The 72089-nt window shown below is 45.4% G+C and overlaps 1 protein-coding gene across 1 annotated transcript; it reads left to right on the top strand.

Moving 5' to 3' along the window:
• Positions 1–43304: 43304 nt before the first annotated feature.
• Positions 43305–45591, top strand: LOC148687729 (uncharacterized). The gene is made up of 2 exons (XM_088673155.1): positions 43305–44566; positions 45468–45591. The coding sequence occupies exon 1, from the start codon at positions 43702–43704 to the stop codon at positions 44281–44283; it is 582 nt and encodes a 193-aa protein (XP_088529281.1). The 5' UTR covers positions 43305–43701; the 3' UTR covers positions 44284–44566; positions 45468–45591.
• The last annotated feature ends 26498 nt before the right edge of the window (positions 45592–72089 follow it).

The following is a 72089-nucleotide window of genomic DNA, read 5'->3' as shown; positions in this document are numbered from 1 at the left end:
CCCTAAACATTTTTAAAGGAAAAAAAAGCACTTTCAGGACCTCTCTCTGGGTACTCATTCATTCATTCAGCACATTCATTCCTTCAAATCTGTTTTAGGGCTTCCTCCAACCCTCTAGTGCAGATCTGAGGTCATTCCACAAGAGGAAATCCTCATGCTGACGTGACACGTTAATTGGATCCTACCTCATGTTTACATTTTGGCTCTGCTCTCGTCAATGAGTCCTACACCATTGCAAAGAACCATTGCAAAGAACCATGGTAGCTGCTATAACTGGGGAATTTTTCCTGTAATAACTGATAGGCATAATGTATAATGCAAGTGCAAATTTAACGAGCCACCAGAACTTCTACCATAGCTAATCCAAGAAGATGTCTTCATTTGTTGTTGTTGTTTAGTCGTTTAGTCGTGTCCGACTCTTCGTGACCCCATGGACCAGAGCACGCCAGGCACTCCTGTCTTGCACTGCCTCCCGCAGTTTGGTCAAACTCATGTCCATAGCTTCGAGAACACTGTCCAGCCATCTCGTCCTCTGTCGTCCCCTTCTTCATTTAGCATTAAGTAACTCTGAACAGTAATGGAAGCATCCTCCAGCAAGCATCTTCCCCTGGTAATTGGATTAAAGTCTAAATGTACATTTCCTGGGAAATGTCACAACCGTTTCATGTGAGGGGTACCTCAGTCACCTGGCTGGAAATTCTGATTGGACAGAGGCCCCTGGTAACCTCACAGCCACTCTCTGATGTATTGACGTGCCTGTGGTGTGTCAGCACTTGAATTAATTAGCAGTTAGTGCCTCTTCCATCCAGCCCTTTCTTTAACAATATCACCTTTTGTATTATAGCTTATGCCCATCAGGAAGTCATTTTGTTATAACTGGCCAGCCCTCAGATGTCACACTTCTCTGCATCAGTCCCCTTCAAGCCTGCTCTGACGTTTTGGAAGACTGTGGGAGCCATCCTACTTTTTCAGCCTAGATAGGTTCTTATTATGCTGTTGGAGGAGACTCTCGAGAGTCTCATGGACTTCAAGAAGACCTATCCATTCTGAAGGAAATCAGCCCTGAGTGCTCTCTGGAAGGACAGATCCTGAAGCCGAGGCTCCTATACTTTGGCCACATCATGAGAAGAGAAGTCTTCTTGGAAAGGACCCTGATGTTGGGAAAGATGGAGGGCACAAGGAGAAGGGGACGACAGAGGACGAGATGGTTGGACAGTGTTCTCGAAGCTATGAACATGAGTTTGACCAAACTGCGGGAGGCAGTGGAAGACAGGAGTGCCTGGCGTGCTCTGGTCCATGGGGTCACGAAGAGTCAGAAACGACTAAACAACAACAAGTTTCTTACTCTTTCCTGCTTTCCTCATCTCATTTCCTTAGCTACTTCTGTTGTTTCTCTCTCTGATTAGGCAAGGCCCCAGCAAGGAGCACAATCCAGTGTTATCCCCACACCCTCCTCCCCACTTATTTTTGAGTCTTATTGGCAGGGCTCCAAGGAACTCAGCTTTGTCAGTAGCCTTAGATAAGAGGCGACCCAGAAAGACTCGCCTGCCTTCAGTCAGCAGATCATAGCCTGAGCCCGCTGGGCTCCCCTTCAGAAGACAAAAGGCAACTAAATTTTGTGCCTGCTGAAATGACTCAACACTCAGTTTTGAACTAGTGCTGAAGAAAGACTCAGCCATGACCTTGCACCTTCAGGTTACGATGCAACTCAGGAAACCACATCTTTGCCCCTTCCTTCCTTGGAACAGGTAATTATTTGCACCATGCTCCTCCTTATCTCTTTTCTGGCATTTCCCTAATCTTGCTATCCCTGATCTCTCTGGTTATTCCAAGCCCTCTCATTTGCACTTGAGCTTTCGCCCCTGGTGTGTCCAGACCTCCACTGTTGTTGTGCCTGGTTAATGCCCCTCCACCCCTCCACCTTTCTCTACCTCTGCTGTAAAAACTGTTTAAGCTTAGGGTCCAGGCGGCGTGGGTTTTCCGAGTAGCCCATTTAACGTGTAACAACTAACCATCTCTCTGTTTTCTATTTCTGTGCAGCTGCAAAGCCATTTTACTTATTGCCTGCCATTTTGTGTAAATACACATTTGCATTAATTAAGATTGGCAATTGTTGGTGCTTCCACATTTCCCCAAATAAACAAGGCAATATTGGTATTTACAGAGTAATTGCATCCATTCCAATACTGTCTGTAGCGTGCAATCATCTCCAGCAAGGATTCCCCATATAGTTTTGTCTGCAAACATGCCTGCAGAATGCGTTCGTGTTTCTAAGATTCAGGGGCAGATCTGGTACTACAGGGGAGAACATTACATTATGGGATTCTACCGTTGGCTTTCCAGGAGGCAGGGAAAAGTTGGGGAGCCCATCTGTGGAGCACCTAGAGTCTTCGTCAGCATCTTTTATATGGAAGTAACCTGCCTCTGACAGTCCAGATTTCATGTTCACAGAATATCACCATCCTTTTATGCCACTTCTGAAATGATTGCACTGGCTGTCAATTAGCTACAAGGCTAGATTCAAGACACAGACAAAGCCACATGCATATTGGGACCAGGGTACCTAAACGGTCAACTCATTCTCTACTTACTCAGTTGATCACTGTGTTCTGCAGGAAAGAGAATCCTGTAGATGCCATCCTATAAGGCCTAAACTGAAATCTTTCTCCCAGTTGGTATCTCTATTAGATCTGAATTGATTTTATAGATGTGCTGTTGTTTCAAAACAAACACACAAACACAGTTTTTATATATGTAATTGCTTCAATTGTTTTTGTGTACGGGACTGTTTTATATATGCTTTTTAATATATTGTAAATTGCTTTGGGGTGCCTCGTGGGAACTGACTGAAAACTGTAATAATGCTGTGCACATATATCTTGTGGGGTGTGTGTGTGTGTGTGTCCCAATTAAACCAATACACTTAGACTGAAGTTTATATTTAGTGCCTCTGCAGTTCAGCTGGCCAAGTTAGTTTGCTGCAAAATACACCACTGGAGCTGTTCTCTGGCCATCTTTGATATTTGATTGTTTATAACAATTTTTTTAAAAAAATTCATTCCAGTAGCACCTTAGAGACCAACTAAGTTTGTCATTGGTATGAGCTTTCATGTGCATGCACACTTCTTCAGATACCATTGTTTATGTTAGCCAGTTACACACACACACACACATGCTGGGTAGCATAGTGTAACCAGGGCAGTGGGGGGAGGACATTGCCATTCTGCAAGGTCTCCGGTTTTCTGTTCTGACTCCTGCAAATGAAGCTGCAGGCTGCTCTGTCTGTCCCTGGTTTCCTGTGTCTGGATTGGTTTGAGGTCGAGAGTGGTTTCCTGTTTCTTTGAAGCTCAGGGTTAGTCTAATTGAAAAGATATGTCTTGCGAATATGTGTTCAGTATGGCTTAAAAAAGAGGAGTCCAGCGTTTGGTGCTGATAGCCACTAACTAAACAGAGAAGGCTCTGAAGGATAGTTAATTAAAGGAAATGACTGAGTTAATGTCTGAGAGGTGATCTACAACATTCCTCCATTTCTCCTGAGATGGTTGGGATGGATTATTGGCCCTTGGTAAGAAGTTAGGCAGACAGGGACAAATAGGGAGCATTAATGGGGGCAAAATATAGTACTGACTCCTCCCTGTTGTTTCGTTGGAGTTTGGTGTATACTGTATGTGTGCAAAGGGAATGATGCACGGATGTGTGCGTTGAGAGTACATGTTCTTTGATGCAAGAGAGCTATCAACAGGGCCAGCCCTGCCATTAGGCAGAGTGAGGTGGCTGCCTCAGGCATCTGATGCCGCAGGAGGAGGAAAAGTGCCAGCAAGGCGTTGGAGGACAGCACTATGTGTTGTTAGCTAAATACAGTGGTGCCTCGACTTACGAATTTAATCCATTCCGATGACACCTTTGTAAGTCGAAAAATTCGTAAGTCAAAAAACGCCATTGGAAACGCGATTTCCCAAAGGAATGCATTGAAAACATAAAAATTCGTAAGTCGAAGCAACCCTATCTAAAAATTGGTAAGTCGAAAAATCCCTATCTAAAACCGCCACGGTTTTTTCCCGGATGTTGAGACATTCGTAAGTGTGCGGCCATTACCCCCATTCATAAGTCGAAAAATTCGGTTGTTGAGTCGTTCGTAAGTTGAGGTACCACTGGATTGGGAGATTCAGGATCAATGAAAGGACACACTTTTTCCCAGGATAATGAGAAACCATTAATGAGTACTCTGGGTTCAGTCAGTCAACCAGCTACAAATCCACCTAACAGTTACTTTGTTCAACCCACATTTGGCCAGCTTCTTCGCGAGAATATCATGGGGGACTTACATTCTTACATTATTTTCCTCAGGCAGCCAAACATCTTGTGCCAGCCCTACCCATCAAGCATATATCCAAGTTGACATCGTAATTACTGTGGAAGAAAGGTAGGTCCTAAGACTGTTTAGATGTGAAGACGTTTCATATGAGTTTAAGGAAGTCGTCGTCACTGTGCTTGGTTTAGAAGCTGCAGGGTGTACAACTGCTAGGTATTTAGGGGGACACCTGGCTTTACACATATTACTCCGGTGTAGAAAGATATTTTAGCCCAATACCTAACAGACCCACCTCTCCCAGGTCAAAGCAAGCCAACCTTTATGTTCTTCCAGGGAGAAGCAACTGGTTTTTCCAAGACCGGCGAATTGTCAGTTGGTGAAGATGTGAAATCAGGCCTTCTTCGTGGTAGCACCCATCTCCTGGAGTTCTTGCTTTCAAGAAGCTCATGAGGTGGGAACAGTAATGAGCTTTGAACCCCAGTTTTAAAAGTATAATTGAACAAAATACTTCCCTGACTCTTAATTTCTAATTATCTGCTTTATTCATTGCTCAGTTATATCCGTGATATACAATTTTTTCGTTCTGCTTTTTAGAGGATTTCTATTGAATTTGCTTGAATTGACATTGACTTTTCTCTTGATTATGTTCTATGTAAACCACTTAGAGAGTCTTATTGCATTAAGCAGCATATTTATATGTTTTTTTTTAAAAACCCAACCAACCAACTAAAACAGAGCAATGTCTCAGCAAGAAAGCCAACACTCTTTTTTTGTATTTTATCTCGTTCCCTTCCTTCAAATGTATTTATAGTCATTGGTGTTGCCTCATTTGGCTGTTCCCTGCTGAGTGAAGATTTTCCTATACTAGTGAAAGCTATACCACTCTATATTACTAAGCCTAGGAGGTCTTCCCTGTTGGGGTTATTCCCTGTTGCTTGGGGGATTTCGCCACAATTATTCATTTAGCAGTCAAACCAGCTGTGGTGCCGTTTTAATAACAGATAAGATATAGGGAGAAATGAATCACAATTTGGGAAGAAAGTTAGCAGCCAGTCAGAATCTTGTGGAGAATCATTAAGTAGATCAAATTCCCAGAGCAAAGCATCAAACAGGGACCTACCACAGGCCTGTGTGTCAAGGCCTGAACAACTCAAAACACATCAAGCAAAAAAGAAAAAAAAGTCTCCCAGAAATTTAACATGGCCTGTCATAACCAGGCTATTGATAACCCTCCTGCTTTCGAAGTTCTAGACATGCTACAAAGAAGTTTATCAAGACAGATGAAGCAGGCTAGTTTTCTGGGCCCAGGAGAGGTCAGGTGTCACACAACGACCTGATGTTTAAAGTCTTAAATAACTTGGAGCTAGGGTACCTAGCAGACCCAACTCTCCTAGGTCAAAACATGCCAACCTTTATGTTCTTCCAGGGAGTAGCTCAAGAACAACAGCCAGGGACCTGCCACCACTGCCCAATAACACCTGCTGTTGGAGCACGTTAACCCACCTTGTCAAACGATAGGACCAGCCCTGAGTGTTAGGGGGTCCTGAGGCTCCTATGTTTGGGGGACTTTTATGGCCTATTTAGTAATCTCATCCCTGGCTTTTCCAGGGACAGTCCCGGAATTACGAAAGCTATCCCAGCCTCTAATTTGATCCTGGAATGCCCAGCGCTTCCAGCACTAAGCCTGGGGAGGAGGATGATCCAGCGCTTGTCTCAGGTGAGGATAGCGGCTGCTGCTGCTGCTGCGCAGGATCATGCTGTTGCCTCTCCATGGCCTCTGCTGCCGGCCTCCTCCTCCAGCAGCTGCTGGAGAGTGGGCAAGGAGGAGGAGAGACTGCTGCTGCCTAGGCCCAGCCCCATGTGGCACTTTGGTTCTGAGGGGCAGGCAGAGGGCAGGGCCGCCCTGGGTGCAAAGAAAGGGGGAGCAGAGAGGAGCGCAAGGAGTCTTGGTTGTTTTTTCAAAAAAATGTTTCATGCATCTACATCTAATCTTGCCAGACCTTTCCCAAACTTATTTCCTTGCATGTGTTTTTCTTTCCATAAATCTACCAAAGAATAAAATAAAATTGGGATTAAGGGGTTTCGTCAGGATGGTAGAAGCAGTGCGTACTGTGCCCTGTATTTGTGTGGTGCTGGTGGCATCTGCCCTTCTTCTGGTAGGAAATGCTCTGTAGAGGGGACACACACACACACACACACACACCAGGGGTCAAGGAGGGTCAGTTGCGAGGGAAGGTGAAAAATGTCCCTATTTTCATCTGAGGAATGTTGGTTGGTATGTAATCTAGCAGTTGGGAGATCAATATGGATCAGATCTAGGTAATTTAAGATGTAGTGTGCTGCTTAGGGATGTTTTGCGCGCTATCAATCCTTCTAAGACATTTCCACAGTACAGGTGACACATACAACTTATGCGCATTTAAATTGTGTGCATTCAGCTTTATGTGTTTGACAAACAAACAAACAAACAAACAAATTAGGGAAAGAGGGCAGGCGTCCAGGGAAAAGACTTTGACAATCCCACCCACCATTGAACTATGCACGATTTTGGCTTCATGCACTAGCCCCAGAACATAACCCCAGCATGAGCTGAAAGTCTCCTGTAGTGCCCTTGGCAATCTGTTCCAGTGAGCGCTTTGCCACAGCCACATTTGGTCAGGCAAAAACGGTGCAGGTGATAAAGCTTTAAAAGTGGTTGTGCCCCTTCGGAGGATGTGATAGGGACAGGATCTTTCATTTTAACGCACTGGGTGAAATCTATACATTAGGACATGGGGAGCAAACATGGTGTCCCCATTGGCCATGCTGGCTGGGGCTGATGGAAATTGGAGTCTTAACAACATCAGGAGGGTCACAGGTTCCACTTCCTGGCTCTGAATAATCAGAGCATGAGGCCCTTGGCTTCTGTGATGCACCAGATCATAGCTGCCAAGTTATCCCTTATTTTAAGGGATTTTCCCTTATGCTGAATAGGCTTCCTCGCGAGAAAAGGGAAAACTTGGCAGCTATGCACCAGATAAGAGTAGCCAGTTGCCTATAGCCCTAACACTGACACAGTGCAAGATGTGGCCTTTTGATTTTAGCAGCATTAGGAGCTGAACTTGTGCTAAGTAACAAGTTTCCATTGGCTTTGGCTGCCAGAGTTTTTAATTTCCGTGTCTCTGTTTCGCTTAAGTTCACTCCCTACTTGCTGGCCTAATGGGCTTTTGCAAATGTCCCAGAGATTTGCTGCTTATGATAACTGGCCTTCTGAAGGTCAGGCGAGTCCTTATCTCTCTCCCCACCCCCACCCCTGCCCTCTTAATGCTTCTTCTTCTTCTTTTTCTCATGAGAAGCGCTGAGGAGCAGGTGCAGCGTGCTCTCTCAGCGTGGACTCTGCAATGTTTCCACACAGTGCATCCAGAAAATGCATGCCTGCAGGGTAGAACAAAATTATCAGTGTTCCCCCATGAGGGTCCTGCACCTCGAGAGGCTCCCGTCAACTACAGAGCAGTTAGCTGCATGGCTGAGCACTGGCAGTAAATGCTTACTTCAATTGTGGCAACTGCCACTCAGAAGGTATGCATTTAATCTTGAAGGATAGATGTCTCAAGACATCCTCCCAGAGTGGCAAAGAAGCTTGGGGTGTAGAGGAAGCATTACTGGAGGGAGACCGTGACGGGGAAATGCCCTTCTCTTAAAGGGATGCCAGGGCAGCTAGCGATGTGTGTGTCTGTATGCATATCTATAAATCTACATGGATATATAAACGTTTCACACCAGAAGCTTCTGTCATGTTTTTGAAATCTTCTTGACAAAGGGGGCAGAGAGAGGAAAGATGGGGCAGTGATTTTGTTCTGAATAGGCAGGTGGTTTGCCTCACTGTCTCCCTGCTAAGGCCATGCAGGGCATTGCTGTTGCAATCTGCTCTCCAATCCAACCCCCCTCCCCGTTAAGGGGGTCAAATGCCTTTCCAGTCAAACTAGGAATCCGCCAGCTCTTCTTCTTCTCTCGGTGAGGTGGTCATTTCCAACCTTCCTAAGAATGCCCCACTACTTTAAAAGTTCATCATGAGTGCCGAAACCCGTTTTTCCCCCTAGAAGAAGACTGGCCATGTCTATACAGTCACTTCCTGCAAGTTCTGAAAGGAAGTGTGATCACATTTTTTATATTTTTACTTCATTCAAATCGCTCCTCAAAACCTTCCCACTCTAAGAAGCTTATGTCACCACCTTAGTTCCTTTACCACACTGAATGGAACCTGCATATATGTAAGTCAGGCATGGCCAAACTTGGCCCTGCAGATGTTTTGGGACTACAACTCCCATCATCCCTAGTTATCAGGACCAGCAGTCAGGGATGATGGGAATTGTAGTCCCAAAACATCTGGGGGGCCAAGTTTGGCCATGCCTAATATAAATGAAATAAATGCACATTTCTGCCCTATTTCCCCACCTATGTTCCGCCCCTTCATTTGTTGTCTATCCTGTGTTGAATTTTTCATGGTAAGTTTCTTGGGACAGGGGCCTGGCCTCTGCAGAACACCATAGCTCAGTGGTAGACAATCTCCTATACACGCAGAAGGTTCTAAATTTAAACCCCAGCATCTCCAGGTAAGAGAACCCAGTCTGAAATCTTAGAGAGCTGCTGGTGGTTGGTGTGGATGGTACTGAGCGATCTGGCTTGTTTTAAGGCAGCTTCTCATGTTGCTATGTTGTGGTTTACAAGTCTCCATGCACCTACAAATACAAATAATATTTCTGTAACCCAAAACAATGCAGCTTGGAATAACTCCACACCCCTAGTGCTTCTGAGAGTGAACACATATGGATTCTTGAATCGAACTCAAGACTGTAGCCTTGCTTAGTGCAGATAAGTGGCGTGCATGTGTGTGTGCGTGTGTAGGGTTCATTGTGCGCTGGCACTCATCTGATAAATAGAGGGTCTATTCACACAAAACACTATTGTAGCACAGTCAAGTGGTCTGTAAAGCTTTAAAAACATGAAAACAAAGTTTGACATGTATTTGTTTTCTGCATGTATACCCCAGATTTCCAGAAATAAAATGTCCCAGGTAGCTGACATCAGTTCACAATCCACAAGAATATGTAATCCATAATAAAAAGCAAGTAAACAATATAAATGCAAAGAGGTAAGGGTGGATAAAAGAGATTGCCAGTTGAAAACACAATTAATACAGTCATACCTCGGTTTAAGTACACCTCGGTTTGAGTATTTTCAGTTTAAGTACTCCGCGGACCCGTCTGAAACAGATTAATCCACTTTCCATTACTTTCAATGGGAAAGTTCACTTCAGGTTAAGTACGCTTCAGGTTAAGTACGGACTTCCGGAACCAATTACACTCATACCTCGGGTTAAGTATGCTTCAAGTTGAGTACTCCACGGACCCATCTGGAACAGATTAATCCACTTTCCATTACTTTCAATGGGAAAGTTCACTTCAGGTTAAGTAAGCTTCAGTTTAAGTACTCCGCAGATCGTCTGGAACGGATTAATCCACTTTCTATTACTTTCAATGGGAAAGTTCCCTTCAGGTTAAGTACAGACTTCCGAGGTACCACTGTAGTGCGATTTTGGCATATATTGTTTGGGTGGAGAATTGTATCGCAATATTCAGAAAACTGTGAATCTCAAAGGAAAATTCTATTTCAGTTTGTGTGCTGGATTGAGAAGTGCGTATTGAGTAGTTTCTCATTAAAATGAAAATAAATTCAAATTTTGTCAGCCCTATAATCTGACCCATTTTACTGTGTTGTATCAATTAATGTCTATGTATGCCACTTTCATTTTCTTTTATAAACCATCATATGAAATTGAAATATATTTTGTGATCCTTAAATACCACTGTGTTTTCTTTCTATTCCCAAAATGGAAGGGCGGAAAGAACAACCCACAAGAGGCAGACTGAGCCCTTGCTGTTCAGCCCCATTGTATGCTCACACACATGAAAATGTTGCCATGGGACTGGCGACCCACATAACTTCTCGGGGGGGGGGGCATTTTTCAGAGTCCAGTGCAATTCAAGATTCCCACTCATGAAACTGTTCTTGGAAAGTTATGCAACCAGTTCCAAACTTTTCCATGTGAATGGGAAACCCAGCCAGATGGGCGGGGTATAAATAATAACACCATCATCATTATCACCATCACCATCATTATTATTATTAATGCACGTTATAGGATCACATCTAACAAGTGCCAAACATTAGGTCAGAATTGGCTGAGAGGTGGTTCTCAGAAACCGACTTTTTTTTAAAAAAAAAGGAAAGAGAGGAAAAATAATGCATACAGTATACTGTCAGTTATTTTGGATTTTAAAACGCCAACCTGTAAATGCTAGAGTTGCCTGATTTTAGATAACTTGTTGTAAAAAGTAGAGTTGCAGGTAGGTAGCCGTGTTGGTCTGCCATAGTCAAAACAATTTTTTTTAAAAAATCCTTCCAGTAGCACCTTAGAGACCAACTACGTATGTTACTAGTATGAGCTTTCATGTGCATGAAGAAGTGTGCATAGAAGCTCATACCAATGACAAACTTATTGGTCTCTAAGGTGCTACTGGAAGGATTTTTTTTATTTATTTTGTAAAAAGTAGATATACAGACACACACACACACACAATTCCCTCCACCTAAATATATTGGTCTATTTACTAGGGTACTTACCTGTTTAAGACCCGCAGTTATATTAAGTAAAACAGAGTGCCTGAACTAATACATTTACTGAGAGCCTATTTGTTTTACTGAAGAATTTATTGCAGCAGTAATAACTGTCAGAGGAAAAGCGTGGTTAAAGTGCTTGAGAAGGGACCAACTGCATAGGGTATCTATCACACTATCGACTTCCTGACAGTGGCGTTCTGAACTCCTTTGTCATAAACTCAAGCACCCAGAGTCGAAACCTCGATCAATGAAAGGGGAAGCTGGTCTCTAGCTTTCAGAGAGGGCATCTTTTCTCTTTGACCCATTAGGACACAAATAACAGAGGCTCCCCTCCTGCTTCCCCCTACACACACACACACACACACACACACACACACACACACGCCCTCAGTGCAGGCTTGATTTATAGAAAGCCTTCCGGATAGCTGCTAGCTAGTGTTTATATTTGAAATGACAGCAGCAGTACTTAACAAGGGAAAGAGTTAATATACAGATTGCCCTGATTACAGCCCTATAAAACGGCCTACCCCTGGAAGTTGCGAACTGAAATTCCATTACATTGTGTAATTACTTACTATGCTGGTATTTTGCTCCCTGCCCTCCCCCCACTCCCATTCCCCTTTTATTTCACATTCTTGGCATCTACCGTAAAGAAACAGACTAGTACCTTTGAAAATATTGTAGTGATTTTGAATGCATTTCCCACCTCCCCAGATAATTCATTGTGAGACTCAAAATGCAATTCATTCAAGAAAAATTTTCTAAATTGTTTCTTTCCTCTTCTGGGCTCTCTCTCTCTCTCTCTCTCTCTCTCTCTCTCTCTCTCTCTCTCTCTCACACACACACACAAAATAATAGATATATTAATGATTGTAGAATAATGGCAATGTAAAGCTATACCGCACATACCTTACCCATGTAAGTTCTTCCTTCCCATGTAGATTCCCTATATCTGTAATCTCAACTGAGCTGTGTTTAATCAAAGGGATATTAAAATATTTAGATTTAGGGTGGTGTGAAATTTCTCTGCATTGATGCTTTGAGCAGGTATGTCTCAGGTGAGGTGGTTCATTCTGTTTCTTGACACAAGTTCTGTGTTTCATCATATCACCAAATCAACCAGGTCCCCCCCCCCTACTCCAATTACTTCTCAACAAATTTGCCCAAAATGTGTAACATCCACACACATGAGAGCTGCAGTTCTTCATGGTTTGGTAGGGCATTTAAAACACTACATCAAAACCTATGATTGGGAAAGAGACAGCTTCTTCTGGTTGAGTTAGGAGATATATGGATTTGCCCAGGGATTTTTTTTCCAGCCGGAACTCACTGGAACTCATTTCCGGCACCTCTTTGGTGGGTGCTATTGCCATTATAAGAGAACAAGGGAGGTGTCCATGGTGAGTTCTGGCACCTCTTTTTCTAGAAAAATAGCACTGTATTTGCCCCTAAGCACAGCACTTAGTTAGAATCATAGAATCGTAGAGTTGGAAGAGACCACAAGGGCCATCCAGTCCAACCCCCTGCCAAGCAGGAAACACCATCAAAGCATTCTTGACATATGCCTGTCAAGCCTCTGCTTAAAGACCTCCAAAGGAGGAGACTCCACCACACTCCTTGGTAGCAAATTCCACTGCCGAACAGCTCTTACTGTCAGGAAGTTCTTCCTAATGTTTAGGTGGAATCTTCTTTCTTGAAGTTTGAATCCATTGCTCCGTGTCCGCTTCTCTGGAGCAGCAGAAAACAACCTTTCTCCCTCCTCTATATGACATCTTTTTATATATTTGAACATGGCTATCATATCACCCCTTAACCTTCTCTTCTCCAGGCTAAACATACCCAGCTCCCTAAGCCGTTCCTCTTAAGGCATTGTTTCCAGGCCTTTGACCATTTTGGTTGCCCTCTTCTGGACACGTTCCAAGCTTGTCAGTATCCTTCTTGAACTGTGGTGCCCAGTTAAACTTAGTTGAAACACACTTGATATTTTATAGATCACTCACCCATTGTTTTTTTTTTTGGCTGCACAGAAGAACAGGGGGCTTCCATTTCTTTCCAGGACCAAGACTAAGAAACCACCTTTGTACTTTTGCTTAAGTGCAGTGCAGAAAGTGTATTGCTCTCGTTGGACTCTACAGGGAGACATAATCTTACTTTACCTTTCCGACACAGAAGATGATGATGAAAAATTAGTGCAAGCAGAACAGAAGGGTGGGCTCCACATAAATGTGTTCTAATGGTATCATAAAAACCCACTTCATTTTTATGTGTTGCTATGAATGGCCACAAATAAAGAATTATTGCGAGAGCCCGAGCATCTTTCAGAAGTGTTGCATGAGTAACCTATTTGGACTGGTCTTTGGGTCTCAGGTTAAGTTGGGGGGAAAACTGGGAACGTTTCAGCCCATTTAAACAAAGTCAAATGAGGTATGCAGACAACTCAAGCCTAAAGATGCTGTCATATTTTGACCCCCAAAACTGCTGCACCTCGTCTGGCTTGTTTTAAGCATTGCCTGATTTAGGGAAGGTTGCACTCTGCCGAATTAGGTTTGATCCAGTCACCTAGTCCAGTAAACTTCACAGGAAGGGTTCTTACCGGGTATGTAACCCTGGGAACATCCAAGGGCCAGGTTCATGCACTGCAAGGTTTATTTTGTACTGACCAGGATGCTCATCCCAAACCTGGAGCCTTTTTGAATGGGTGCTGTCAGAGGGTCATCGTGGTTACTCTAGAGTAACTCCACCTGAGTCCAGTTTGTCTTTAAAGACTTTTATTGTGCATAGTATTTACAGTGCAGGGATAGGTTAAAACATGACCGCTCAGTCCGAACCAGAATCTGCCAATGGCGTACGTCTGTTCCTACGCCAGCAAAGTAGTCAGGGCACCCCAAAATGCCTCCCCCTTGGCCTGCGTCGCGGTGCTCTCCTTAACTCTTGTGCCGGAAGGTGCGATGCCCTCTCAGCCTCCTCCTGGTCAAAGCGGTGTAATGGCCCTCTAGCATCCTGGAGCCCTTGCCTACATCTCTCCTCCCCTGAGCTTTCCCATTGTTCCTCACACTGGCTGCTCTCTTCCCCCGAGTCTCTCCCTTCCCCCCTGGCTGCTTCAGACCCACTGCTGCTTCCTGTGCTTGGCGAGGTGGACGTCAGGATGATGGGGGCTGGCTCCCTGTAGGGAGTCACCCTTACAGGTGCCTTGCCATACCATATCAACCTAGTATCGACTACAGCACACTAAGCAAACAACAGCATAGTAAAAGTGGAGAGGGATCCAGATGTCTTAGAGACTGTGACATTTCTTGCTCGTATACAGATGCTGTAGTTCAAGTGGTAGCTCAGCAGCCTGTGTGTTCTTACACTTCAAGCAGTAGCCTGGCCAGCCTGGATTATGTTTGGGAACAGACGGGACCAGCCCTACCATTATATTATATTATTTATATGCCACTTTTCGGCTGAGAAAGCTCTGAAGGTGGCTCTCAAGAATAAACAGATGCATACAAATACAATAATGCAACAACAACAACACAGTCGTACCTTGGATCCTGGATGCCCTGGAACTCAGATGTTTTGGCTCCCGAATGCCACAAACCCAGAAGTGATTGTTTCAGTTTGTGAATGTTCTTTTGGAACCCGAATGTCCGACGGGGCTTCCACAGCTTCTGATTGGCTGCAGGAACTTCTTGCAGCCAATCAGAAGCCACAATTTGGTTTTTGACCATTTTGGAAGTTGAACGGACTTCTGGAATGGATTCTGTTTGACTTCCAAAGTATAACAACAACAACAACAACAACAACAACAACACCCTGCCCATCTGGGTTGACCCAAATTTTCAGTTTACGAACGCTGCAGACCCATCTGGAATGGATTAATTCACTTCCCATTACTTTCAATGGGAAAGTTCGCTTCAGTTTATGAACACTTCAGTTTATGAACAGACTTCCGGAACCATTTGTGTTCATAAAGCGAGGTACCACTGTATCTACAATACTTCCTTGGCGATTCACTTCTGTTGGGGGACAAGTTGCAAATGCAACATGGTCTGGGACTTGAGCATCCATGGCCACTATCAGCACCTTCTGAGTTTTCATATGGTAGTAATAACTCTTGTTTTCTTGCTTGTTTGCTTTAACAGGAGTGGATAAAATATTGCTTGGACACTCATGTGTAATATTTCTTCCTCTGAGCTTGAGGTTTTTATGGTTTGGCTTAAATGTATTCAGTTAAGAATCAATAAAACTTACTTTGGGCTCAGTAAGACTAAAATTAATTTAACAAAATCATCTGTAATTCAGGCTCTCTGTAAAGCAAGCCCTCCTTTTAATGTCTCCCATTAAATCACTGTGGGAGATGGTGAGGGAAAACAAGCCCATAATCAGAACTGCCAGATATTCGTGGATTTCCCCTCCCTTTCTCCTACTTAATCTGCTGCAAATGAGATACAAATTGTAAAGCACTTTGCACACTAAAAAGAACAACCACTTCCACCCCCCACAGACTATGAGCAGAAAAGGAGTTGGGGAGGTGCAATTTTGATAACGAAAAAGTGAAAATTCTCAAGTACCACTGTTGAGATAAAGGTTGCTTACACACCATATATTTAAAGCACATTTTCTCCCCCCCCCAAAATCACAGGAACTATAGTTTGCCACCCACAGAGCTACAATTCCCAGCACCCTTAAACTACAGATCCTGAGGGCTTTTGGAGTGTGCATGTTTTCAATGTAAAGTGTGTACACATCTGAATTTGCAGCACACTGGTTGAAAACCACTGTCCTAAGCTATTTCTGTTAATCATGGCCCCCTATCTTCTGGGTACATTTAAAGCAGTAAAGAAGAACAACATTGCTGTGATTATTGAAGGGGAGTGTGCAGTTTTGGCATGATCTGTGCTGTAGGTTTAAAAAACAGTACCATGCCTCTTGATAGAGACATGTTTTCCTCCCAGACATTCCTGGGAAATGTAGTTTGTTAAGAGTCCTAAGGGTTGTTGGAGGATGTTGTTCCCCTCAGCTGTAGTTCCCCGAGTTCCCTGGGAAGAGAAATTGATTGTTAAACCACCCTGGAAATTGTAGCTTTTGAGGGGAATAGGAGCACCCTAACAATTCTCAGCACCCTTAACAAACTACAGCTCCCAGGATTCTTTGGGGAAAGCCATGACTATTTAAAGTGGTATCATACTATTTTAACTGCATAGTGCAGGTGGAGCCCAAATCTCATGTTTCCTTCAAAAATCAGAGTCACATTCTTCTTCTTCTTCTTCTTCTTCTTCTTCTTCTTCTTCTTCTTCTTCTTCTTCTTCTTCTTGGAGAATGTTGGAGATTATGGAATAGGATGGCCCTATTTTCACTGGCCACTTCATGGATCACTGCCTTGTCATGGCAAAGGGGCTTGGATAACTCCAAGAAGCTATGAGCTATGCCATGCAGGGCCACCCAAGACGGACAGGTCATAGCTGAGAGTTTAGACTAAATATGATCCACCTGGAGAAGGAACTGGCCAACCACTCCAGTATTTTGCCAAGAGAACTCCATGGACATAAAAAAGGAGAAGCTTTTAGAAGAAAGTGAGAGTTTCCAAGGCATGCTCTGGTTCCTGGGGTCATGGAAAGTAGAACACAACTAAACAACAACAAACATTTTCACTGGAGAAATGTTGGAGGGCATGCATAAAACAGGGAAATTAAGTGCAGAAAGAATGTCAGAGAAGTAGGCCCATAAGGTTGCAGTTTTTATTTAAAAGTGCAGAACTCTTCGGATTTTACTGGTACAAAATCCCACATAAAGCGTCAGACTCCCATTTGATGAATGTGTCCTTTGAGTCAGTGAACATCACGGCCACAAGGTAAAAAAGAAAACTATTCTCTGTGTCCTTTGAGAATTATGCCAAACCTAATAATGTATGACAGTTCGGCATGTGTTTCTCCAAACATATGATACCAGCCAGTTTGAGCAGACTAATGTATAATCAATACATCTTTTACCGGTGACCAGAGGTCTAGTCAGGCATGCAGAGAAGCCAGTCAATAAATAATAGCTGGAGGTCATTGTCATGGCGACGCTAAGCTCTAGGGTCATATTGCCTCACTTTGGACCTGACCATGACTCTTAGGACTTCGTGACAGCTACAGGTCAGAAGCAGGTCAAGTTTATGCCCAGAGGGGTATTGGCCTCTTAGTGCTTTCTCTCTCTCTTTTGCCCTTTGACCCCCATCCGCCAATTTTGGTCTGGAGCTAAAGTTAACTCTTTCCCTCCTAGCAAATGTTTTAACCCCCCCCCAATATATTAAGTGTTTGAATAGTAATTACACGTGGTTAATTAATGTTCATCAGTCCCTTTCTTGCACCTAACCAGGGCTGGGGCAGAAATTTGACTCAGTTCATATTTAAAGCTGAATCTATCAAATCTGCACTTTCCGGAACCGTACGAGAACTGAAACCCAGCCACCCTTTGCAAATTTGTAATTAGCTGGATTTTGTGACGCAGTTCTCCAACAAAACAACATTTACAAAAACGCATATGCTAGAGGAAAGTGTGCATGACTATGTTAGTAAAAGTAACAATACAAAATACATTACAGTCATACCTCGGTTTAAGTATGCCTCGGTTTGAGTATTTTCAGTTTAAGTACTCCATGGACCCGTCTGGAACGGATTAATCCACTTTCCATTACTTTCAATGGGAAAGTTCACTTCAGGTTAAGTATGCTTCAGGTTAAGTACGGACTTCCGGAACCAATTACACTCATACATTGGGTTAAGTACGCTTCAGGTTGAGTACTCCGCGGACCCGTATGGAACGGATTAATCCACTTTCCATTACTTTCAATGGGAAAGTTCGCTTCAGGTTAAGTACGCTTCAGGTTAAGTACAGACTTCCGGAAACAATTGTGTTTGTAAACCGAGGTACCACTGTACATTAGGGAAATTTGCTTGCAAAAATGTGCACAGTCATAAAAAAGGGCAAATAAAAATGTGTTCCTTAGGAGAAATTAGTACTAAAATGTTGATTCATTTTCATGAGGATTAAAAAAAACAACCATGATTTTCTGCAGAAATGTGGAGGGCTGAATTTACAATTGGAAAGAAAGGAGAAAATCATAGAATCATAGAGTTGGAAGGGACCACAAGGGCCATCCAGTCCAACTCCCTGCAATGCAGAAATCACTTTGCCCAATGTGGGGTTCAAACCCATGACCTTGAGATTAAGTGTCTCATTCTCTACCAACTGAGCTATATGTTTGGATGCTTATATGAGAGAACTGAAATGAACACGTCCTTCCAACCATACCCCTAACACAGACAAGTGATATTAACCCAGAGACTGGATGCATGCAAATCCACTCTCTCTCTGTATTAAGCTGTAAGTACTTACCATGTTTGTGAAAAGGGAAAAAAGAGCCTCTTTGACGACCATGAAATATCAGACAAGTTTCAGCGCAGCAACCTGGAGCCGATCGGCAGAACGCGGCCGGCACTGCAGGAGATAATCAAGACAAACACGTTATTGGGATTAAACAAGGGCAGCTTAATTTTATGGTCACTAATAACATTTTAACAGCTATGTATTCGGAGGCAATAAAATAATTGCAGTCAGTCAGAGAAGATATTAATGACTGCAGAGTATACCTTCTTCCCCCCATCTATGCAACACCTTTGCTGAAGGAATTGCACTAGCTGTCAATGTGCCATTGGGCCAAGTTCAACATTTTATTGTTGGCCTATAAGGTCCTATGCAGCTCAGGACCAAGTTACCCGACAGGCTGCCTCTCCCCGCTATACCCCGTCCCCAGTGCTATGGTCCCCAGAGTGGGTCCTGCTTTGCTTTGTTGTTGTTGTTTAGTCATTTAGTCGTGTCCGACTCTTCGTGACCCTATGGACCAGAGCACGCCAGGCACTCCTGTCTTCCACTGCCTCCCGCAGTTTGGTCAGACTCATGTTCGTAGCTTCGAGAACACTGTGCAACCATCTTGTCCTCTGTCGTCCCCTTCTCCTAGTGCCCTCAATCTTTCCTAGCATCAGGGTCTTTTCCAGGGAGTCTTCTCTTCTCATGACGTGGCCAAAGTATTGGAGCCTCAGCTTCAGGATCTGTCCTTCCAGTGAGCACTCAGGGCTGATTACCTTCAGAATGGATAGGTTTGATCTTCTTGCAGTCCATGGGACTCTTAAGAGTTTCCTCCAGCACCATAATTCAAAAGCATCAATTTTTTGGCGATCAGCCTTCTTTATGGTCCAGCTCTCACTTCCATACATCATTACTGGGAAAACCATAGCTTTAACTATTATGGACCTTTGTTGGCAAGGTGATGTCTCTGCTTTTTAAGGTGCTGTCTAGGTTTGCTTTTTTTTTTACTTATCTATTTTTAAAATTTTAAATACAGCTAGCAGAAGACAAACATGTAAATACCAACCACCAAAGGTTGCAAGGTTGCAGACTGCAGTAGAAATTGTCTGCACAGGCATAATCTATGATGGACCATAAAGCAGATCAAGAAGAAGTACAAAAGACAGGCAGGGTTGGAGTCTGAAAGAACCTGCAAGCACAGTGGTAGCCCGTAGATTACACGGGTGAATACCCTAATCGAAAAGTCCAAAGGTGGGCATATGCAAGAGGCGCTGTGCATCTATGTTCCGCTACATTAGAAAACCAAAGAAAAGGCATCCAGACAGCTTCAAATGTGTCTTTCTTCTTTTGAGCTAATAGAATCAAAGAACTATAGAGTTGGAAGGGACACTGTGGGTCATCTAGTCCAACCCTCTGCAATGCAGGAATCTCAACTAAAGCATCCATGACAGGTGACCATCCAACCTCTGCTTTAAAAACTTCCAAGGGACAAGAGTCCACCACCTTCCAAGCAATTCGAATAGCTCCTACGATCAGAAAGTTCTTCCTGTTATTGAGTCTGAATCTCCTTTCTTGTAGCTTGAAGCTATTGTTTTGGGTCCTGATATGCTTTTTCTCTCCATGTAGGGATTCCTCCATGTGAGGAAGGGCACATTCAAGCATGCAACCTCTACTTGCCGTCGGAGGTAGTAGCAGTCCCAACAGAGAAGTGTCACCTGAACTGATTACCCTGAATGTGTAGATTGGCTCTTAGTGACGTAACACCAAGTTAGCTTTTCGTTTTCCCCGTCATCAGTCGTCATGTTTGAAAAGATGTGTTATTTACAAACCCATCTCTACAGAAACATTATCCATGTGGTTGACTTTCTGGTCCACTCACTGCTTAGCTGGTAGCTCAATACCACAAGTTAGTTCCAAGTGAGTTAGCGTTTGCAGACACTCGAACCACAAGACTGAAGGATGCAGCCATGTACTCTCGCCTCCAATTCAGCACTTACTCATACAATTAACTTTAAGAGCATTAATAATCCAGTAATAGACCCTTGTCTGTAAAAGGGAAACTTTATAAGACTGTTATTTTGTTTTTGCTGTTAGGTAGGCACTGGGAATCTTAAGAGCACTCTCTGAATACAAATGTGCCGTGTCAAAAAAGAAGTGTTTATACCATTTAATATTGGTGCTTTTTTATTTTCAGCACACAAGGGACAGTGGGAGGTGTTGAACGGCCTGCATTTCCCAGCACTGTTGCCTTGACCTGGCAGGGAACTTGTTCCCTCTCAGGAGAGGTTGTACCTCCTAGAGCAGAAAAACTGGGGCACACAAGGACCCCTGCCAATATCTTCTGGCTTTTGTCAAAATTATCAACAGAAATTACATTTACCAGTCATGTCGGGCTCTTGCATACATTCGGCTGTTTTTAAGTATGCCTGCCTTGGATTGTAGTGGTGAAATGCAAGGCAACCTAAATTCAGTATCTGAGAAATAAATGGAAGCAGATCTGGGGGGAGAAGATAGGAGAAGCTTTTAGGTTGGGCAGGGCTAAGAGACATGATAGGGTTGATTTCGCAAGGTTGAGAGGACTTGTATCACTCTCACCTTGTTTTGGAGGTAAAGGTAAAGGTAAAGGTAAAGGGACCCCTGACCATTCGGTCCAGTTGTGACCGACTCTGGGGTTGCGGCGCTCATCTCGCGTTATTGGCCGAGGAAGCCGGTGTACAGCTTCCAGGTCATGTGGCCAGCATGACAAAGCTCCTTCTGGCGAACCAGAGCAGCACATGGAAACACCGTTTACTTTCCCGCTGTAGCAGTACCTATTTATCTACTTGCACTTTGACATGCTTTCAAACTGCTAGGTTGGCAGGAGCTGGGACCGAGCAATGGGAGCTCACCCCGTCACAGGGATTCGACCCACCGACCTTCTGATCGGCAAGCTCTAGGCTCTGTGGTTTAATCCACAGTGCCACCTGCGTCCCCTGTTTTGGAGGTACTAAGTGCTATTTATCGCCAGATACATCTGAACAGTTGAATAAGCACCAAGCAATTGCTGCATGACTACATTATCTGAAAAGTATGTAAGCAGAGATACTAGATTCATGAAGCATCTTCCATATGAAGCTCCCACTTTACACCCAGGGCAAAGGTAAACTTTATGGGGTTGAATGGAAATGGTTTCCTTGCCCCCCCCCAAAGGGAATAGAAACACAATTGGCTGGGGTTTCAGAGCTATTTTCAGTCAGGCAGTTTTGTACTGCAGAGATTAAAAACCAAACAGATGCATAAAGAAGTAGAAGACAATATTGCATTATCTGATGGAAGCAGAATTAGAGCAAAGGTGCAACTTATAAAGATCTAACAAAGAACACTAGAAATAGCACCTGTCCATTATTCTGCGATTTGCCATTGCTACAATGCTTCTCACTGGATATTCCATCAGTCCCGCACCAACTGTAGACATTTCCATGCTACCATTATCCTGGGACAGGTAATGCTGCTGTCAGAACTCTCTTTGCCAGGTATCAGAATGATTACAGCATAGCAGTCTTATCCAGCCTGGCAAAATGCAACTTCCACCATCCCCAACCATCAGCTGAGACTGATGAGAGGTGTAGTTCAAAACATCTGGAGAACACCAGGCTGGGGAAAGCTGGACTAGATTACTGGAAGATGCAGTAAGGGTAGGTTATCAGACAGGTGATTTCTGGTTGTCTCTATAGCATGTGCTCCATCTCATAGACCGTTTTAGAATACCAGTCTGAATACCAGTCTGAGAGCTAGATTTTGAAAGATGTGACCGAAATAATAAATTCATTCATTCATTTCTAAAGATGATTTATTATTGCTTCGTTTACTGCACAAGACACATTCTGCCTTAGGGAAAATACGAAGCAACATACATGGGCATCAGACTCCTAGGCATCGACTAGTGCTTATTCAGTTTCAACCATGTTTACAGCACCCTGTGCCCTCAGACCATTCTGTAGTTCAAGGGGCCTCAAATGCACAAGTTGCTTAGTGATCTGCAAACTCATGTATTGGTTGTAAGCAAATTATGCATTGATGTTGACCTACTACAGTGGTACCTTGGTTCGCGAACTTAATCTGTCCGGAAGTCTGTTTGACTCCCCAAATGTTCGAAAACCAAGGCACGGCTTCCGATTGGTGCTGGCGCCCTGGAAACAATAGCCGATAGCTGCATCAGACGTTCGGCTTCCAAAAACGTTTGAAAACTCCACCACTTACTTCCGGGTTTTCGGCTTTCGAAAGCCGATTTGTTCAACAACTAAGCCGTTTGAGAACCAAGGTTTCACTGTATATATTTTGAAACATTGCATGTTTTGTTTTCTATGCATCTGAACATCTCTTAAGATATTTTAATCAAACTCTGGTTTGATGGTTCCTGAGATCAAGAAGTGGGTTTTCATCTATGATTGGATACAATTGGACACGATTTCAAACCAAGATGGAAAACTAAACATTTTGAAATTGCACTGATTCTAGCCACTGATTTCAACCCTGCATTGTGTTGTGGTTTCTTAGAATTCCCAAGCAACACCAGGTATTGTGGATCAAGCGCAAAAACCATTACAATGCAAATCCACATGATGTCACCTGTTCTTGTTATCTTTCATTGATGCCATGCTTCTCTTAAGAAATAAGCAAAGCAACAAAAATGCAAGGCAATTATATCATACTAGTGATTTTCAGCCCGTTCAATAACGGGCGCTAGAATCCCGGGGTTCGGAGAAGCGCTTGCGCAGCGCGTCTCCGAACCCTGGGACCTGTCCTTGCTGTCGGTGGCAGGGGGACAGGAACGGAGGAGGAGAAAGCGCTGCTTTCTCCTCCTCCGTTCCTCTCCCGCAGCCGCCGACAGGAAGCAGACATCCCAGGGTTCAGAGAAGCGCTTGCGCAGCGCTTCTCCGAACCCTGGGACCTGTCCTTGCTGTCGGCGGCAGGGGGACAGGAACGGAGGAGGAGAAAGCGCTGCTTTCTCCTTCTCCGTTCCTCTCCCCCAGCCGCCGACAGGAAGGACGCGCGCACTCTCCCCCCCGCCTCCTCCAACCGCCGCTCCTCACGGCCAGGGAGGGTTGTGAGGAGGCCTTCGCCGGCCTCCACCCTCGCTTCCCTGACGTGCCCTGCAGTGAGGCGGTGTCTGGCGGGAGCGGCGGTTGGAGGAGGCAGAGTGGGGGGAGAGTGCGCGCGCGCAGTCTCTGCTGTCCAATCCCTGTATCCCTGGGGCACATGCGCAGTGACCCAGTGACACACGGGACAACTGGATGCAGGGACAACTTGGACATTATTATATAGGACTAGTGGTTTTCAGCCCGTTCAATAACGGGCGCTAGAATCCTGGGGTTCGGAGAAGCGCTTGCGCAGCGCGTCTCCGAACCCTGGGACCTGTCCTTGCTGTCGGTGGCAGGGGGACAGGAACAGAGGAGGAGAAAGCGCTGCTTTCTCCTCCTCCGTTCCTCTCCCGCAGCCGCCGACAGGAAGCAGACATTCCAGGGTTCAGAGAAGCGCTTGCGCAGCGCTTCTCCGAACCCTGGGACCTGTCCTTGCTGTCGGCGGCAGGGGGACAGGAATGGAGGAGGAGAAAGCGCTGCTTTCTCTTTCTCTCTTCCTCTCCCCCAGCCGCCGACAGGAAGGACGCGCGCACTCTCCCCCCCGCCTCCTCCAACCGCCGCTCCTCACGGCCAGGGAGGGTTGTGAGGAGGCCTTCGCCGGCCTCCACCCTCGCTTCCCTGACGTGCCCTGCAGTGAGGCGGTGTCCGGCGGGAGCGGCGGTTGGAGGAGGCAGAGTGGGGGGAGAGTGCGCGCGCGCAGTCTCTGCTGTCCAATCCCTGTATCCCTGGGGCACATGCGCAGTGACCCAGTGACACACGGGACAACTGGACGCAGGGACAACTTGGACATTATTATATAGGATGCGGTATAAACAGAAGAGAGCAGAGACTTGTTTCCTGCTCCCTCCAAAGGCAGAACTCAATCTAACTGGCTTCCATTACAGGAGGGTAGATTTGGGGTGAGCTAATACAGTATAGGCATTTTTTATGCACACACTGCCTCAGTACATGCATTATTACCCACATTCCTCAACAGGGGAACTGCGTTGTAAAATTCAGAGAAGTGGGCATGTTGAAGGATGGCTACATGTTTTGTTTGCATGTTGTTTTGGAAAGCGTAAGAAAGACCGTTGTTCGGTCCCAGCTCCTGCCAACCTAGCAGTTTGAAAGCATGTCCAAGTGCAAATAGATAAATAGGTACCGCTCCGACGGGAAGGTAAACGGCGTTTCCGTGCACTGCTCTGGTTCGCCAGAAGTGGCTTAGTCATGCTGGCCACATGACCTGGAAGCTGTCTGCAGACAAACGCTGGCTCCCTCGGCCTATAGAGCAAGATGAGTGCCGAAAACCCAGAGTTGGTCACGACTGGACCTAACGGTCAGGGGCCCCTTTACCTTTAAGAAATGTAGGTTTGCCTTAAAATGTGAACTGGACTCCCTGAACTCTGATTGGGGCATTAGTTCTAAGAAACCTCTCTGTCCTGACAAGCATGTTCTGACTTTCCATAATTTCTGCAACAAACAATGGCTACAAGAGGTACATTTAAAGTAACGAGGGCACTCTCTTCAAAATTTCCATTCAGAACTTAATTGAGTACAGGAAAGAAGAGGCCGAAAAAGCAGCTTAGAGTTCTTGATGGCTATCTCAAAACAGATGGACAGCTTTATCTCAAAAGTGATGACCAGGCATTTCAGCAGTACATTGCCGGCTATCACACATAATCTATATCATGTTTATCCTGGCTAATCAAGAACAGGAGGTTTATTAAGATGATATCACAGGAAGTTATCAACAGCTTAGCTCTCTAATCTCAATGCACTTTTGTGTGTGTGTGTGTGTGTGTGTGTGTGTGTGGTATAGTCTTTAAGAGGCCTGAGAGCTAACAAAGGCTAGAGATTGAAGAGTATCATTTAAGGAACTGCAACAGCACTCTACTCAAGAACAAGTAACTTTAAAGCTCCGTTTAAATTGATGGCAATAGGTTAGAGCCACTACAACTCTTACAAGCTGTACCCGAGTGCTCCAATTGCTGCGTAGCAGGTGGGATATATTGGAAAATAATCACTTCGTTGTGTTTTGTGCAATAACCCAGGGCCCCGAGCGACCTCTTGTTCTCAACTGGCATAAAATAGTGCAGCTCATTGGGCATTTTCAGAATTAGAGAATCTAAAGAACTGGATGTCCTTCACACACATACAAAAATGTGAATATGTTCATCACAGCAGAAATGGTGCAGTGTGGCACCAGTGGTATGGGAAGGAAAATATTCAAGTAAATTAAAGAAATTTCTATCTGCATTATTGAATGGTACATCCCAGGGAGAACTCAGTATGTGTTCCCCCCCTTCACATGTGTAGTTCGCCACTACCCTAAGCCGATGCCAACTCACTGCAAATGAAATATTGCTTAAGCTTAGTTATGGGGTGCTGGATTGGTTTTGCCAGTTCATCTGAACCACCCAAAGCTTGCCCCCACACTATTTATCATCATCCTGGTGGGATGCCAGGTCTGCATTGCTGCCCCCTTCTTGCTGGCTACTCCTGGCAGAAGCCCATCTAATTCCCAAGGGGGCAGAATTCCACAATGCTAGTGCAACCACACTGAAGGTCTTGTTGCCATTAACCCCAGAGCTAGTGAACTCACCAGCAAGGCTTAATCAGTGGACTGCATGGGCTAGTCAGAGTACGTTTCCGAGCACCATTCAAAGTGTTGGTGCTGACCTTTAAATAAAGCCCTAAACGGCCTCGGACCAGTATACCTGAAGGAGCGTCTCCACCCCCATTGTTCAGCCCAGACACTGAGGCCCAGCTCTGAGGGCCTTCTGGCAGTTCCCTCACTGTGAGAAGCGAAATTTCAGGGAATGAGGCAGAGGGCCTTCTACCCGGTAGTGGCGCCCACCCTGTGGAATGCCCTCCCATCAGATGTCAAGGAAATAAACAACTACCTGGCTTTTAGAAGACACCTGAAGGCAGCCCTGTACTGGGAAGTATTTAATGTTTGATGTTTTATTGTGCTTTTAATTCTGTTGGGAGCCGCCCAGAGTGGCTGGGGAAACCCAGCCAGATAGGCGGGGAATGAATGAATGAATGAATAAATAAATAAATAAATAAAGGGACCAATGTGGTCCCAATGACGGTTCCACATTATTTCCATTCTAGCAAAGTTTTTCTCTTCTATCACAGTACAGTCTTTTCCTGAGTCTTGGAGGCCACCCTCTGCCCTGCTCCATGTCTGCTCATGGCTCTTAAAACCCCAATGTCACTAAGTTTGATCTCTGTCCTGTATACATAATATTCATCTGGGAATGACAGTTGGACCCGATGATTCTAGTGAAACATTTCCTTCTCCCTGTCCCTACAAAAAAACAACACCCCTGTCACAGGAGCGCTAGCGGCTACTCTAGAGTAACGACTCTCCGACACGCTGCCTTTTCATGCTTTTATTATGTGCAGACTATTTACAGTGCAGAAGCTGTACAATGTACATGTTCTCAGTCTGGGTCAGTACCCCGGAATGGTGATTCCCACGTCTTTTTCCAACAAAGTAGTCTGGGAATCCCCAATCTCCGCCCCCGTTTCTTCTTGCGCAGCTCCGGAACTGGGGGGAGGGGTCTCCTAGCCGTGTTTTCCTGCCTCCCCTTTTCCCACTCCCTTCCTTCCTCTCCCGGGTGGAGCAAGGGCTCTGTGACCCTGTCAGAGCCCTGCCCTCTACTTCCTGCTTCCCCGCTAGACTCATCCCATTCCCCGCTCCCGCTTGTGCTCGAGGAAGAACTGGTTGTCAAGATGGGAAGGGGTAGTCTATAGCTCCTGTCCCTCACAACCCCCATCATTTATTTCTCCAAAATTGAGAAGCACAAGGAGTCTGCATGACCATGCATGCAATAAACCACTACAGCCTCACAATATTGATTTTGCTCATTTCTTTCATAAATTACTAAAATGGCCAAAGGCTTGGTTTGGTCAGCCATGTAGGACATTCTGAAAGCTTAATGATGTCAAATGCTATGGCCCAGTATATAACACAAGACTCGTGGCTCCTTTGGTTATATCAGTGCTTTGCCACATGAGAGGTTATCCCCAGTACCTTGAAACAGCTGCGGCTGAATTATAAATATCAAATGTAGAAGTTGCCAACGCAGCTTCGGCTTCAGCAACAAAAAAGTATTTTCTGAACAGCTCAAAAGCAATGGATAACTTCTGAATGAAATACTGCTCCTGATTTTTTTTCCATGTCTGGGTGTGAATCTGGTGCTAACTTAAAAGACAGCAGTAGGAAGTCAGTTTATTGCCCTTGGTAAAGGGGGCCGAGATTGCAGTGGAAGGCTGGTCATCTGTTTTGTGGAGGGTATCTTGACCATGTTTCTCGACAAGTTTTACCTATTTATATATTTTTTTTCAAACCACCCACTTTGTCAGTGTAATGACATAAGGAGATCCCTGCTAGAATCATAAAATTGTTGAGTTGGAAGGGACCCAGAGGATCATCTAGTCCAAACCCCTGCAAAGCAGGAATCTTAGCTAAAGCATCCATGACAGATGGCCACCCAACCTGTTTAAAAACCTCTAAGGAAGGAGAGTCTACTACCTTCCAAGGGAGACCACTCCACTGTTGAACAGCTCTTACTGTCAGAAAGTTCTTTCCGATATCTAGTCGAAATCTCCTTTCTTGCAACTTGACGCCATTGGTTCGGGTCCTAGCCTCTGGGGCAGGAGAAAACAAGCTTCCATGGGACAGACCTTCAGATATTGGAAGGTGGCTCTCATATCGCTTCTCAGTCTCCTCTTATAGAGGCTAAACATACCCAACTGTTTAAACCTATCCAACTCCTTCAATTGTGGGAACCCAGAAGGTCCCCCACCCCTGATTGAGGGTGTGGCAGTCAAACAGCATTGCATTTCAATACATCTTCAGGAGTGCCAAACTGGGGAAATTGGGCTCAAAAAACCCTGAGCTAATTCTTCTTAACTGGGAAGCTGGAGAGACAAAGAGACAAAAAAGACATGCTGGGTGGAACTTTGGGCTTTCCTTGCATTTTTTTTTTGTATCGCAAAAAACAACAACACCCAAATACCCGCTCCCAATAATCACAGATGAAGCAAAATGGCCACGTTGTAAACAGATTTCTTCTGAACTATCTCTTTGCTATGATACATTTTTTTTTTTTTAGGTGGCGGGGGGACAAGAATCAAGGCTTATTACAACTTGTTAGCTTTGCTGCTGTTCCAGTTCTATTTGAGGGGGGGGGGAGCTTTATATTTCCCTCCCACTGATTTTCAACTAAAACAGAACTTAGTTTCCTGCTGATCCTGCTGGCTTTTTAAAATGAAAAACTTATTATTCTTCAAACTACTGGAAAATTATGTTTAAAAATCAGCATAATTTCATTGCCTTTTATTTCTGTCTGTCATGAAAACGGCTAGTCTGCTTTCTGGAGCAGCCCAATGTAATTTAATGGGCAAATTTAGTTACAGTTATGAATATACCGAGTGAAAAATATATTAATGATCCAAAGATATTAGTCACTCTATAGTAAAATTGGCTGTGTGCATACAATGGAGAGAGAAAAAAAATCTGTTTCTATAGGTGCCTCTATCTTTGTAACAGATAATTGTGGAAGACTGAGATTTGGCAGGTTTTGTAAGGCACGAATGTGCTCAAGCAATGTACCAGCTGTAGTTCAGCCGCTCAAATTGCAGAGGGGTGTAGAAATTAATTCAAAGTGATGATATCACACAGCCTATTAGTTTTAATTGGGGGTGGGAGGGATTCAAGCCCTTTTGCTCAAGGTCTGAGGGGGAAAAATGACAACAGTTTTCTAAATATCTAGACCACACGGACAGATTGAAGCAGTTCCAGTGTAATTTCCTAGGGGTCTAAGAAGGTACCCGGGAATGAGGGTTGGAAATTTCTCTCTCTCTCTCTCTCTCTCTCTCTCTCTCTCTCTCTCTCTCTCTCTCTCTTTTTTTTCTCTCTCTCTCTCTCTCCACACACACACACACACACACACACACACACACACACACACACACACACGGGAATTGGATATCAGGTTCAAGAGAGGTAAAAACTGTTTTGGTTATTTCCCAGTTTCTAGCCTGGAATATTAATGCATTTACTTTTCATGAAAAAGTCTTCAGCAAAATGTAACAGCATTCCTGGTATTAACTAGTCACTTCTAAAGGTGGGTTTGGATGGTTTTAACCTTACCAAGTTCTTTCTAGATGGCTTTCTGACAGGAGCAAGACAGCAGTAAATCACGCTGAGCAAGCTGGAGTTAACTCTTTATTAACAAAACAAGTTCTGTACCGGAGTGTCAGGCCTTATGAGCACAGCAACTCCGGTCTTGCCCCCATGAAGCAGTTGCCATGACTAAAAGTCCCTGCCTCCCTACAGTCAGCTATGCCTCCTCTTTTTCAGGGTATTTCCCAAGGAATCAGAGATCGTTCCTGCATTGTTACTGTCTTTGCTCCTTCCGCCTCATGCCTCTCTTGGTTGTGGGAGATCTGGAAGGAGGGGAGCATGTTGCAGCAGCAGGAGGAGACACCCATGCCTCTTCACATGCCTGAGGCATCCCTGCTTCTTGGCCATCTTCCTCTCCTGCTTCAGCTTCTGACTCTGGACTTCTCTCTGCCACAGACTCTCTCAGCTCACTAAGCTCTGTTACCTCTTCCGGCACCTCCTCTTCCTAGTCTTCTCCCTCTGACCACTCATCAACATCCCATCACCACTTCCTGGGCTCTGAACCTTCTTCCTTTGATGGATTCCCAGCTGGTTCCTTCCACCATTCCCTTGCATTCAACCAGCCCCTGATATTTCTGAACTGTGCAAGAATAACGATGACTAACTAGAGGTCTGCAATCAAAGGTATGGCAGGTGATTTCTTATCAATATATGAAACTCAGCGCTCTTCCTCCCCCATTTAGTAATCTGTGCACCTGATGCCTCATCACCGCCCTTGTCTCTGTGTGGAGACTTTTATTCATTTGCTAGCAACACAGCAACCAACTTCCCTCCAGTCTTTCCCTATCCCCATCTTTTCGTCCTACACCCGCTTCCTGTGACCTTGTGTCTTTATGAATCTGTGTGCTGCAATAACCCCCCTTTGCCCAACTGTCGTCCTCTCCCCTTTTTCAAGAACACATGGAAGACGGAACCATAATGATGAGTGGAAAGAGAAAAAACGCCAAGGAGGGAGACCTGAGGCTGCTTGTATCTGTCTCCAGTCATATAACTCTAGAAACCGTGACCCAATATGATGGAAAACATCCCAGGTTTCTCTCCTCTGGGAGGTAGAGGAGATACCTTTTTCTGTCACATTGCTTGTCCCCAACAGCTGCACAGTATGCAGAAATCCAGCAACAGTGGGAATCCTGAAATGAAGGTGCCACAGGAGCAGAAACTGTGGCTATTGAGTTTCTCTTTGAACCATTGGTCAAAGCCACAAAACCTTGTTTGGGGTAGGGCGGGGGATGGCTGCCGTCCTAACTGTAGTTAGGGAGTTGTAGTCGAAGTATGACAAGGCTGTATATTGTCTCCCTGTTTATTTAACTTATATACAGAATTCATCATGAGAAAGGCTGGACTGGACAAATCCCAAGCCAGAATTAAGATTGCTGGAAGAAACATCAACAACCTCAGATATGCTAATGACACAACCCTGATGGCAGAAAGTGAGGAGGAATTAAAGACCCTTTTAATGAGGGTGAAAGAGGAGAGCGCTAAATATGGTCTGAAGCTCAACTTCAAAAAAACCAAGATCATGGCCACTGGTCCCATCACCTCCTGGCAAATAGAAGGGGAAGAAATTGAGGCAGTGAGAGATTTTACTTTCTTGGGTTCCATGATCACTGCAGATGGTGACAGCAGTCACGAAATTAAAAGACGCCTGCTTCTTGGGAGAAAAGCAATGACAAACCTAGTTTGGGGTGGGGGGTAGATGGCGAAACCCAAATCTAGATATCATTCCTCAAAGGCTGAACTAAGAGATCTATCACATTGGAGATTCCCACTTTATTATAGAGATTCTCACTATAATTCACAGCAGAAGATGTACAGAAAGATGGCCTGGAATGTTGTGCTTTAGATAAGCAAATCATTGGTGTCCATCGACGGTTCACCAAATGGAATGACAGATCCCGACTCTGCAAGGTTGAAAAGTTAGGAGAAAGTCAACAAGGTGCCCCAAGTTTCAGACTGAAAGAGGAGCACGCACGTGTTCTGTGGGAGAGAAATTTGGGAAATATTTGAGTTTCCATGCCATGGAAAATTTGAAAAGTACAAAACTTGAGGGTTTCGCCCAGCTTTAATCAATTATTTATGACACGCTCATTAGTACACAGTCAAAGGGTGGTGTGTCCTAATTTGAATGTTGCATCTGTAAGGAAGAATGAAAGGAAATGTCATCTTCTAGGCACTGTTTGCCTAGATCAAATATGCATGTGTTAGTTTTACAGATTGGTGTCAATGTTGCATTTATTTATTTGGGGCAAGTGGTAATGATGTGTAGGGCTTCTCTGCGCCTGCCCTCCCCGCAAAGAAAACAATGCACTTTGAGAGTATTTGTGGCATATATAGCAAATCTGGTTTACTTAAGGCCTTCTCCACCCACTGTAGACGAGGGAGGGGAAAATATATATCTTGGCAAACGGATGCTCTGAGGGGGCACATGGAGGCGTGCGTAATCATCTTGCCAGTTTAATTAACAGTGCTTTTGACTGATATGTGTTAATGAGGATAATGTACAGTATGGAGGAAAGAACCCTGTGTGCTATATTAAAGGGACAGGTGCCAGGCTTACTGGAAAAGTTCACGCGACGGAATGGAAATAAAGTGACAATGACTTTGAAAGAGACGGTGATGGGAACATTTGCTAGGGTGTGTTTGAAAAAAGAAATCTGCTTGTGCATCTGATTTGCATGCCTGAAAATGGCAATCGCTTTTTTGGGGATTAATTTATGAATCTATCGGGTGTTGTAGCCCACCTGATCATGTAGGCTCTGGGGGAATAATGACAATAATAAAATGAGGAGGAAATCCCCGAAATATGCAGTCCATAGCTTAGTCCGCTGTGTCGTTAATTTTGTTACTGGTTGCTTCTGTAATTTTTACTTTATAGATATAATGATAGCGTATCTTGCTTTTTAATTGTGGTAAGTTGCAACCTGCCTTGGGACCATTTGGCAAAGTATTATTACTAATAAAAATAACATCTCATGAAATTAATAAAAATAATAATATAACCCTGAAGAAGGAAGAGCATAGCCCTTTAAGATGCCTATGGTGGTGGCTCAATAGAGCAGTGTTTCTCAACCTTTAAGATGCCTATGGTGGTGGCTCAATAGAGCAGTGTTTCTCAACCTTTTTTGGGCCAAGGCACACTTGTTCCATGAAAAAAATAACGAGGCACACCACCATTAAAAAAGTTAAAAAATTTAACTCTGTGCCGCCCTATATTGACTATATAATTATGACTGTAAGAAACACTTGCCAATTGCTGTGTTGGTTGCAATCTCCTGTAATAAGGCTTCACAAGCCGCTGATTTCTCTGCCAGCACAATCCTTTGCTCAGCAAGTTTCAGGTTGAGCTCATCCAGCCAGCTTCTTTAAGTTTGTCTAAAACCACCCTCCCGTGGTGGTGGCTGTTGAGAGCTGCGCTCGCTCCGCGTCGTGACCCAGCCGGCTTCCTTTCCGGCGGGTCAGTGTTGTCTATTGGCGGCCGCCAGGCACGTGACAATGCAAATCGCCCTTCTCGTCGCGGCACACCAGCCAGAGTCTCGCGGCACACTAGTGTGCCGCGGAACAGCGGTTGAGAAACGCTGCAATAGAGGACAAAACTTACCTCGGGAATAGAGGCAACGGTTTGTGTCTTAGAGTTACACTGAGGAGGCTTAGGAGGATAACCTGGGGTGCTACAAAGTTGCCAGAGTGGAAAGGGCAAACTTTTGCAGTGGGGAATCAAACTGAGTGAGACCCTTTACTGTAGGCAGGAGGTTATTCCGTCAAACAGCCTAGAGTTTCTCATGATACCAGGCCACGTAAGCTGGAAGACTCTCTTTACTAAGAAACCCAAGTAACAGGGGTTTATTTTAAGGCAGCAGGAGAATTGGGGGGCAGTGGTTTCACCCCTGGATTCCTGTGTCACATTTTTGGTAATAGAGAGGGACGACATTTCATCACATATTAAAAAGGATCCCCGAAAGTTTAGTGACAACGCCGGGACTGGGTTTGTCGCACATTAATTGGTGGCAAAGTCCTTGGGTTCGTCGCAGCTATCATATATCCTTTCAGTCTCCTCTTTTCCCAGCTCCTTCAACCGTTCCTCATTAGCCTTGGTTTTCAGATCCTTGATCATCTTGGTTGCCCTCCACTCCACACATTCCAGCCTTCTTAAATTGTGGTGCCGAGAACTGGACACAGTATTCCAGGTGGGGTCTGACCAAGGCAGAATAGAGTGGTACTGTTACTTCCCCTGATCTAGACACTGTACTTCTGTTGGTGCAGCCTTGAATAACATTAGCTTTTTCCCTGTTACACGCTGTTAACTCATGTTAAGCTTCTGGTCTACTAAGACCCCTAGATCCTTTTCAGATGTCCTCTGTCTTACGTACACTTCGTTCTTCCTGCCTAAGTGTAGAACCTGGCATTTGTCTGTACTGAAAATCATTTTGTTAGCTGGGGCCCAATTTTCCAATCTGTTAAGGTCATATTGAATCCCAATTCTGCCTTCGGCAGCATTAGCTACCCCTCGCAGTTTGGGGGTCATCTGCAAATTTGATTAGCACTTCCTCAATTCCTTCATCCAAGTAGTTTATAAAGACATTGAACAATAATGGGCCCAGGACAGAACCCTGCAGCACCCCACTTGTCACTTTTTTCAAGGATGCTGAGGAACCATTAATGAGTATTCTTTGGGTTCAGTCAGTCAACCAGCTACAAATCCACCTGTTACCTCATCCAGCCCAAATTTTGCCAGCTTCTTTGCAAGAATGTCATGGCGGACTTTGTCAAAAGCCTTACTGAAATCAAGATACACTATATCCGCAATATTCCCCTAATCCACCAAGCTTGTAACTTGTTGGCCTTTATTAATCACAGCATCCTTTTCTAAATGCTCACAGACCATCCATTTAACAGACCAACCATCTGGTCCTGAACTTGCTGCCCCTCTTCCTGAACTCCTGAATTGTGACTCCTGAGCACCGCATCTTCTGCCAAGCCTGTATTCTTACTTGTCTGAACAAAGATATTTATCTTCTTTCTAAGTAAAAGCCTTTGTCTCTCTGTGTTGGGTGGGAGCCAGGACACAGAAGTGGGCAACCTAATGAGAAGAAGCGTCTTAAGAGTCAAAGCCGTTCAGCAATTAGAACCAATTATCTAGAGTGGAGGGGAACTTCCACAGTGGAGGTCTTCAAACAGAGACTGGGCTGCCATCTGTTGGGGTGTTTGGGCTCTGGTTTTCTGTTTTCAAGCAAGGGGTTACACAGGAACATTAGAAAGCTGCCTTATACCAGGTCAGGTTCAGTATTGTTTGCGCCAACTGACAGTGACTGTCGGACAGGGGGCATTACAGTACCAACCCTACCTTGAGATACTGCGGTTTGAACTTGAAGCCTTGTGCATGCAGTGTTGATGCTCTACCGGTGAGCCATTGTCCTACAAGTTGTGCTAGGCGGTTTACAAGATGCCCTCTAGCATTTGGAGGGGGGAGTATGAATGTCAATCCATCTTTTCATTTGCTCAGCTGTTTTGCAGAAGTGTTGCGTTATTTCAAAAAAAAAACCTATTTGAACAGAGGCAGTAGAGCAGGCATCCCCAAACTTCAGCCCTCCAGATGTTTTGGACTACAATTCCCATCATCCCTGACCACTGGTCCTGTTAGCTAGGGATCATGGGAGTTGTAGGCCAAAATATCTGGAGGGCTGCAGTTTGGGGATGCCTGCAGTAGAGGGACCAAAGAAATATGACTGCCCATTGTGAGGAAGGATGTCTCTCTCAAATCATGTTTAACTATCTTATCACCTGCTGAATCTCTATCCACCACACACACACACACACACACACACACAGAGAGAGAGAGAGAGAGAGAGAGAGAGAGAGAGAGAGAGAGAGAGAGAGGGAGGGACGGGCTCCCAGACTAGCACAGTTCTGACACTTTGCATTCTTTCCAATGTGATATCACTTACTTTCAAGAGCAATCACAGTGAAATTTTCTTTCTCCCCATAAGAGCTTGATCTTTAGATGTTCCGAGAGCCTCCTGCGAGGTGCTGAGGACCCTCCACTCTCTCCAAAATCAATAGGATAGGGCCTTGGCATTTTACATTTGCATTCTGTGCACCCTCTTCCTCCCCATCCTGGCCCCCGATGTTAAGAAAGTTGAAACAGCGCCGCACATATTCACAGGCAGCCTGAAAAAAAAGATAAGGGTTTAGCATGACAAGCTTATTTATCTGGAAGATATCCTTAAAGATTGGCAGCATCCTGTCAGGACTTCTAGACACTTAGAAAAACTGTTTATTTCTGTGATCTTTGCTGGAACAAAGTTGACTGAAATATCTTATTCTAGCTGGAAGGTTGCTCTTGTAGAGAAGCTGAGTATTAGTGTAGCAGCAGGTTAAATTCCCACTGAGTATTTCAAGTTGGTTTATCATACCCCCCCTCCCCCTTATGACCTGAATTTTTATTTTTTATTTTACTTCTGTGGTGATCCGGTGAAAAACACAAACATTTGAGGTCTGTTATCACCTACAGCCAAAGGTGTCCAATTTTGTGCTTTTGAGACTGGCATTTTTAAAAGTGCACAAACAGCAAACATTCCCTATTTTAGGGATCTTTTACTAAACTGTATAGCTTGAATGCACTAAAAATGTGAAAGCATATGCATTTTATTCAACATGATCGTGTAGAAGGTCACATCATGGCAAGACTGCATACACATAAAAGAAACTGAATCCCACAGTCTTTCAGACCACAGTAAAGTTCCCTTTCTTCTTGCAATTTTTCACTAAGGTAACTTTGGTTTAAAAATATGTTCAGATGTTTCTTTTTTCAGAAGTCAGTGGTCTGATACTGCACTGCTTTCTCACTTTAATATATGATCATTTTCCTTGGTTCCTTTTCAGTCTTGTAGCCTACTCTGCACCTAACATAATAATAATAATAATAATAATAATAATAATAATAATAATAATAATAATAATTTATTTCTACCCTGTCCATTGGGCTGGGTCTCCCCAGGCACTCTGGGTGGCTTCCAACAGAAGGTTAAAAAGACATTAAAACTTCAGTTATTAAAAACTTCCCTAAACAGGGCTACCTTCAGATGTTTTCTAAATGTCAGATAGTTGTTTATTTACCATTCCATAATGATAATTTTACTCTTTATAACCCACACCTCTTACTGGGTTGTCCCAGCCACTCTGGGTGGCTTCCAACATATATAAAATATATAACATATATATAACATATATATATATATAACATATATAAAAACGCAATAAACATTTTTTTTAAAAAAATCCTTCCCTATATAGCAGGGGTGTCCAACAGGTCAATCCCCAGGAGGCTGCAGTCACGGGTTCCTTTCCCTTTGCTTTTGTCTAAGAGCACCCGACCCGGTCCCTCTCCCCTTTTCTATTTCGTGGAACGAAGAACGGAGTTTTTGCAGTAATTCCCTTGCCCCTGAAAGTTAGGCGCCCCCCCAATTGAAGTTTTTACCCTGTACCCCTCTCTAAAAAAGCTCAACAACTTTGACCAGAACCCCACTAAAATGGGGCATCTCCCCTCTCTAAAAAAAGCTGAACAACTCTGACTTGAACCCAAATAAAACAGGTAGATTGCAGTCTCCTGGAAGTTGGCCAACCCTGTTATATAGGATTGCCTTTATAGGATTGCTGTATAAGATGACTTGGGGTTTGGATAACTCCATACCCTCCAAAATTTCTCCAATAAAAATAGGGACATCCTAAGGAAAAGTTGAACATTCCGTGATCAAATCAGAAACCAGGACGGCTTCTCTAAATCAGTGAAGTCCCTGGAAAATAGGTGTCCCTGGAGGGTCTGCTTCATCCATGCATGTGGGGGCGATTGTCTCCTGATTGGCTACAAGGTTGTCTCTCAACCTTATAACCAATCAGGAGAAGAGAAGAGCCTTGCTTTAGTTTCTGTTTCCCCTTAATTGCTACTTTCCTAGGATACGTTTTTGACTGTCCTGTTCAATACAACCTAAGCAAAACATCCCCTTTTAATCTTTTGATCCTCCTGTGCACAAATTCCTGAGCAAAGCATCCCCTTATATTTTCAATCTTTTCTTGAACTTTTGATCCTTCTATGCTAAAGCCTTTGAAGCAGACCATTTTATAGTCCACTCTTTTTTAAAACAAACAAACAAACCCCCTTCAAAAATGGCTGAAAGTCCTATTCTTTCATACTGGGCACCATATCTCTAAATTAAACCTGAAAACTCTGAATATTCACGTTCAATCCCTACCCTATGAGTTATTTCCTCTTTGGTACGTACAGTCAGATAGGAATGCATGATGTTTGCAAATACAGGATTTAAACGTATTTGTAAATGAGTTGCTGAACTGGAGGGCGGAGGCTGTGAACAATAATGGTACAGTGTCTTAACAAGTCATCATCAAGACAATACATTTTATGGCTGTGCTGCAGATAATGCAGCGTCTGTCATAAAATATGCATCTCAGAATGCTTTGCGGAGTATTATACTTCCAGTACTACATCATCCAGTTGTAAATAAGAGCAGATGATTTTAAGAGGTACTAATAAGGAAGAAAAGGGAGTCAATGTGATTTTAAATACAAGCCCACTTAAGGCACGCTAGATATTTAAGTGGATTCTACAGCTTGAGTTGTCCCTTCTAAATAAAGAATGCAAGTTAAATTTCATTTAAGTAAAATTGCTTTTGCCCTTATTATCTAATAATGTGCAGTTGTTTAGCAAGGAAGTGTTTTTGATGTCACTTGTTATTCCATTATTCACTTGGGAGACTTCAGCCTCTTAGGTCAAACTACATGATACGTTAAATTGGTTAAAAGCATGTTCACATTTAATGCTGTTAAATAGCATTCACAGGAGGGGCAGCGTCAGGAGAAGGACCGCAGCATGTCTGTTGGGTTTTTCAAATCCTTCCAACAACAACAACGAAAACCTCAACCAACCAAGCTGCTATTTCCTACAATGGAATAATTACTTTCTGCGCAGTACATTGCTAAATTCAGCAGGCACTAGTCATGACGGTTAATCTACCCTCCAGATCAGAGCCAGCCAGCCAGCCAGCCTCCAAATATCATTCACTGAGGAACAGTGCAGAGGGCTGTTGCCCACAAGTCCTGCTTTCTGTGCTTCTTAGAGGTATCTAGGTGGCTCCTCTGAAAAATGGCATGCTGAACATTATTATTATTATTATTATTATTATTATTATTATTATTAGTAGTAGTAGTAGTAGTAGTAAAAGGTAAAGGACCCCTGGACGTTAAGTTCAGTCAAAGGTGACTATGGGGTGCGGCGCTCATCTCGCTTTCAGGCCAAGGGAGCCGGCGTTTGACCACAGACAGCTTTCCGGGTCATGTGGCCAGCATGACTAAACCGCTTCTGGCGCAACGGAACACCGTGATGGAAGCCAGAGCGCAGAATGTTGGAAGATTTAGGGCAGATAAAAGAAGTTACTTCTTCATGCAGCGATGGCCACCAGCTTGGATGGCTTAAAGGAGGCTTGATCAAAATCACGGAGGAGATAGCTATCAATGGCTACTAGCCATGGTCGATATACTTTACTTCCACAGTTGGAGGCAGCAATGCTTATGAATACCAGTTGCTGGAAACCACAGGAGGGGAGAGGGCTCTTGTGCAAGGGGAGGAGAGGATCCCAGAATTTCTCTCAGGTCACTGATGGTCAGGAGCTGATGGTTCCCAGGTCTGGGCTTCTCCTCTTCTGGGAGAGGCTTGCCCACACATGGCATTGAACACAGGCATAAGCTCTCAATGGTCATATGCAAGTGTGTGAAAGGGTGTACTCTTGCTGTTTTGAATAACTCAACTATTTGCGTACCCAGCTACAACAGATTGTAGACTTGATGAATTTAATGAATGGACACTCCGACAGAGACATCAGGGGTGGGTTGGAAGGAGGCTGGCAGCAACTTAATGGGGTAGCTATGTGATATGGAAGGTCCATGCTCACTGGAACTTAACCAGCTGAAACAATGGTTGCACAGCTTCAATATTATCTTAACATTGCCATCTTCCGGATTCTGATTCTGTTTCATACGGAGAATAGGGTGTCTGTGTTTTGAAACGTGAACAAGTTATTACGTTCAGCCGCCTTTCTCTTTCCCCCTCTTATCTGGTGCCTATATTCTGAAATGTTGTTGATCTAGTTTCGAAACAGCAGGTGTCAAATGCTTAGACTGAGAATAATAATCGTAATGATGCGAAGAAAAGCACTGAGCTCTGTGGAAATGGCAATGAAGTGGGGGGAAACAAAGTGTACACTCTTCCCTAAGATTGTGCTATTTGCAAATAAACACTTAATAACGCTAGGTCTGGTATTCTCCTGCAACCACCTGGAAATAGCAGAGTATTATTTCCATCGTGAAGCCTGTGTTTTAAAAACAGTCCTTGGATCCAATTCATCTTAAAGCCCCATTGCAGTGAGTGGGACAACTTACTTGTATTGTATATTGATTTCGATGGGGGGGGGGCGATCATCACAGCCTGTTTTAATTTCTGAGGCCATACATCAATATACAACAAAGTTGCTACATTTGGAGTGGTGGGAGGCACCAGCTGGGGAACCCCCAAGCAAAACCCCAGAGGAGGAAGGCTCGGAGGCAGGGGATTGGTGGTGGGACAACGAGGAGAGGTCACAGCGAGAAGATTCGGAGGAGGGGCTGGATCCACAATGATCTTGTGAAGTAGGTTGGGCTGAGAGGTCCAAGGTCACCAAGTGAGGATTCGAGCCCTGGTCTCCCAGGCTCTAGTCTGACACTCCACACTACCTCTTATTCAACTGCATTTTACTCAGAAGAGACCTATTGGAACTAATGGACCTAACTTAGCCATGCTGATTAATCTCAGTGGGTGTACTCTGAGTAAAATTTTGGTTGGCTACCACTCCTAGGCTACAAACTGGAATGGGACAAATTCTACAGAGATGGTGACTGGGGAAAGGTGGCTTAAATCGGTCTTTCCCAGCCTAGTGTCCTCCAGATATGGTTGGACCACAGCTGCCGTCATCCCTGATCGTTGGCCATGCTGTCCGGGACCGATGAGAATTGTGGTCCAACCACATCTGGAGGGGACCTGGTTGGGGGAGGCCGCCTTAAACCTTCCTCCCCGCCCACTGCAATCTCGATAACTCTTCCCGCTGTTTAATTTGTTCTTTAAAAACAACCACCACAATGCCAACACTTGGCACAATTGCTAGTCATGTTGTTAACATCATGCGTAGCTTGGCCCAAGCTGTCAAGTGAGGCAGTGCATTTTAATGCTGCTTTGGGGTGGAATAATGTGAAGATCTCACTTCCAGCACGAAGCACCTGCTAAAGTGAGAAATCACAGGGCAGCCAGGCTACATATTGACAATAAGAGCCGTTTTAATGAAATGCGTTAATATTTTATATGGCATCCTTCACACAAAGTACAATAACACTGTAACATGCTCAGCTTATATACATCCTGAAGACTGGGAGGCATCCTTAGATATTTATTCGGCTGGCAACAGTGCTGGGGCCTTTAAATACCACTTCAGGAGGACACGAGATGAAACCCAGGTGACATGTCACCCCATATGTATGCAAATATCTGCAGCTTCACACAGGTACGGTATGTGTTTAGGTATTTTGTTTGTTATTGGCGCGTTAAGCACAGTCTCCCAACTGATGACTGTCCAAAGAGCTCTACGGTTCTTTTTTGCTGTCACAACAATCCTGCAAAGTAGACTGTGGCCATTTCAGCTTCTCAGGTACAAGTATGATTTGAAGAGATTAGTCACCTGTGTTTTGAATGCTTAATTAATTGATATAAATCTGCTATTTATTTGGATTGCTTCCTGAGATATTGAAAGGCAATCTGAAATGTGACCCCCCCCCGCCATCACTCATTTTTGCAAGAAAATGCCGTCTTTAACATTTTGCACAGGCAGTGTTGTGCCTGAACCAAAAATAGCCTCCAAAAATAGATGTGTGGATTAAACAGAAGGGCATGCCTTGGAGCTTGCTGCTGCCTTTCTTCCTTCAACACCTGGAAGCTGGTTCGGCACTCCCAAGCCCTGGTGATTCAGCCATGCAAGAATTAACTGGGCCAGAGGACAGCTCTGTCCTTGAAGAACCAACTGCAGGGAGATCAGAGCCCAGGTCCCCAGTAGAGGGATAATGTGGTTTAACTTTCTCCAGTACATGGTTTGTCAAATGCCAATATAATCACCTCCCCACCAGATTCACTGGAATTCATGGAGTTATTGTTGTTGGATGGGAGCATTATTATTCTCCACCACAGCACACAGTGCTCATTGCCACACCTGTATGGGGATGATCATGCACATAGAATCATAGAATCATAGAGTTGGAAGAGACCACAAGGGCCATCCAGTCCAACCCCCTGCCAAGCAGGAAACACCATCAAAGCATTCTTGACATATGCCTGTCAAGCCTCTGCTTAAAGACCTCCAAAGAAGGAGACTCCTTGGCAGCAAGTTCCACTGCTGAACAGCTCTTACTGTCAGGAAGTTCTTCCTAATGTTTAGGTGGAATCTTCTTTCTTGTACAGTAGCTTGAATCCATTGCTCTGTGTCCGCTTCTCTGGAGCAGCAGAAAACAACCTTTCTCCCTCCTCTATATGACATCCATTTATATATTTGAACATGCCTATCATATCACCCCTTAACTTTCTCTTCTCCAGGCTAAACATACCCAGCTCCCTAAGCCGTTCCTCATAAGGCATCATTTCCAGGCCTTTGACCATTTTGGTTGCCCTCTTCTGGACACGTTCCAGCTTGTCTGTATCTTTCTTGAACTGTGGTGCCCAGAACTGGACACAGTACTCCAGGTGAGGTCTGACCAGAGCAGATACAGTGGTACTATTACTTCCCTTGATCTAGATGCTATACTCCTATTGATGCAGCCCAGAATTGCATTGGCTTTTTTAGCTGCTGCATCACACTGTTGACTCATGTCAAGTTTGTGGTCTACTTTTCACATGTACTGCTCTCAAGCCAGGTGTCTCCCATCCTGTATTTGTGGCTTTCTTTTTTTTTTTTGCCCAAGTGTAGTACTTTACATTTCTACCATGATTTCTACCATGCAATGTCTGCATTTTGTCTGGATCTACAGAGGACCCAAGGCAGCTAAAAGGTAGTGTGAAGGGTGCTAAGCAAGGCTAGCCCCCTCCTTACTGGCTGGTTCCATGCGGATTGGAAAGGGGGAGTACAAAATAAGGGAACAATGGGAAGCACCCCGCAGCATCAGTATGGTGAAAGATGTCTCAACTAAACCAACCTTGCACAGTTTACCAGGCTGGAGCAACTTGGGATAGGAGCTTTCTCTGGGAACTGAGCCAATGATGCTTGTAGGTCCAATCCCACATGCTCTTTGGCATTTCAGCAATCAAGAGCATACTCCTTTTGAAGACTGGCCAGGCAGTTGGAGACACGATGGAGTGTCTCATCTAAGGGAAGAGGCCAGGAGCAGAGACTTCTAGCCAGTTGGTGGAAAGTATGGCTGAACTGAGAGGGTAGAGCTTATCCTACCAGTAGGTGCAGATCAGAGCCGTGCAAAATAAAACTATCTCTAAACCCCTGTAATTTTCCACAGGTATGTGTTATGTACTGAGCTGAATCCTAGAACAATAGGATTCAGAATCAGCGGGAGCTACCCAATCCAACTCCAGGTGGAAGTGAATCCGCAACCTGATTGGCCTGCTGGAGCAGCCAATCAGGCGGCTGGCAGAAGCGAATCTGCTACCTGATTGGCCTGTAGGAGCAGCCAATCAGGCTGCAGGCAGAAGTCAATCCACAATATAATTGGCCCACAGGTGTAGCCCTGAAGTAGCCAATCACGCAAGGCCCATTGTGTAAATAATGTATATAAGCAGATGGTTTTGGGAAAAGAGCCATTCTTCTTCTCCTCTTCTCCTTGATGACTATGAGCTGAATAAAGAGCATGAAATTCACTCTCGACTCCGAGTACATTTCACTGGCGACGAAGGTGGGATCCTGCTGAGCTGACCGCCACCACGCACTGCACCGCAGCACCGCCACCTGCTGCACCGCTGCATCGCACTGTGCATCCAGGCTTCAGCTCCAGGACCCAAGGAACCCAGAATGGCAACCGACAGCAGCTTCTCGCCATTCAAACCAGCATCAGGAGACTGGGAAGGGTACGCCGCCCGTTTCAACTTCCTCCTGCAAGCGAAAGAAGTCACCAACGATGCCATGAAGAGGGCGACATTCTTCAGCGTCTGTGGAGAGGAGACGTTTGAAATCGCCCGGGCTCTCCTTGCACCTAGAGATGTCGCTACCGTCTCTTACAAAACAATAATGGAACGGCTGAAGGAGCACTTCTCACCACAGCCCTCGGTGGTAGCTTGCCGAAATGCCTTCTACGCAAAGCGGCAAGCCCCGGGGGAAGCCATAACTGGGTTTGTGACCTCCCTCCGCCAAGCCGCCCGGCTATGCAACTTCTCAGAGTTGGAGAACATGCTTCGTGACCGCCTCGTCGGTGGCCTGAGGGACGAGATGTTGCAACGACGCCTCTACGCCAAAAAAAGACCTCACGTTCCAGATTGCTCTGGAGGAAGCCCTGGCAACCGAAGCCGCCGAGAGGTCAACGCAAGAGGCACGACCGGCCCCGCCATCCCAACCGAGGGTCTACCACGAAGACCTCACCGACGAATCCGAATCTGACAGGGAGGAAGTACACCGAGTACAGCGGCGCACTCAAGCAGCACACACACCACAGCAGCCTCGACGAGAAGGAGGGAACTGTGCAAGCTGCGGGGAGAACCACGAGAGGAGGACCTGTCGTTTCCGCAACGCAGAGTGCAGGCAGTGCAGAAAATTGGGACACATCGCCCGGGTGTGTCGGGCTCGACTCACCCGTCGACAAGCATCAGATGACCGACCCAGGAGCCCCAGGTCACACGGCACCATGCACCAAGGCAACTCGACGGAGATCACGGACTACCAGGTATTCCAGTTGCCCCATCCCAGCACAGAGAAAATTTATATAGAGGTACAGATAGAGGGAGCCCCATGCCGCATGGAACTGGACACGGGTTCAACTCTATCCATAATCTCGGCCCGAACATTAAGGGAACTGTGCCCTAATGGGGGTCCCAAACTAAGGCCGGCCCCATTCACCCTCCGGGACTTCCAGAAACGTAAGGTCCCTACAATGGGGGTGGGGACCTTCAGGGTGCAATATCGAGGGCGAAAGCAACAATTGGACTTGCTGGTAGTTAAGGGCCCCTACGTTAGCTTACTGGGACTGGCATGGTTTGGACCTCTGGGGCTAGCCGTTACCGGGGTGAACCGCACTAGCTTACAAGTGGACGTGGACGCCATATGCAAAGAGTTTCCAGGGGTTTTCGATGGGGCATTGGGACGATATACAGGACCCCCCATTGCCCTACAGCTAGACCCCGCTGTACGACCCATCAGGCACAAGGCCCGCCGGGTCCCGTTCGCCCTGAAACCCCGCATAGACGAGGAATTGGACCGGCTCGTGGAGCAAGGAGTGCTGGAGCCGGTGCCCAACGCCCCCTGGGAAACTCCAATTGTCACACCCGTCAAGCCTAACGGTTCGGTCCGCATCTGTGCAGACTACAAATGCACCATAAACAAGGCTCTCACGGCCCATGCATACCCAGTGCCAGTGGTCAGCCATGTCCTCGCCACCCTGGCTGGGTCAAAAATCTTTGGCAAACTGGACTTGGCCCAAGCGTATCAACAGTTGCCTGTGGACGAAGCCACAGCAGAGGCTCAGACGATTGTGACGCACAGAGGGGCATTCAGAGTAAAGCGGCTGCAATTTGGCGTTAGCGTGGCACCAGGCATATTCCAGAATTTAATGGACTCTCTCCTTAAAGGGATTCCTGGCGTCACCCCTTTCTTCGATGATGTACTGATCGCCGGGCCCACACCAGAGGAATTTGAGGACCGCCTCCGCTCCGTCCTGCACCGTTTCCAGACGGCGGGCCTCAAGGTGAAGCGGGAAAAGTGTTTACTGGGAGTGCCGCAGGTGGACTTTCTGGGATTTAAGGTGGACGCAGAAGGGGTCCATCCAACCGGTGACAAGGTACGGGCCATTTGTGAGGCCCCAGCGCCCAAGAGCAAGCCCGAACTTCAGTCATTCTTGGGACTATTGAACTTTTACCATGCCTTCCTTCCCCATAAGGCAGCGGTAGCGGAGCCCCTACACAGACTCCTAGATAAAAGGGCCCCTTGGGTGTGGGGCCAGCGACAAAGGGCCGCATTCCAGGCAGTCAAGGACTTGCTCGTCTCGAACTCGGTCTTGGCACACTTCGACGAGAGGCTGCCAGTGGTGCTGGCATGCGACGCCTCTCCCTATGGCATCGGCGCTGTCCTGGGACACCAACTCCCGGATGGAAGAGAGGTGCCGGTGGCATACTTCTCCCAGACTCTTGCTGCAGCCGAACGAAACTACTCACAGATTGACAAGGAGGGTCTGGCAATCGTGAAGGGCGTAAAAAAATTCCATGATTTCTTGTACGGGCGGCCCTTTACCATAGTGACTGACCACAAGCCGTTGCTGGGCCTGTTTGCCCCCGAGAAGCAGACCCCCCAAGTGTTGTCTCCACGTGTCCTCAGGTGGTCAATTTTCCTTGCCGGCTACCAGTATGCACTAATCCACCGCCCTGGGAAGGCGATGGGCCACGCAGACGCCCTCAGCAGGCTACCACTACCAGAAACAGGCCCCGACCCAGCGCCTGCGCAAGAGGTTATGACCCTGGAGCTGCTTCCCGACCGACCCATTCAGGCACAAGAAGTTGCGCACCATTCCACAAAAGATAGGGTCATCTCCCGGGTCCTGGACTGGGTGTGGCGAGGATGGCCCAGCAGCAGCCCCGGGCCAGAATTCGCCGGCTACACAAACCGCAAACATGAACTGTCGGCCCACAAGGGGTGCCTGTTATGGGGAAGCAGGGTTGTTGTTCCCCAGCCCCTCCGCAAAAGGGTCCTTACAGCCCTTCACGAGACACACCCAGGGGTAGTGAGGATGAAGGCCCTTGCCAGGAGTTATGTGTGGTGGCCGGGGATTGACAGAGAGATAGAGGCCTGGGTCCAACACTGCAAGACCTGCCAAGAATCCCGCCCGGATCCCCCAAGGGCCCCAGTCCAGCCCTGGGAGTCCGCCCGACATCCATGGTCACGCTTGCACGTGGACTTCGCTGGCCCCTTCCAGGGAAAAACATTCTTCATAGTGGTGGATTCCTACACCAAATGGCTGGAGGTCGCACTGGTACCGTCCACTTCTACGGCGGCAGCCATCCGGGTACTACGTAAGCTTTTTGCAACCCACGGGCTCCCTGACACCCTCGTCTCGGACAATGGAACCGCATTCACGTCAGAGGAGTTCCAGACCTTCACAGCGCAGAACGCCATCCGCCACATCCGCTCAGCACCATTCCACCCTGCCACCAATGGCCAAGCGGAGCGCATGGTGCGGACCACCAAGGACAGCCTCCGCCGCATGACACAAGGGGACTGGGAATACCGCCTTGCCGCATTTCTTCTAGCACAGCACAGCACCCCAAGCACAACGACGGGCCGGAGCCCAGCTGAACTACTAATGGGCCGGCGCCTTGCAACTAGACTGGACCGACTTCACCCCGACAGAGCTCAGGATGAGGTAGTGGTGGGGAAAGGCAGGAACCCCCGGACATTTGTGGCCCAGGACGCAGTGTACGCAAAGAATTTTGGGGCAGGCCCAGCATGGGTACCCGCCACAGTCACCAAGGTGACCGGTCCCGTGTCGTACGAGGTACTAACGGAAGGGGGGCAATGTTGGCGCCGCCACTGCGACCAGCTACGGCGACGATTCCCAGGAGGAACCCGGGAGGAGAGCGGGACAGAGGGGTGGGCAGGGGAAGCAGAAGCAGTAGGCACAGAGGGGCGCCCCGAGGCTGGAAGGACACCGGAACCAGAGCCACAACCTAGTGGTTCAGTGGTGCCAGACCAGACAGCCCCGGCACAGCCAGCAGCCTCGGAACACGAGCCAGAACCAGAACCCCTGACCAAGGAACACCCCAGGCCACAACGCACACGGAGGCGGCCAGCAGACCTTGGGGACTACGAATGCAACTTCCCGGGCAGGACTGGAACTTAGAGGGGAGGGGTGTTATGTACTGAGCTGAATCCTAGAACAATAGGATTCAGAATCAGCGGGAGCTACCCAATCCAACTCCAGGTGGAAGTGAATCCGCAACCTGATTGGCCTGCTGGAGCAGCCAATCAGGCGGCTGGCAGAAGCGAATCTGCTACCTGATTGGCCTGTAGGAGCAGCCAATCAGGCTGCAGGCAGAAGTCAATCCACAATATAATTGGCCCACAGGTGTAGCCCTGAAGTAGCCAATCACGCAAGGCCCATTGTGTAAATAATGTATATAAGCAGATGGTTTTGGGAAAAGAGCCATTCTTCTTCTCCTCTTCTCCTTGATGACTATGAGCTGAATAAAGAGCATGAAATTCACTCTCGACTCCGAGTACATTTCAGTATGTGTGTGAGAGAGTGATAGCTGCTTCTATACATGGCCTTTGTGCAAACTTTGGATGTGGATGGTATGGTGAAAAAGTAGTCTTTTATTATCTGTGCTTGCCCCAAGTGGCTTAAACTGGGAGCCCAACAGATTAGGCACATGTTCTCTGATCACTTGTGTCACTGTGGAAGGGCCATAGCTTCAAGGCCAGAACATCTGCTTTGCATGCAGAAGGCCCCAGCTTCAAGGCCAGGCCTCTCCAGGTAAGGCTGGGAATGTTCCTTTAGAACCCTGGAGAGCCGCGGCTGGTTAGAATAGACAATAGCTATGGAAGATGGACCAATGTTCTGACTTGGTATACTTGGTATAAGGCAGTTTCTTATACTGGGGTTGTTGGCCAAGAGGGAACTGCAGGCAATTCTAATGACAGAAGATCCATTCTGGTCTGGGAAGGCAGGCAATACTAGACAGCTAGTCCAAAGAAGCGGCAAAAGGGAGCTGGTCCGTGGCGCCAGAGGGGTAGCGGGAGCGGTGGTCCAAGCGGCGGCAGCTGAAGCGGCGGCAGAAGGAACCTAAGAGAAAGAAAAGAGAAAAGGGGCAGCTCCCCCCTAGTGCACAGCTCCTGCACCAAGAGGTGACTCCAACAACGAAGATCCAGCAACGATTCAATGACGAAGAAGATCCGATGAGGAGCAGCGCAAAAAGGGGCCATCTGGAGGCTGCCACGCTCTTTTGAAACAGGTAACCCTGCCCACGAGCTGGCCCTATTGGCGAGCCAGGGTCCTGAGCATGGCAGCAGGTATAGGTGGAGCAGGGGGCTGAACACGCCCCCCTGCTCGGTGCGTAGAGCGGGTCCCACCCACAAAGTCCCCCCTCCCTGAAGAGGAGGGATCTACTAGACAGCTAGTCAGATGCCACCAATAAAGGCTTTTCGGCCCATAGAGTCCGTTTCGTTATTTTCTCATATCTCTAACCCACTTTCTCCATCATGGAACCCCAGGTGACATGCATGTGGTTCTCAGGTGGTCAACCCATCCAGGCACTGCCCAGTCCTGAGCCTGCTTAGCTTCAGCAAGAGGGTGACCCCATGTGCCTTCAGACCATACCCTGAGATGCAGTTCTTCAGAATGGTAAACTCATTGCTAGGGGAAGCTACACAGGTCTCCCTTAGCGCCAGTCTTACCAGCTTTGAGCCTGCCTGTCCTCCAAGCCATGTGCCCTTGAACTGAACACCTGACAAGTGGGAAGGAGTCAGCCTATTTGATATGAGAACCCAAGCTGCTGCAGGATAAGCACTGATATTATTACTTCAACATGTGCGTAAGCATATACTTCAAGCATATACGTAAATGGCTGTGTTCTTTAGGTTTGGCACATGCTAACTCAGCTGGGGCTAACAAGCATAACACTGGTCCTTTGGCTCAGTGGGATATCAGCAGTTAAATGAAAATGCTGTAATCATAGTGTGGCATATATAACATGTGTTTGTTTCTATATCCTTCTGTCCTCTTGCTTCATAGATATCATTTGAAGATATCATTTGATGCTAATTGGCTTGCATTTGCCAAAGTTGATATAAATTTGTTATCCTGCCTGATTGACCTAAGAGACAACCATGATACGTTTTAAAGAAAACAAGGATCATGGTTTGTTTGGCTCTCCTAATCAGGCTAATGAACGAGAAGGTCTCCGCTCTGTATGGTAAGAGAGATTACAACCAGAAGTGGTCTTTAGTATTCTTTAAAGATCTATAATTGACTCTAATTAGGAATAGATTAAGGTACTGAAGGATCTGGAATTACCAAGCAGGAATGAGAAGGATTCACCTTCAGTCATTTTATCACGGAGGATAACTCCACTATAGTCTTATCTCTTCTGGTGTTTTGGGGGATCAAAGCTTGGTGGTTACCTTGCAGTGTTCAGATTAGGGGGGGGGTTAATAATTCAGATGCTAAGTGTTTAATGCGGCGAACAACATACCCCCTGTTTAAGGCTTATTCAGTGTAGTCTTAAGCTATTTCAACTGGTGTGCTAGAGTAAGATACATGAAGACTTTTTGTCTTTGAGGAAGGCATTTGGTCAGAACACACTGGGCGGTCTTAACATAATAAACTGCTAATTTGAGGCAACAGCTTGAGCTGCTGCTTTTCACTTTTCTCATCTGCGCGCAGAGAGTCCACAATCCAGCACAGCGAACCTGATTTAGTGGACCTGATCCAACTGCCACAATCCCAGTGAAATCAAAGGGTGTTGAAAGTGCTGAACTTTGTTTAGATCAGGCCCAATAAGTTTTAAAGCACCTAGATCTGTGTCGGATTGTGCCTGGGGGCTGTTGCAACTGAAGTTCCTTCAAAGAATGAGAGAGTTCTGGAAATATTATCTTAAAAACAAATCCTGCCCAAAGTCACATTCACTTGCCATACTTTCACCTAGAGCAGTAGCAGGCCTTGGTGTCTCAAATTTCAGTGGCCCCGTGTGATGCCGAATCTGCTGGATGTCATAGTCACGAAGTCAGCTGTGGTGCCGCAGAAGCTCTGTGCCCAGTGTGATCGAACCAGTCACGCTCCCCTCGATCTGCCTTTGCCTAGGGGTAGCTAACATGGTACCCTTTCCGTGTTCCAGGACTACAACTCCCTTCCACCCCAGACAGCAGACTGGAGAGCACTGAGTACCCTCTCCAGAAGAGATGGGGAGCATGTTACCCTGAAGATGCTGTTGGCCTCTAACTCCCAACAGTCCGAGCTAGCACAGGCAATAATCAGGGATGTTGGGACCTGTAGTCCAGGAATATCTGGAGGGCCGCAAATTATTTAACCTATTATTGTGAACATTATGGTATTACAGTGGTGCCTCGCAAGACGAATTTAATTCGTTCCGCGAGTCAATTTGTTTTGCGAAAAATTCGTCTGGCGAATCGCGGTTTCCCATAGGAATGCATTGAAATTTCTTTTTTTGCCTATAGGAACGCATTAATTAAATTTCAATGCATTCCTATGGGAAACCACGATTCACAAGATGAATTTTTCGCAAAACGAATTCGTCTTGAGAGTCACCATTGCAAGACACATTCGTCTTGCGGAAAATTCGTCTTGCAGGGCATTCGTCTTGTGAGGTACCACAGTATTGTTAGGAAAGGAGACATTTGCATTTGTTTGTTATTAAATGTACCTTACAATATTTAAAAGCACAGCACATTTCAACAACACATAGCAGCTACATGTTGGGGGTGGTTTCCTCCCCTATATCTAAATTCAGACATGATTTGCTTTAGTCCTGTGCCTTTTTATTATCATATCTTATTACATTATCGTCTGAGATAAAAATAAATAAATCTCACCTTCGGCTATCGAAAGCAGATAATTTCACCCCTCCTCCTACTCAGGTGTCCCTCGAGGTGCATTGTTATGTTACCGTCTCACACTCCTTGTCATGTCTTATTGTTTCTTTGCTGATTGGGCTAGCGTCTTGAATCTCGACGGAGGACGCCCAGCCTCAGTGTATCAGCACCAGTTTGCACTAATTCAAAATGCCAGGACGTGGTTTTTATGGGCAAGCAAAATAAATACCTACTGTACACACACACACACACACACACACACACAGAGAGAGAGAGAGAGAGAGAGAGAGAGAGAGAGAGAGAGAGAGAGAGAGGCAGCAATATCACTCAGTTCTTAATATTGATGATGCAGTTTTACACCCTGATGACACAGTCCTTGAAACCAAAGGACACTCATGACAGCACCATATATACAGTTACATCCGCAGAATGGAAGATGGCAGGATCCCCAATAATGTGCTATATGGGGAGCTGGCTTTATGATTTCCAATTACTCTCTAGATGGAAGTCCACATTCCAATCAAGTCCAGAGGCATAGATCCCTACAAAATCATCCCTTCCTCCTTCCTTCCGACCTCTTCTGGAAACTTTTTCATTTTTGTTTAGATCCAACTCTCTCATCTGAGGTCCAGCAGAAGATAAGGTGTTCAGAAACGGCAGTGTCCAAATGATATTAATATGCAGAGTCTGGGAAAGGAAACTCGCCACCCAGTCAGTCAAAATCATCCCCGTCCAAGCAGAAATCTGCACTTCACAAAATAAATTACTTGTGAGCCTAAATGTCTGTATGAAATATTAAAGCTTAACACCATTCCGTATTACCCATTTTAAATAGTCGCCCAACTTGGGCCTGCGTCTTCGCCATCCCTATCTGAAAGTAAGCAGGCTCATGGCATCAATCACACGGAGTTTGCAGTAAGGAAGAAAAAAAAAGGAAATAATCCCCCATCAAAGCAAAATACATAAATACATAAATAAGGAGAGCATGTAAAATATTGGCAATGCCCGAAAGTATGTAAACAACCAGTATATATGCGATATATATACTGTGTGTGTGTGTGTGTGTGTGTGTGTGTGTGTATACACGCATATATATATATATATATATATTCCTGTATCCTCCCCCCAAACTGTGGTTGTTTAATTTGACAGTTTTTGGAACTTCACTCCCCCGCCCCAGAAAATCCCATCCACATCCGCACCCAAGTACAGGGACAAAATTTGATTCGGTTCACATTTAAAGGCAAACATACTTAACTCACACTTTCTGAAAGAATACAGAAGCTGAAACAAAAGCCATCCCTCAAAATTTGCCAATTTTACAGTGCAGTTCTCCAGCCAAGTAATGTATACCAAAAAAAGAAGAAGCAAAAATTGGGAGCAAGGTATGTGTAATAATGCATACATTAGTGCATACCTTCCAACATTTCTCCAATGAAAATAGAGACGTCCCATTCCATAATGATAATTTTACTATTTATAACCCACACATCTTACTGGGTTGCCCCAGCCACTCTGTGCAGTTTCCAACATATATCTAGATATATAAAAATGTAGGCATGGCACACACAGATGTAACAGCCTTTCTCTGTTACCGCTGAACCGAATTGCATCAAATTAGGACAAAGCATACCTTGCCCATCAGGGATCGATTTAGCATAAATTATTTTATTATTTTATTATTATTATTCTGCTTGATATTTTCAAGGGAAACATAATAATAATATAGCTTCTCTTATTCAGGGATGTTCCTGGAAAATAGGCACACTTGGAGGGACTGTTAGTGAGAATAATATACTGTACAAAAGTGCATTGTGTTTAGGGTAGCTGCTAGCTAAAAATGTGTGCATGGAGACAAAATTGCATACAAACATTTTTACATTAGGTAAAAATTGCACTGTGCTTGAGAATTTTCATGAGGACTTGTTTTTTAATTTTTTAAAATGCTAACTTATATGGAGAAATGAACTAAAGAATGGACAAATGAGAAACAGAGAAGCTAAAACTGCTAGATTCAGTCACCTATATTTGCACTCGGATGTTTTCTTGGAGTAACACTGAAGAATCAACAAATGGTTTGCACATTGATGGAGGGACGATTGGCAACTGTGTCAGATGAGGAGCAGCTCCCTGCATCTCCTGGGCTGCTTTTAAACTGTCCATTGTCTGTGGTCATGTTTAACTGCCCCTTCTCCCCTCCTTTGGGCCCAACTACCAAAATCAAATTCGGTGGGAGGCTTGGATGAAGAAAGCCATTTTTTTATTGTTTATTTATTTAGAGAGCATTTCTGAATGGCTTGATCAGAAGAAAATTCTCCAACCTGGGCCGGGACAAAATTAAAAAAAAATTAAGTACTGTATGGCTAAAATCCATAAGGCAATCTGTAATAAAAATAAAAATGCACACGCAGGATCATCCTCTTCATCATGAAAAAGAAAAAGAAAAATCAAACAGACTAAGGTAAGCCAACTGAATCCTGTGTTTGGATAGGCTTGGAGAAACAGAAAAGTATTGATCTGATGTGTAGAGATCTTTCCTATTCTCTGTGTGAAAGAAACACGCAGAAGGTTCATGATGTTTGGGTTATTCCTTCAGAGAAGCAGAGTACAGCTGGTTTAACACAGGTTCTCTTCAAGGTCATGCTGACTATAAAAGTAGGGCTGGAAGGAGCCTGGGTTTCGCTTTCACTTTCTATCTCCCTTCTGGTGTGGTGTTCTGTACATAGTATGCTTAGGTTTATAAGTTATTGTAAGTTTAAGTTAAGTCTGCTGCAACTGGATTTCTTATGGACGGTGCCAATCCTGAATGTATTGGATTCGTGACCATTATGCTCATTTGCCTTCAGTAGCAGTAAAGCTCTGCTGGATGAAATGCAATTGCCTATGGCCTATTTTGCGGGGGGAATCCTGCAACATGTTTAAGTTTTACTCTGCTAACTATACATTGGAATCTGCTCGGGATCGATATTGAGTAGAATCCCATGGCAAAAGCAATATCGCAAGGGTCCCTGCCTAATGTCAGTATGCGGGGAATTCCAGAGAACAGGTGCTGCAACACAATTTGAAAATGGGGGTTGGTGATGTGCTAAAAAATGCACAGGGAATGCCATGCATTTTGTCCCTTTTTTTAACAGGAGGAAGAAAAAAGAACCCTCAGCTACTTCATACATAGAATCATAGAGTTGGAAGAGACCACAAGGGCCATCCAGTCCAACCCCCTGCCAAGCAGGAAACGCCATCAAAGCATTCCTGACAGATGGCCGTCAAGCCTCTGCTTAAAGACCTCCAAAGAAGGAGACTCCACCACACTCCTTGGCAGCAAATTCCACTGTCGAACAGCTCTTACTGTCAGGAAGTTCTCCCTAATGTTTAGGTGGAATCTTCTTTCTTGTAGCTTGAATCCATTGCTCCGTGTCCGCTTCTCTGGAGCAGCAGAAAACAACCTTTCTCCCTCCTCTATATGACATCCTTTGATATATTTGAACATGGCTATCATATCACCCCTTAACCTTCTCTTCTCCAGGCTAAACATACCCAGCTCCCTAAGCCGTTCCTCATAAGGCCTTTGACCACTTTGGTTGCCCTCCTCTGGACACATTCCAGCTTTTCAATATCCCTCTTGAACTGTGGTGCCCAGAACTGGACACAATACTCCAGGTGAGGTCTGACCAGAGCAGAATACAGTGGTACTATTACTTCCCTTGATCTAGATGCTATACTCCTATTGATGCAGCCCAGAATTGCATTGGCTTTTTTAGCTGCTGCATCACACTGTTGACTCATGTCAAGTTTGTGGTCTACCAAGACTCCTAGATCTTTTTCACATGTACTGCTCTCAAGCCAGGTGTCTCCCACCCTGTATTTGTGCCTTTGATTTCTTTTGCCCAAGTGTAGTACTTTACATTTCTCCCTGTTAAAATTCATCTTTGCTTTGGCCCAGTTGTCTAATCTGTAATGCAGGTCCTGGCGCCTGCACATTATGCAGAGACCGCCCACCTGCCAATCACCTAACATCACCATGAGGTCAGGTGACCCTAAGTGCATCCCCCATTCTTTCTTTTCCTACCTTGTAATGCGCCTTGAACTCAGTTAAGGCCCCTGATTGTTCCTTTGCGTCTTTCTCTGCCGCACACTTGACATATGACATCAGGTGTGGGGCAGGGGGTGTAGTTTAAGGAAAACTGGCCCAAGGTCACCCAGTGAGCTTCGCGGCTGAGTGGGGATTTGAACCCTGGTCTCCCAGGTCATATCCCAACACTCTAACCACAATGCCACATTGGCCTATGTTCTATGCATGGTGCCACATTTTGTGAGAGCAACCGTCTCCACACTGCTGGGACTACAAAGCTGATTTCCTCATAATGTCTCTTTAAAGTAGGCTCTTTAAACCAGGGGGTGAGTGCAGGTTTATGCCGTAATGAATGTTGATGTGATGGGGGAACTCAAGGGAACGGGAACTTGTGCTGTATTATAAACATATTTTGCCCTTGTAATTGTATTTATGATCTCACAGGAATCAGGAGCATAGCACCTATCAGCATTAATTGGGGCTATGCAGATAAACCCTTAGAGTACAATATGCCTTAAACCTTCTTCCTACGCTGTAATAATTACAGTTGTTTAAATTATCTGTTGTTACATGAGTGAAAAGGCATGAAAGCGGGAACAATCTTGCTGACAAACAGAACATGCATCCAAAAAGTCCGAACCATGTTCTCCCTACGCACTCAATCATGTTACGTCTTCACAAAGTTGTAGTACAGGTGGTCCTTCATAACAGGATACACTGAGCGCATGGCAGGATGGGTGTAGCTGGCAGCAGACCCCAGGCCACAACTGTTAGGCTCCCGTCTCAGAACATGACAATGACTCTTGCTTGAAAGTAAGGAAGAGATCTTTGTGTGTTCAGACCCAGAGACCTCCCTCCTAAATAAAGACACATTTGACTCACACTTTAGTTTTGGTTTTTGGCAGAATTTAGGCCACAACTTTATGGATTACAGAAATGTGAGTGGTTGCATAGGCTCTGGTTCGACTAGCTCCCTACACCCTTGCAGGTAGCGCTGACTCAGAGCTCTATCATTGGTCAGCCAAGGGTGAACACCTGAGGCAGGTGAAAAGCCTGGGGACAGACTCTCTTCACTCCCCAGATGCTCCCCTTTCGGGGGTTGACCAAACCAAGTTGAGTCCCTGGATTCTTTTAATGGAATACCTTTCACATAGGGATGGTGAGACCGTTCTCCCATCCTTATCACCTGAACCAGTGCCTATCCACAAGCTTACAAGTTGTGACGAATTGCTATGCAGCAGGTGAAACCCAAATGGCCAATCAGCCAGGTGGGTAAAATTCCTGCCGTGCCCCTGACCCAATGACAGATGACACACGATGGCATGGCAAGGTCAATCACAAAATGCCCTAAATATAGGGAGAGGTGGGCGGGTGTTCCGGTGCATGAGCCAAAAGAGGAAGCTCTGGGTGACGTGCATGGGTATATATAGGTCCCTCGATCCATTTAGACTGCACCCCATTGGCCAGATTACACCCAGCAATGAGGGACTTACCAATTGGGTGTTGTGGCTATCCAATAGACCCACCCACAACCAGGAGGTCAGTCTCCAGGTCTCACCGCAACACGTGCCCTCTTTTAGGGAGGACACGATTTATTCCGGCTAATAGTGGTACAGGGGATGGGGTGAGTTGGTTCATCAGTGTGACTGGGATCTGAGTAGGCATGCAGAGTGTTGCACAGCACTTAAGGTTTATCTGGGATTATGTTCCAATGAACACAGGAGAACTTGTTTCTGAGTCACCATGCACAGGCCTGCACTACGAATGACTTAAGAGTAAACTACTTCCTTATTACTCATTTTAAGTAAATGTTGCATGTTTTTCTCCTCTCCATTTTAAAGCTATGTCCGTTCCCTGGCTGGAGATAGAAAGGATCATGTCCTCTCAGATTCTGGGAAAGTCAACCTAGTCCCTGAGCTGCCAACACATCTCTATGTACCTTCTTCAAAAGGTAGCAGCTTTTCCTCCAAGTCATTTGCATCCATATACACTTTTGGTATCTCTGGTACCTACCCAGTTTACCTCTGTGATTGAGCTGGTGCTGAGTTTTGTTTGTTTGCACAGGAGTTATTTCATCATCATCATCATCATCATCATCATCATCATCATCATCATCATTTATTTATACCCCGCCCATCTGGCTGGGTTTCCCTAGCCACACTGGGTGGCTTCCAACAAAAGAAGAGTTTGGAAGAGTTTTGGATTTGATACCCTGCTTTATCACTCCCCGAAGGAGTCGCAAAGCGGCTAACATTCTCTGTTCCCTTCCTCCCCAACAACAAACACTCTGTGAGGTGAGTGGGGCTGAGAGACTTCAACGAAGTGTGACTAGCCCAAGGTCACCCAGCAGCTGCATGTGGAGGAGCGGAGACACGAACCCGGTTCACCAGATTACGAGTCTACCACTCTTAACCACTACACCACACTGGCTCTCACAAAAGATTAAAAATACATTAAAACATCAGTCATTAAAACTTCCCTAAACATTTCATTTCAAGGTTTAACCAGAAAACCCTAAAGTTACTAATGGCCAATGAAATAGAATAGCAACCTGTTATTTCTTAGACTTTTCACACTAGACTGTGACCTTAGTGTGATGGATACAGAAAAGCCAGGGTCCTGGGGTCAATGCTTTCTCGGGGCATAGCCCCCGGTGCAGCTGTGTGTGTGCACACATGCCAGGCAGAAGTGGAGCACACTTGCTAGTTGGGGGCTGAGTGCATTTGACCAGCCCTTGCCGTCGACACCACTGGGCTTGTGCTTGCGCACTGGGCTGCTCTTCACCCTCTGTGCTCACAAGCCCTCGCTGCCGAAGGGGCTCAGGAGCAAACCCTACACAAATCCATAGTGGAGTCCCTAAGACAGTTGGATGATGCCTTATACACCCTCTCCTGGCAACTCCTGAAGCTAAGTTGGTGCCAAACACATTGCTCTGCTTTCCTTTGAACCACAGCAGCGAGGCTGAGATGGAGGTCTTGTTGTCTGGGCAGCCCAGGACCTCCATACACACTGCCCAGGCTTTAGCCCCGGGGAGGTCCCTTCAGAGTGAAGAAGAAGAAGAAGAAGAAGAAGAAGAAGAAGAAGAAGAAGAAGAAGAAGAAGAAGAAGAAGAAGAAGAGTTTGGATTTGATATCCCGCTTTATCACTACCCAAAGGAGTCTCAAAGCAGCTAACATTCTCCTTTCCCTTCCTCCCCCACAACAAACACTCTGTGAGGTAGGTGGGGCTGAGAGACTTCAAAGAAGTGTGACTAGCCCAAGGTCACCCAGCAGCTGCATGTGCAGGAGCGGAGACTTGAACCTGGTTCACCAGATTACGAGTCTACTGCTCTTAACCACTAAACCATATAAAAAATGCGGGAGGCAGCAATTACCTTTCTCTGCAGCCACAGCAGGCGCTGTGATTCTCCAGTGGTTTGAATTCATCCCTGGAGGTGCACTCCATTGTCACTCGAGGCATTCTAAAACATTTTAGAACACTTTAAAAAGTATTCTAAAATGTTTTTGAACACCCCCAAAACACTTAAAAGACATTCTCTCAACTGGCAATCTCTAGATTGCCAGCATCAGTGTCTTTCAACCATCAGGAACGATTTTACTTTTCTCCTGGAAGCCAGTAATTTGGGAGACAGACTCACCTCACCTGCAAAAGGGGAACTGCCTTTGAAATGGTTCCGTCACGGGTCAATGTCAACCAGGCAGCCTCCAGCGGTGGCACCACCAACAGGGCCTCCCCTGCCAATCATAGGATTTGAGATGATTGATATTGGAGAAGGTGCTTTGAATGGACACAGGCTCTGTACCTTTAACTGCTTCATGGCAGCTGAAGCTTCCCCCCATCATTACATGTTTGTGCTTGGAAAAAGTGACACCTGTTCTGTTATGCAGCTATAAAATGCACAATGCCTCATCCTGTAAAAATAGTGACAGCCGTATCTTGTGTCAGAGCACAATTTCAGAGGGAGGGGGACTGTTCGTTCATTTTTCAAGGCATTTCCATTATTTCATAACTTGAGTGGGGTTTTTTTTCCTTTTCTTTTTAGGCTATAAAAAAATTCCGGTTGTTGTGGCACCTTAGAGAGGGCTTTGACAAAATATTGTGGGAGAAAATGTGCAACATGCACATACATATAAAAAAACTGTGAAGAAAATACTGTAGGTTGTGTTGAAATGTCTCCCACTCGTTAATTTGAAATTTCATGGTGGAAGTCAGCATTCGTTGCCTGGCTTAGACGCCAAGATTCTGGATATTTCAGAAACACATCCCAAGGACACATAGGACTGGTAGAGACACAAATATTGGGGTCCAATCCACCATGGTTTACACAAGCATTGTGTACTTCTCCTTTCTCTCTTGTGCCATAATTCAATACTACTGAGGTTTGTCAAACCACAGTTTCCTATTATGTCCATCCAAACCTGGAAACTGTGGTTTATGTTCTGACTACAAACCAGGTTACAACACACTGCTGACACCTAGCCTAGGCTCCCATTTACATTCCCCGTCCCGGCACTCCGATCACTGCTAGATGTGTGGGTCTGCGGACTGCCATGCTATTTTTCCACATTTTCCCCAATACATCATCATTCCAGGGCATTGTTGGGAAATAAAACTAGTAGTTAGCAGATTTCCGCCATTTAGCACTGCAGTTTCTGCCTGCTGCAACCACGACTGTTAGATAAATCTTCCAACACCCATCTACAAACCAGTTGTTTTTGGACTACAACTCCCATCGTCACCATTATTATCATTTATTGAATTTATATACCACTCTATACCCGGAGGTCTCATCATCCCTAGCTAGCACAACCAGTGGTCAGGGATTGTGGGGAGAGTAGTCCAAAAAAGAATCAGAGACCCAAGTTTGGGAAACACTCATATAGGAGGGGGCCCATTGACCTAGAATGGGCCCCATTAAGAGCATTCAACTCCTCTTCAAAGCAACTCCCTTTGCCTTCTCAGCAGAAAGGAGAAATCTAGGTGTTGCTTAGAAGGAGGCGAGGGACAGAAACCTTGAAGCAACTCTCAGAACTGATAGCTGTTGCAGTCAGTTGGAGGCGCCACACCATATGAACACATTAAATAATAATAATAATAATAATAATAATAATAATAATAATAATAATAATAATAATATATCTCTGGGTGGCTTCCAACAAAATATTAAAAATACAATAAAATATCAAAACTTCACTAAACAAGGCTGCCTTCAGATTTCATCTAAAAGTCAGATACAGTCATACCTCGGTTTAAGTACGCTTCGGTTTGAGTACTTTCGGTTTAAGTACTCCGCGGACCCGTCTGGAACGGATTAATCCACTTTTGATTACTTTCAATGGGAAAGTTCGCTTCAGGTTAAGTACGCTTCAGGTTAAGTACGGACTTCCAGAACCAATTACACTCATACTTCGGGTTAATTCCGCTTCAGTTTAAGTACTCCGTGGACCATCTGGAACGGATTAATCCAATTTCCATTATTTCAGTGGGAAAGTTCGCTTCAGGTTAAGTACACTTCAGGTTAAGTACAGACTTCCGGAACCAATTTTGTACTTAAACTGAGGTACCACTGTAGTTGTTTATTTCCTTGACACCTGAAGCCGAGTGTAACTCAGTCTACAGCAGTGGTTCCCACTCTTTTTTAGGCCATGCCCCACCTAAGCATCTCTAAAACCCTGACTGCCCCCCCCCTGTGACATATCATTCTTATTATTCCAAAAGTGAACTCCTATTCATGTGGAGGAAGCCTAAAAAGGCCATTAACTTGGTCTAAACTAGCTTCCAAATTGCTCCCCTTAAAAATCAAATTGTGCCCCCCCGCCCATGGGGCATGTGCCCTATGTAGGGAACCATGGGTCTAGAGTCCTCCTGTCCCAAAATGTATGTTCATACCATGCTACTGAATGTAGAAGGCTGTCCGATTAAAGCTCTTCTTAGAGTCACATGGACCACTCGGGAGATCCCGAGGCCTCAAAATGAAGAGCACCCCATATGTTCAACAGGATGGTGCAGGTCTATAGCAAGTACATCAACACTTTAGAGGCTGGTAGTTGCAGATAAACAAGGGGACATCTGGCAACCCTTTGTTGGCATCTCGTTGACATGTTTAAACAAGTTTGCTTTCGTTGGACATATTCATCCCCCCTCCTTTGCAAATTATAGACTTAACACCTCAACTCACAATATTCTGGCAGCGATGGAAGGAGGGAACCATAGCTCAATTGCACATATAATTTTTTTATATCAATCTAGCCTTAGGTGTGCAGAGATCTTATGTTCATCAAGTGTATTCAAGTATGCATTTTAGAACTAGCACTTTACCGAGCTAATTTTCCTTGTCAAAGCAAGTAAAAGCAATTATACAATGTAAACATTTGATTTGCTTTCATTGGGCAGGCTATATTTTTTGTTAACCCGGCGTTCTTTAAAAGCACCTTTAATTTCAATGGGAAATGCCTTTGTTTGTGTAAAAGAGTAGGAGGTCGATTCTTTCTTCTGGTTGAGTCTTGTCGCTTCCATTACCACTAATGGGAGTTGAGAGTGTGCATCAAGGGGATAATATACAGTTGGCGAGTTGATAGCACAAATTGTCGGCAAGTCTCTCTATCTAGTGCTCAGCATCTCTCTAGCGGGCAAAGAGGGTTTTTGTTGTGGTTTAAAGAAAACTGGTGGGCGAAGGTGCAGAGAAACACCTTCCAAAGTTCCAGCCAGTTCTGGCAACACTATTTAAATTCATCACACTATGTGTAGACATTTATTCTGTGGAGCAAATGTCCACCAAAGGAAGAAAGAATTCAATGCAAAATGCCAATCTGCTGGTCTCAGAGAGGAAAGGTCTTTTGATTTCTATAGTTGGAAAGGTTGAAAGAGGGCAGTTTCAGCAAATAAATATGCGTATCTCAGGGATCAGCTGGCACCTCGTGGAAAATGAAGAGGTTTTCCTGGTGGGGCCACATATACTTCCACGGTCCACTTGGGGGTTACTTGGATGACATTGTGTGGTGTGATGGCACTCATATGATGCAATAAGCTTCCTACAGACATGTGGCGTGCACTGACGGTCTGCGGTTTCCAATGCACGTTGATGCTTCTTTTAAAACAAGCGATCAGAGAATAGCAGTGTGATATCCGACTCTACTGGTCTTGACAGAATTGTTTTTGTTTTTTTAATTGTCTTATTGGTCATATTCTTATACAATCAAACCTTGGTTCCCAAACAGCTTAGTCGCCGAACAAATCAGCTCCTGAATGCCTCAAACCCGGAAGTAAGTGTTCTGGTTTGCAAACACTTTTTGGAAACCGAACATCTGATGCGGCTTGCGTTTGAGTGCAGGAAGTTCCTGTAGCCAATCGGAAGCTGTGTCTTGGTTTTCGAACGGTTTGGGGAGTCGAACAGGCTCCCAGAATGGATTAAGTTCAAGAACCAAGGTACCACTGTACTTTATTTTCAAACACATTGTAACACCACTTTGAAACTCTCCTGTTAGCAGTTTATAATTTTTCCTGAAATAAACTGGCAGAAATTTCCTCTCGTGGTCTAGCGTCTAGACCAGGGATAGGGCTGATGGGACGCTCCAGAGGTTGCTGAACAATTCCCACCATCCTTGGCATGGGGGCTGATGGGAGTTGGAGTGCAACAACATTTGGAGGTTTCACTAGTTGCCCATCCCTGGCTGTACCCCACAGCCCTCTGCCTCCCTGTCTCCCCTGCGTATCTCCATCATTATTTCCAATGCTGGAGTCATCTGGTTGTAACATGTGGCAGTCGGGCAGTGGGGAATGAGTGCATTGTCCATTGTCCTTTAACTCATGGAGAGTGACTGTCTGAAGCAGGGAACCTCTTGTGCTCTTGGGAGAGCTCTGTGTATTTCAGAACCCTGGAAAATCTAGGTAACAAAAATTCGCCCTCTGCTGTGTGGCAATTATCCTTTTGTTTAAAGCTCCCGTTGACATCAGTTCTGTAGTTCTGATGACACCCCCCCCCCAATGCTTACTATTAAGTTGGGGAAAAATATTCAGCTGACATGGCACACTACATAGGAGCATAAGATGAGCCTACTGGATCAGACCAATGACCTATCTATTTCATCCTATTCTCACAGTGCCCAAGCTATGGGATGCCTGCAAGCTGGATATGAGCACCATGGCACCTGTGATGTGTAGCACCTGGTTTTCAGAGGCATACTGCCCCTGAATGTGGAAGTAGAACATAGTCATTGTCATGGTCCAGTCGGCGGGCGGTTGAAGCACTGGCTGGGGACGTCAGGACCAGAGGCAAGATGGAGGTGTAGAAGCAGGAACCGGTGCAGGGTTGAGGGTCCAGTAGCAGGCAGTCGCAGGGTCAAGGAGGAAGGCAGAGGCGAAGGTCTGGGAGTCAAGGAGCAAGGCGTCGGCAAGGAGCAAGAGGCCAGAGGCAACCAGGCAGGGATAGCGTTGCTGTGGCAAAGAGCTGAAGGGAAATGCTGAGCTTTTATCCCTCCCAGCTCTTGCCACCAGGTGTAGTGAGTTATCAAGTGGCCTCACCTGAGTGACCACTCCTTGCCTCTCCAGCACAAGCTGAGGTCTTCACCTGAGTGGCCACTCCTTGCTTCTCCAGCACAAGCTGAGGCAGGCCCCAGTCCTGCAAAGCACTACAGGCCCCAGAGCCTGACTCCTGCCCATACTCCTGACAGTCATTGTGGCTAGTAACTGTCGATAGCCTTCTCCTCCACGAATTTGTCCAATCGTCTTTAAAAGCCATCCACAAGAACTTACATCTTCGATGTAACCTGTACTTTGGCCCTAAATGTGCAGTTCTGTCCACCGCTGCAGGCCTGTATCCTTTACACTTCTTTCCTTTCCTTGTCATTACGATGATTTAGGTATATTCTCGGTTGCTTCTTGTTTTAAAGGCATGGCAATGGAAAAGGCCCTGTCATGCTTTCCTGCCAGCTAATTCTGCGATATCGGCGGGATATCTATTGAACCTGTATCTGCCCCTACCTAGGGCAGGTAAGAATGCTGTATCAGCTACAATGTTCTTTGAAATCACTTCAAATGCCCTTTGACGAATTTACCTAGCTAATAAAACATAGTACACATCTATTTCGAGGATCTTCCTGCAGCTACCTGGCTGTTCCTGGGAACTCATCGTATGCAAGGTGGTCAGTTCTGATCTATCCCCTCCCCACCAGCCTCTGGTTTGAGTCCAAAATAGAGGATTATCCTCCGTCCTCTAGTGTGGTCCCGAAAAATGTGCAGATTGAAGGAACACACTCATCTTAACCAAATGCAGCGGGCTGTTGCTCTCCACACAAAAGCCAGCCATAATTGCAGCAATAATGTCCCCACTGCAGCCAAAGGCTTTTATTTAGGGCAATATTCAGCCATGTGCAAGTGGCCAATATACAGCCCCATTTGAGACAGTTAAATCCCACTTAAGCCCTCGAAGGCTTAACTAGTGATGAGTCCTTCAGCTGGCTCCCACACAAGGCAGATTTTCAGCCTTAACCGGGAACTGGGCAGCCAGCACAAGATTCTCACGTGGGAATATGCTGGAGTGTGCTGGCGCTCGTGCTTCCCCTTTAAACCACTTCACTTTTCTCTCTGCTGCTGGCTTGTTGCCTAGTTCTGCAGCGGGGCGCGGGGGGGGGCGCGGGGGGAGGATGTCAACCTGCCAAAAGCATCTTCCATTTGCATTCCAGCCCATTTCAAAGACCATCCAAACTAAACAAAAAAATTAAAGGGGAGCGGCAAGGACTTGTCCAATTTCCTGCCTTGATCCCTTAGGGAAACGGTTTATTAGTGAGTGTCATTGCAATGGCAAGATGGAGAAGAATATATGAATGGGAGCGTTTGGGAGGGGGGGGGAGAGAAGCGGGGAGACAGACGGGCTGGGGAAATGCCTCTAAATCACCAAACTGACACGCAAGTCTTCAAAGTTAAGGCTGATTCTGCAAGTTGTAAATATTAAGATTTTTTTAAGGGAGTTCAGCAGGCCAGCAACCAGAAAAGAGAAAGGAAAGGCACCGGGGATGGGTGAAAGAGACTGAGAAGGGCAATTTGTTTGTATAAATCATATTTTATGATTAGCATGCAATGGGGAGTCAGATCTCTTTCCTTCTTGGCAGAATCTGGCAAATATATTAGCTCTGATTAAGTCATGCTGAAAACAATGGAACAGTACGTACGTGCTATTGGTTTCAGTGGGATTTAGTCAAAACGAACATGTGCTGGGTTGCTCCTAAACAACTCTGCAGTTTTTAATTTATTTACTCTTTAGGAAAATGACAGCACAGATGTCGGCATAAATGCCATAATTCTGGGCATTTCGGTCTGTGTGGGCATGTATTTTTGAATAGGTATGTGACCAAACTCCATGCAGGTTAGGGCTTTCTTATAATGGCACGTCTACTCCTTAACACACCGTTGCAATGTCGGTAGAATTTGCACCTTTTGAAAGTTGCCCCGGCTTCATCAAATGCCCTGTAAAGGGAAAGGAGACAGTCCCTTGGAGAATGTGGCCAACAGGTTGAAGAGACCGTTCCTTTTGAAATGAGTGGTGAAAATCTACTCGCTGTTAAAATGGTGTGAGGAAGACTACGAGTGAAACCATACAGGTGTATGGATGTGCTTATTTAAAGAGCAGGAAGGTGCAAAGTATTAGTAAGGCGTTTGGGATTACTAATCATAACACCACTGTAGAGTGTCCAGATGTACAAGTGGTTGGGCTCCCTGTTAACTTAGTTGTGTAGAACCCATTCCAGGGTTAAGGAAAGATGAATTTGTCCATTTCATTTACTCCCCGTTTCTCATTTTTCCAATCTTAAACTCAGTTCTCTACATTTCCGGATGGATCTACAATCCTTGTTTGCTTGTTTTAAAAAGTCCTTATGGAAATTCATCAGCATAACGACCATGCTCAGAGGTCTTCTCTGGTTGCCGATTTGCTATTGGGCCAAGTTCAAAGTGTTACTGGAATCATACAAAGCCTCTAACAACTTGGGGCCAGTTTACTTATGAGATTACATTACCCCAGTGTAGCACTTTGGAAGGTTAAGGGGTGATATGATAGCCATGTTTAAATATATAAAAAGATGTCATATAGAAGAGGGTGAAAGGTTGTTTTCTGCTGCTCCAGAGAAGCGGACACAGAACAATTGATTCAAGCTACAAGAAAGAAGATTCCACCTAAACATTAGGAAGAACTTCCTGACTGTAAGAGCTGTTCGGCAGTGGAATTTGCTGCCAATGAGTGTGGTGGAGTCTTCTTCTTTGGAGGTCTTGAAGCGGAAGCTTGACAGGCATATGTCAGGAATGCTTTGATGGTGTTTCCTGCTTGGCAGGGGGTTGGACTGGATGGCCCTTGTGGTCTCTTCCAACTCTATGATTCTATGATTCTAAGGCCTCCCTATTGAAATCAAGCAGGTGCCTTCATGGTACTTTTTGGGGCGCCTACCCAGATGCTTAGAAAATTGAAGCAATTCTAGTCTGTTTTAGTAATTTAACTTCTGTATGATTTAAAGTCAGGTTGTGTTTTTTTCCTCAATTTTATTGTTAAATCATTTTTTAAAAAAGCTGCTTGGAGTTTCTTACAATCAAGCAGTGTATAAATTTAAGAAATGAATGAATAAATAATTTTATGCACACTTCCCCCTGCTATTGACATTGTTTGGTGCATCACATAATCCAGAGAAGTGTGAATTTTGAAGGGCAACTGTGTTCAAGTAATGTTTTGGTAAGTGCAAATCAAGGAGTTCTGCATTAAAACGTGCACCAGATTGAAATTCTTCCCCAACGTTGCCCTGAAGCTTCGTGAACAGAACAGGGGATTCCAACAGGGAGATATTTTCTCACCCCTGCCTGGAAAACAAGCTACACCTGTCAAAATCCCCTTCTTCTACCACACAACCATTAAAGGTAAAGAAGCAAAGAAGATGAAAATTTTGATGAAGTGGTAGGAAACATGGTCTTGTTATCAGCATTTTGCTCAGCCTACACTTAAACGCTAGCACTTACTCAGAGAAAGGATTACACAAGCTTTTGTCAAATATAGCTTCCCCCCACCCCCAAAAACTGTTGCAAGTTTGTTTTGTTTTTTACATTGCAAGGCCTAAATTATCTCCTAATTGGGCTACTTCTGATTTGACTCGATAGTAAACAGAGGCATACAAAGATCTTGATCTTCTCGTCATAAAACAAGGCACTAAAATGTTGTGCCAAGATGCTTCTTCTGGGAGTGGGAGTGAGTGCTCTCCTGCCCAAGCGCTGTATGATTTCCCCTGCTATTCCCTAGTGCTTATCTGGCAAGATCTCAAAACATTCTTAACGCAAATTGTCTTTGGTCAATAAATAGCAGAACAGAAGTGTCCTGGAAGAGAAGATTTATTATGTGAGCGATACAAACACACCCATAAATCAGAATGAGATGAGAGCGCCTTCAGGTAGCACCAGTTGGCATTTATGCAAATCTTGGAAAAAATGCAGGAATACAGCTCCAGTGCATTGAAAAAAACGCCTCACCTTTTGATACCCCAAATTAGCTGCTGAAGCTAGCTTGCAAACAAACAAACAAAGCAGGTTCTCAAGGAATCATCTGGAATGCCACAGAAGCACTTCTTATTTGTTTCTCACGCTCGTATTTTCTCCAGCTTTTTCAAAACTCGGAACAGCTTGTACGGAACTCCGATTCAGGCATGAAGCTTCTTAGATTCAATCACCACAGCAGAAGCTCCTACCTAGACCATTCACGTTTTAACTATAGCCCCAAATGCCCATCGGCTTTGGATCTCTGTGTTTGTGTGGAGATAGCACCTGTATATTATAAGGGAAACTTGCAAGGAGTGCAGTGCATAGCTACTGGCCCGTTGGTGGGAGGTAGGCAATGTTGATAGGCAGGTTTTATCCCGGTTACAATGCTGTCCCCAACTGTGTTCTATGCTTTGGTCCCATTGTTTCCCAACTGAGTCTTGGGGGCCACAGACGAAAGTGAGAAGTGACAAGGAAGAAAATCTTTTAAAAAAAAAAAAATCCTGATTGGCTGGCTAATCACAAGCATGTAAGTGGGCAGCCTACCAGGGTCTAGTGCTACTTTTTGCCATGTGCATTTTCGAGGAGGAGGAGGAGGAGGAGGAGAAGAAGAAGAAGAAGAAGAAGAGGAGGAGGAGGAGGAGGAGGAGGAGTTTGGATTTGATATCCCGCTTTATCACTACCCTTAAGGAGTCTCAAAGCGGCTAACAGTCTCCTTTCCCTTCCTCCCCCACCACAAACACTCTATGAGGCAAGTGGGGCTGAGAGACTTTAGAGAAGTGTGACTAGCCCAAGGTCATCCAGCAGCTGTATGTGGAGGAGTGGGGAATTGAACCTGGTTCACCAGATTATAAGTCCACCTCTCTTAACCACTACACCACACTGGCTCTCGTGGTTTGTTTCCGGCAGGAGAGGGCAATCGCTGAGGCTCCTGTTCTGACCAGTAGAGCCCGTGATCCAGAACCCCCAGGTCAGGTAAGTACGGTGGTGGGATGGCAATGGGTAGGGCTGGGAGAGCCAGAGCTGCTTGTTGCTGCCGCCAGTGCTGGGCCTGACTCTGCAAGGTGCAGGGTGCAATCCACCCCAGGGCCTAGTGGATCAGGGCCTTCGGATGTTGCCGAGGGGCACAGGGCCTGTTGGCAGCATCAGCCTGGCTCTGCAAAGCACGGGGTAAGATCCACTCCAGCGCCTAGCCGAGCAGGGTTGTTTGGTGCTGCTGACCTACATCTAGTAAATAACTGTCTACTTAGAAGAAAGCCGCACTGAATTCAGTGGGCCTTACTCCCAGGTAAGGGTTTGTGAGGCTATAGTGTTTTATCTAGGCAACCGGGGCTCCTCTGGATGAAAAGATCTTTTTGCACCAAGTCAGTGAGGACCACTTGCTTTTTTAAATTCTCCTATATATACAGAACTCCCTGGGCGCCTTTTGGACTGTATCTGCAGGTTTCCCCCTCTGTGTCAAATAACTGGGGTCAAATAAGTGCTGTTTACTTTTTATAATACATGGAAGATGGATCTCCCTCAGGGGGTTCTGGGCTCTCCTTCCTTGGCGGTTTTTAAGCAGGGGTTACATGGCTATCTGTCATGGGTGCTTTAGCTGAGTTTCCTGCATTGCAGGGAGTTGCTCTAGAAGGGACCCTTCCAGCTCCTTGATTCTGTGTTTTTCTGCTTCAAAAATATTTCATCATGGTCCTATCATTTTACCTAATTGTATTTTGTACAATAAAAATTATAAATAAAACATGTTCTATTTACAAGCAAAACATTTAAATAGCTACCTTTCTACCGGTAGGACGGGGTGGGGGGTGGGGATGGGTGATGGGGACAGGCTTTTGTTAGGGGGAGCAGAAACTCAGATTTGTATTGATATGCATTTATTTTTATTTATTTGGGGGCAGCTGCCCCCTGTCCCCCTGGCTATGCCCAGACGGAGGAAACAAGGTCAGAAGGGGGCCACAGTCGGAAAAAGGTCGGTAAACTCTGCTTTAGCCAATAAAAATGAATGGATACCCCAGAGCATGAGAAAAGGCTTCTTCCCTCTTCCGTGTGACAGCCCTTTAGATGTTTGAAGATGTCTTTCACATCTACTCACAGTCTCCTCTTTTCCAGGCTAAACATACCCAGCTCCTTCAACTGTTCCTCATAAGACTTGTTTTCCAGACCCTTGATCATTTTGGTTGCCGTTCCTCTGCACATGTTCCAGCTTGTCAACATCCTTCTTAAATTGTGGTGCCCAGAATTGGACACAATACTCTAGGTGTGGTCTGACCAAGGCAGAATAGAGTGGTACTATTACTTCCCTTGATCTGGACACTAGACTTTCGTCGATGCAGCCTAGAATAGAGTACGGGGGTTAATCTGCCCCTTAGCTTAGTTGACCACAGCACCTGAGGCAGGGGACAGATTCACCCTGCAGGAATTGTGTTTCAGACTGCAGCCTTTTTATTATGTGCCATAGAAATCAGAGGGAGTCATTAACTGAGCCTCCTGCATAATCGGCATAGCCCTATCCTGAATTCTCATCGTGCTTGGTCTTCTCACAGAGAAGAGGTGCAGTGGTCTGCTGGCTCCACCCCCAAAGTTTCCTAGCTGCTGAGTGCTGCCTCCCAGCATCTGCATACTGAGCATGGATGTCTGTGAAGGAACATCCCCGACGGGTCTAAGGATAAGGCTATCAGTGGCTACTACGTGTGATGGCTAGAAGACAGATTATCTTGACAGATATTCGCTTATATTTCAAAGCTGTCACACTCAATTCACTGCACTCTTGTAATCTAAAGAAAGGAGTTGTGTCTAGATGGTGCAAGCATCCAGTGTAGAGCCATTGGATTCAATGGACGTGACTAACTTAGGTTCATTCATTTCAATAAGCCGACTCTTGAGCATAGATTTATTGTATACAACCCACCAGAGCGCCCTGCTGCATCAGGCCAAAGGCTGATCTGGTCCAGTGCTGTGGTCTACAAGATGCTCATGCGAAGGCCACAAGCATAACCTGAGCACAACAGCACCTGTGATTCCCAGCAGCTTCTATTCAGAGCAATATTGCCTTCAACAGTGCCATTGGAAGCCTCCCTGTTGTGGTACGCTAGTGTCACAGCACAAGCAGTTGCATTAATTCATATTTTGTTAAGGATTGGGAATAGTTCATTTCACAGAAAGAGGTGAAGACGTATAGTAGACACTGGCAAGAGAAACCGGGCTCAGGAAAAATGGCCAGTGCAACTGTTGGCATCCGTCTGTCTTAAGAGACAATGGAGTGTACCTCTGGGGAGAATCACAGTGCCTGCTGTGGCTGCAGAGAGCAGCAACTTGTAGCTGTCGCCTTCTGTGTTGTATTTTGCTGCTTTAGCAGCAGCCAATGGACCTCTCCGGGGCACAAGCCTAGGCAGTGTGTATGGAACACCTGGGCTGTCCAGACAAGAAGACCCACCTTTCAGCCTTACTGATGTGGTCCAAAGGAAAGCAGAGCACCAGTCCAGCCGCAGGAGTTGCCAGAAGGAGGTGTTATAAGATGCATGGAAGTTTATTTGCAAGTGAGTCCCCCTGTGTTGGGTGGCGCTTACTTCCATGGGAGTGTGAGGAAGACTGCCACCCAAGTGATACGTCCAAGGCTCTTGAAGCATGTTATTAACAGGAATGGATGCTGATTAACCAGCATTTCCAGTGTCACCATCCAGAATTAAGGCTACTCCGTCTGCTGTGCAACAGTTCCTTCAGTTGCGCATTTTAGTAGGATACAGAATTGAAGCGATGGATGAGATGTTTGGGAGGGGTAAAGGTGTTGAGAATAATACAACGGATTCGAGGTCCTGAAGAGTTCCTATAGAGATTACATTCAATCCAACTTGGGTTCGTTTAATCCAGCAAAGAAATAGGGAAATAATGGGATACATACTCAGGCTGGTTGTGCAGGTGGGGATGAGGGTTGTGGATAATAATGCATGTTAACAATAAAGAGTCGCTCCACAGCCTGCCAGGATGCAGATGCGATTAAAGCAAGGTGTGCATGTTAATGTATGGGCACAGGGAGAAGATAACCAGCTCTGCCTTTGCAGCATCTTCCACACTTCCTTAATTC

Source organism: Zootoca vivipara, chromosome 1, assembly GCF_965207765.1.
Source record: "Zootoca vivipara chromosome 1, rZooViv2.hap1.1, whole genome shotgun sequence".
In the NCBI taxonomy this organism is placed as follows: Eukaryota; Metazoa; Chordata; class Lepidosauria; order Squamata; family Lacertidae; genus Zootoca; species Zootoca vivipara.
This window is presented reverse-complemented; position numbering and strand designations above follow the sequence as displayed.

Excerpts from the sequence above, each read along its gene's own strand:
- LOC148687729 (XM_088673155.1), top strand. The coding sequence starts at position 43,702 with ATGGCAACCGACAGCAGCTTCTCGCCATTCAAACCAGCATCAGGAGAC.